Below are 72089 nucleotides of genomic sequence, written 5' to 3'. Positions count from 1 at the left end.
TACAAGGAGATAATTAATTTTTAGTGAAGAAGGGTCACAACTGTCAGACAGCAGAATAGGGGTAACTTTAAAGAATAAACTGTACTTATTGACTAAACCAAAAATTCTTAAAATTTTATGAAAAGAAGATATATGAGTCTAGTTTCAGGAAAAATTTTCGGATCTTAATTTGGAGCTCTATAGCTCCAGATATAAATAATTTAGTGACTATGAAACAGATGGATAGCTTGAATATTCATAAAAGTAAATAATAAAGATTATAGATAATGTTACGTACAAGTGTGCTACATACATCAAGGATGTGGAATGGAGAGGAGGAGGAGGAAAACATATATGAATATTCATTAAGCATGGCTAATTTGCACATTTTAGGCTTAGGATAAATAAAAAAAAAAAAAAAAAAAAAAAAATTGATAAATATTAAATTAGGCTAAATTGAATAAAGTAAAATTATGGCAATTTGTAAAAATGTCAGAAATGACCAAATTGCATGAAATGGATTATTTATTATTTAAATTACAAAATTGAATGAAATTATTAATTTAGTTCAAGATCGGGGAAAACATGTTTTAGGAATTAAATTGAAAAGTGTTGAAATTATGGAAAATTCTGATTTTATAGAATCATGGACTATTATCAATATATATGAGAATAATAGCTGGAAATAAGGATTAAATTGCAAGAATTTTATTTCCTGACCCTAAGGACGAAATCATCATTAATTAAAAGTTTACGGGCAAAATGGTAATTTGCCTAGAGCATTAGTTAAATGCATTAGAAGATGAAATGAATGAAAATGATGATCAAATTTATTTATAAAGATCCGGACGACTCAAATATGAGACTTGATTATGGAAAAGAAAAGATATCGGATTAATGAAATTATAAACACAAACAAGCAATGAGGTAAGTTAGTGTAACTTGAATTGTATTTTAAATACTTGAAATATGTGGTTATGTGATGAAAATATGATTTGAATGTTCAATTCATGATGTTTAATGAAATATTGATAATACTTGATATAAATTAAAAATAAATCCCAGTTGAATGAAAGGAAAATTCGATGGATCTCTGAAAGGAATTGACGGTAAAAAGGATCTAGCCCGGACGGGTGATCTTATTTTGATATAGCCCTCCCGAAGAATACGTGTAAAATGGATTTAGCCCGGACGGGTAATCCGAATTAGGGTCTAAATTTAGCCTGGACTAGTAATTCAGATCCAAGGTCATTAGAGTAATTGTCGTTGCAGAGGATTTAGCCTGGACTGGTAATCCCACTGTAAGGATGAGGTTCGCGGGAGTGTGCTCTCTGATATGAAATGTGTAAAACCATGGTTGAAAGATACCATGGCAGCTTGATATGAAATGTGTAAGACCATGGTTGAAAGATACCATGGCAGCCTGATATGAAATGTGCAAGACCATGGTTGAAAGATACCATGGCAGCCTGATATGAAATGTGTAAGACCATGGTTGAAAGATACCATGGCAGCATGATATAAAATGTGTAAGACCATGGTTGAAAGATACCGTGGCAACGTGTTATGAAATGAACAAGACCATGGTTGAAAGATACCATGGCAACATGACAGAAAATGAGTAAGACCATAGTTGAAAGACACTATGGCATCATGTCAAAGATAAATAAGACCGTGGATGGGAGACGCTCTAACATCTGTTGAACAATTGATATTCAGGTAATATGTATCAGATGACGAATGGTTATATGAAATAATTATGAAGATAGATAAACGAAATAAGTATAAGTACATGGAATATAATTTATGTTAAGTTTGATATAAGCTATTGCCAGAATAAATATACATAAAATATATGGAAATGATGGAGCATGAAATATTGATATAATGAAATGAATGATATATGCTTATGAAGAAACGGTAAGAGCATGATATGTTTCATGACATGTACATATATGATTATCTTTGATATGTTGATACAAGGAAATTATGTAAGTTGAGACTATTATTAAACTCAAGTGTGATATGTCGAGAAAATAGATATATCAATGTTGAATTTATATGAAATATGTGCAAGTATACTAACAATGTTGCTGTTTGATGCTTATACAAGTGTCAAACTGTTGATTGAATGGTAATATATTTATTTATATGATGCATTGAATCGGTAAGTATTTAAATTTTTTTAGTGATCTGTAAATGGTAGTAATGCTCCGAAACCCTGTTCTGGCAGCGGATACGGGTTAGGGGTGTTACATTGTCAGTTGCATCAAAGTTGAGTGATTGTTGGTGTAATTTACCTTATTTTAATTAAAATAAAATATTTAAATTAACTAATGACATTGTAAAAGTTGAGGTATCAAATCATGTCAAAATTAAAATATATAAATTAAGACTCCGTTTGTTTCACTGAAAATAATTTCCAAAAAATAATTTCTAAAAAAGCAAATATTTTTTGGTGTTTGGATGAATCTGTGTAAAATATTTTTTGTTGTTTGGTAGATTTCTTAAAAATATTTCATAAAAGTTATTTTCAATTAAACAAACATACATTTGAGATTTTCTTATTTTTTCATTGTTTAATTGAATTTATTTTTATCTATAATTTTATATTTTACATTATTTTTGCATATATTAAAAATATTATATTAAACTCAGATTCATTACAATATCATTTTTTAATTACATGACTATTAAGTGAGTATTTTTTATTTAAAAATATGACATCAACAAAATTGATAAAAAAAATTAACGATGTCAACAATTGGACTTGATTTTCAAATTAAAAAAGTAAAGGGACTAAATTCTTGAATATAAAAGCACAAAGGCTAAGTTACAAATTTGTAAAGTGTACATAAACTTATGACATATTTTAACATTTATATTATAAAACATTTATTATTAATATATTTATAATTGTAATAAATATTTATTATTAAAATATTATTATCGAATATTTTCAATAATATATGAATAATATTATTTAAAATTATTATTTTTAAAATTTATTATTAAAATAAAATTGAAATTTTAAATAATTTATTAAAATAACAAAATATATTTATTATATTAATAATTTATTATATGACTAAATATAAATAATTAAATATGTATGTTTAATAATATTGAAAAATATAATATTTTAAATATTTTTAAAAATAAAAATAAAATTTATTATCAATATAATAATATTAAACTTGATTTAAGTTAATTTCTGTATAAAATTAAAATTATCTATAGATGAATTTTTTCCAGAAAATGGCTTATGCTTTTTAAAATGGCAAGTCATTTTACTAAAAAATGGCTTATTTTACCTTAACCTATAAGCCATTTTCTGTTGACCAAACTATTTTCTATAAAACAAACACAGAAAAATGCAGAAAATATTTTTCGTAAAACCTTTTACATGTAAACGAACGGACCCTAAATCTTAAATTTGAGCATAATATAATGATCAAATTGAAATTTAACCATTCTTATAATCTAAAAAGTAGAGAGATTGGATTTGAATTTTATCCATAAACATTTTCATGTAAAAAGAAAGGAGAATTTCTATAGTAATTCTTTATAGAACAATCTATTAATATAAAAGATGGTGAGAGAATAGAAAGAAACTTTTGATGTATTTTTTTGGTGTGTCAAACAAATGGAATTTGGCTCCTATTTATAGGTGGTCTCATATATTTTCATAGGAACATAACTATTCAAATGAAAAGTCACATCTTTAGTAATAAATTAACAATTCAATAGATATCCACTTGAATATTCATGACCTTTTATTATTAATTGACATAATTTTTTGTAACAAGAGATACGGCTCATCACCATGAATAGTAAGCACTCTTGGTTAACCAAGTGACATAATTTTTTGGATCACTTGTAATTTTTCAATTATAACTATTGAAACATTATAAATATTTTGAAAATGTTCCAACAACTTTCAAATAGTTCATTAACCATTTTGTAGCCTTTTGAAGTTGAGTGATTAAAGCATAAGCTTTTAGATAGTTTAGTAACCATTTTGTAGTTTTTTAAAGTTGAGTGATTAAAGTGTAAAATTACTAATAGTTCAATGACCTTAGGTGTAGTTTACCCAAAAATTAAATAGGTTTTAGTGTTGGTTAAAGGCTAAGAACATAAAATTTCAAACATTTACTTGATAAACCTTTAAAAATTTAAAGTTAACTGAAAAATAATATTTTTAATGATTTAATTTTTTACATATCTTTGATAATTTAATATAAAAACAATTCGATAAAATTTTTAGTATAAAAAATTGTGAAATTTGATAAGTAATAAGAGTTAGTTATCGCTTAATAAATAATCTTTTCAATCAATTTTATTTATTTTAATATTATATTATCTTATAAAAATTTTACATTTAAAATTTAATTTTATTTAAAACAATAAGAAATATATAAAAATTAAGGAGGAAATATAGAATAATTTTTTTCTTAATTTGAAAATTGAATTTATAAAAAATTCTAATTATATTTCTCATTTAAAATATTTAAATAATATACCAAACAAAAATTATAACAACTTAAATTTTTAATTTTTAATTTTTTCAATACTTATTTTCCGAACAGTTAAAATTTCAAATTATCAAATGATGCGGACTAAATTAGAGAAAAAAGTCAAATTCTAATAATACGAAATAGTCAAGACACCGATTCTAATATAAGTTAAATTCCTTTATTAATTGATGCCCAGTTATTTAATGCTGACTAAATTATATCTGCATGAATAATTTTATCCCTTCTAAAAGGTTTGCTTTATGTTTCTTGAGGGATTCAACATATCTATCACCACTAAAATCTAGTGACTGATTTTCTAGTGGAGAGCAAACTTGCAATGTAAATTAGAGGGACGTCAGAATTTCTGTTTTAGAGCAAGTCCTAATGTTCTTTTGGATAGGTCAAATGGGATCGTAGATAAAATTCAAATTCTGGTACTTATTAAAATGTAAATGAATACTCAACCAATTAAAAAAATTCATTCTGGCTAAACAAGTTCTAACGTTTAAATCAGTAAAAAATTTCTGATAAATGATAAAACAACTTAAAACTTTGGCTTAGCTTATGTCTCTTATATTTTGTGTCCTAATAAGAGAAATACGGGGCTGCGCACATACATTTTGTTTGATCCAATCAATTACATTTACATACTCCAATATTTTCCATATTTTATGCCACAATTGTAAAACATCTTCATAGAAACAAGGGACAGTTACAATAAAGGAATAGCAAATAGGTGTTATGCACACAGTCCATTTTAAATTCAAGTGTTAAGACACAAGATTGCTTTTTTTCATGATTTTTTCTTTTGCCATAATCAAATTTTTGACATTTCAACTTTATAAAAAAATATTATAATTCTCCATTTACATTTTCACCTCTTTTAACATTTAAACTTATATTTATTTTTTCAAATTACCTCAAAATGAATAAAAAAATTAATATTTGTCAACTTTATTAATATGACATACATGTGGATAGTTAATGAATGACATGTAAGCATTTAATTAATTTTTTAAAAATAATAAAAATTTTTAAAAAATATTTTTTATATTTTTTAATTTTTATATTTTTTAAAATTTTTAAAAATTTTAAAAATAATTAAATGATGACATGTCATTCATTAAAAAAATGTCAACTTTTCTATTTATTTTTTTACGTGATTTAACAAAAAAAAATTTAAGAACTAAAAAATAAAAAATTAAATGAAAAATTAAAATAATTTTTTTAATTGAAAGGTCACATGCGGGTTTTTTACCCAAATAATATAAAAATAAAATAAAATACCAAAACAGGTTGTTTCAAAAATTAAGTACCAAAATGGTACATTTGACTTGGTGGAGGGTGGTGCATATGCAGGCACCACCCTGAATTTCTGACCCAAAATAGTAAAAAAAATAAAAAATAATGATTTAAAAGATTTAGGAACCTGTTATGCAATTTTTTCATTTTTAAATGACTGCTGAAAAGGAAGGACAAGGGTGTCGCCTGGCAGTGTGGCTGCACTAAAATTTAAATTTGGATAATTGCCTTTTAAGCGCTCCTTTTTATTATTATTATTTTTTATTCTCCTTCAACTCACTATATTGTGTTTAAACAAACCATTAACCTATTTTTGTAGTTAAATAAGCTTTTTACTTCATCCGGAGATATTATAGCTAAACAGCCATGTTTACAAGCTGCATGCACTTCATCCGGAGATATTACAGCAGCTTCATGTGCTGCATGCACTTTAACCAAAAATATCACTGCAGTATGGTAGGCCAATTTTCAACAATAAGATGTGAATTAGTTTATATTTTTTTAAATAGCTTTACTCTGGGTAAAATATATTTACTTTAATATTAAAATATAAACCTTTTATGAGTAAAAACCATAAGTAAATGGCTTATTTAATAAAAAATATAAACTAATCCACATCTTATTGTTGAAAATTGGCCTACCATGCTGCTGTGATATTTTTGGTTAAAGTGCATGCAACACATGAAGTTGCTGTAATATCTCCGGATGAAGTAAAGGGCTTATTTAACTACAAAAATAGGTTAATGGTTTGTTTAAACACAATATAATGAGTTGAAGGGGAATAAAAAGAAAATAATAAATAAGGAGGGCTTAAAAGGCAATTATCCAAATTTAAAATTTGGTGCCGCCACAGTGCAGGCGGCACGCTTGCCATTCCTTTTCAGTAGCTATTTAAAAATAAAAAAAATTACATAACAGGTCCCTAAATCTTTTAAATCATTATTTTTTTTTTTACTATTTTGGGTCAGAAATTTAAGGTGGTGCCGCCTATGCACCACCCTCTACCAAGTCAAATGTACCATTTTGGTACTTAATTTTTGAAACAACTTATTTTGATATTTTATTTTATTTTTTATATTATTTAGATAAAAAACCCGCCACATGCCATTTTTTTCGTTGGAAGATTAGCAAAGATGTAAAATCCAATATGTCCTATTTGGTTGGCAAATAAATAGATCCATTTTTTGACAATATATTCCTATTTTTTTAAAACGGATAATAACAAATTTTACCTTTATACTTTAATAAAAAATTTAATATGATATTTCCGCTTTAAATTTGTCTATTGTGATGCCTAAATGTTTATTCCATCTATCATTAAGGCACCCTTCTCTTAGGTGTTAATTTTTTTATAAATTATTTGCTTGACCTTTCCTACCAAATCATTCATAGTCCATTTTTAATTATTTAATGACATTTTAAATATTTTTTTCTATGTTATTAACACATAATTTTGGTAATTTTTTTACTCTGAATCATGAATTCTGAATTCTGAATCTTGAACCTTGAATCTCAATCCCTAAACTCTAAACCATAAACCTCAAACTTGATCCATAAACCCAAAAACCTGGAATTTGAATCTTGAACCCTAAACTTTGAACTTAGAGTTCAAATTCAAGGTTCAGGATTTGATTTTGGGGTTCGCAACTATTTTGTTATTATTCCATTTTACTTTGTACTTGTTTTTCTTTATCAATTAAACTCCCCTATTTATTTATTTTTCAGCTCTGCACGTACAGATCGTGGGCACAACAGTTGCCTAGAATTAGGAGTTTGTTACTTAAATAGGAAAATTTGGAATCTCAGTCCCTGTAAGATCGACCCTACTTCTCTATACTACTGTTTAATTCAATTAGAGCGTAGAAAATTATATTTGGTGGTTTCGACGCCCATAAAATTTTGACGCCATTGTCAGGGAGATAATGAATATTGTGTTGAACGATTTTATCACGGGTTCATATCTCACAATTTTCGATAGGAATGATATCGGCCTAAGGCTAAATGAGGTTTAGTTGAATATTAAATTAATCATACTCAATTAGGGTTTAAAAGTGGATTTGAACGTAATGATGACAGGTAAAAAGGACAAAAATAAGGAAATGAAAAAAAAATGGCAGTAAACTTTGGATAGCTACATATGCGTGAAAGAGAAAAGAAATGTTTTTAATTATGTTTCGGTGTGTTTTTTCCAATGCACCATTACATGTTATTTATACACTTTTTATATGCCAAATTTAGCATGATTCCTCCTAATATTATACCTAACAACCAACTAAAATCATATTTTTTTATTCATAAATTTTGACAAATTCATAATTTGATTTTTAATCAACTACTAATTCTGAAATTTTTTAATTTGGCCCATTTTATTGCTTTCCCTTCCGGTTTAGCTCAATTTGCTTGTTTATTTAAATTTCGATACTCCAATTGTGTCCTGACAAAATTAAAATAAAAACTCACAAATTTAGTAGCATTCTATTCAAAATTTGATCATAAATAAATATATTAAACACACAAAATTAGCTTGCTTTCAATAAACTTTCAGCTGAAGTGATAGTTATGTTTTTTGCTTAATATAATCTCATTTAGTTGATTTCTTTGATGGTGCTTTTATGGATACATGACATTTCATTGCTTCTCAAGGCATTACATCACTATTTTCTAAATGAAAATCTTTTAGGTGCTGTCTTTTCCCTTTACACATGATGAGGCACTTAATCTGCAATGATTGGTATCGTGAATTAGTAATGTTTATTTCCATAAATTTACGGGCTTCTTCGCACTCTGCTAGATGCAAGTAGTGGATAGATATAGTTAACAGCCTAACGGCCATGCCAATCTTCTATCAGCTGAGCAGAGCAGTGGAGGCATGCTACTTTCCTGATTGCCAACAGCAACTTCATTAGCAAAAACGATGTCATACCTTTGTCTTGGGCTATTTGATCCTAAAGCAAAACGATGGTGGATCTTTCTGGCTGATACCAACGGCTTTAAACACGGGAAAAAAAGCTGATAGTGCGTGATCTCTCAGGCCCTCTGCAAGGATACGGGCATAGAATAACTGGATAAAGGGGAAAGCAAAAATGCAATGGTGACTGGACGAGTGTAGGGCATAGTAACATGTGGCACTAGGAAAAGATAGTATGAACTGAAACAGATGAGGAAAGAAATGTCTGCACCCTTGAATCACATGGTTTTAGGGACCATTGGCCATGGCTTAAAGCAAGTGGTATATATCCACCCATTGTTTTTCCCAATTTAAAAGCTTTCAATTTTATGTTCACCATTAAAGTAAAAGAAATATTGTTTTCTATGAGGAAAAAAATTAAAGAGGGATAATATAGGATTTGGCATCTGTCTCTCTCGGTAATGGTATTTTTTTACCCACTTCGATATTTTTTTTTGGTAATAATTAAAGAGGAAATTACATCAAATTAAATTGAGCGAAAACACCACTAGCTTTATTTTGTTGAAGGAAATCCGAAACTTCGATAGGTGCGACATCAATAACTTATAGGTTTGACCTTCATGTTAAACTTAACTTAGCTAAGCAATCGACAACTAGATTACATTCTCTAGTAACATATCTCATCTGCCATTGACCTTCAACTCTTATAATCTGCTGGATCCTCCTAAGCACAGTGATTCCTAAGTCGGCCATCGCATTATCTTGCAAAACTCTAACCACTTCTAGATTATCTATCTGAATTATGGCCCTTCTTATTCCTTTGCTGGGTAAAACAAGAAAGCCATTTAAAATGCCATATAATTTAATCTCAAAAGCTGTACATCTTCTCAAATAGTGATTAAATCTCAAGATCCAATTCCCATATTAATCTCACAACATACCACCAATCTAAGCATCCCCATTACCTCTTACCATTACTCCATCAATGGATAAATGCATCCACGTTCGTGAAATCTTGACAATCTCATTAGCTATTATTAATTATACATTGGAATATAAATAAATTCATATTCTTCCAAATTCGTTAAACAAGAAAACCATAAAAAAGTAACCTCTCTACTAGATAACCTCACATGACAACCAAGATCAAATTTAATTCACCAAACCACTAATTTTTAATTTAATTAACTTAATAGGTTGTTTAATCGGTTTTGAATCATCACTTCTTTTAACTAGATATTTTATGCATTGTGTTTTTAAATATAAACTTGACAGTTACGCTTTTAGACTCCAAGTCACGGTCAAATTTCCCGTTATTTGAAGATATGCAGTTTTCCATATACATGATAATCCTTTTTTTGAATTATACAAAAAAAATTGATGGATTAATATTCTTGTTATGTAAAGTTTGATATTTTTATATAATCCTCCTATCAATTTTTGTTTGTTTGTTTGTTTGCAATGTACGCGTTAATTTTAAAAAAGTGAGGAGCGGTCATGGGCCCTTTCGACTCTGCTTCTTCGACGTAGCCAATGGTGCAGATTTGTTACACCTTCTATCATGTAATCGATATCGCTTGGCGAAAAGAAATAGCGACAGATCATTCCTCACTCACTCTGTCTCTTTCTCATTTTAGATTCCTTCTTCACCTTCCTTGTCTGCATTACTTCTCAGTTTCACCTTTCTTTCTTTGCCTTTTCCTTCCCCTTAAAACCCAAAAGGAGAGCATTTTCACGTACTGATCCTTTTGACCAATGCTCTTCTTCTCTACCACACACTCAAAATCCAAACTAAATGAAACGAGACAAAATCTAGAGACCTCACAAACCTTTATCTCTTATTCATCGACCACTCCGAACTCTGAAGCAATAAAGTTTGTCTTGAAAAGAGCTCAAGCAAACCATGGAGAAGAGTTTAGCTTCGAGGAAAACCAAGGAAGAAGGGTTGCTTTCCTGCTGGGGTCGGCTCAAGCAGAAGCTCCCATGCACGAAAAGAAAAATAAAAGCTTTGGGCAATAGCATAACGGCAGCTTTCATGCCAAGGAAACCAAGACCAGTTGGTGGGTTTAGGTACGACCCTTTAAGTTATGCTCATAACTTCGACGACTGCAATGGAGATGATTATCTTCAGGGTTCTTTATATCGTGGGTTCTCCTCCAGATATGCCGCTCCTTTATCAAGATCAGTTGCTCACAAGTGAAGTGACTTTTTGGGTCGTTAAAATGTATATAGATAATATATAGACATCATATGTATACTATTACATTTTTCTTTTCCTTTTATTTCCACTTATGCTTCAGTTTTATTCTATATTGTGATTTGTAAGTTCATTATATGCAGAGAAGAAAATGATATAAAATGACTATATTTAAAACATTTAAACAAATACTATTTTTTTCTTTTTCATCTAGAGAATGTGCTAATTATGAAAATGTAGAGTTCTTGAAGCCTAAATTATTTGATGTTGAAGTGAAATGAATCTAAAAAACTGGACAACCATCTACAACTATGCCTTTTGCGGTTGGACAAGAAGCTATAGATCGCAGTGCTCGCCATCACTTCCCCACCGAGATATGCTAATTCCGTGCATTGTCAATGTGAAGTATAAGAGCACTCCCATGAAAGCCAACCCAGCATCAAGTGCTGCAGAGAGAACATAATTGTATCTCTGCCACCAACCTTTTCGGTACTTGAAAACATAGTAATTGAAGATGAATCCAATTATAAGCCAGCAATTGAAGTTCAATGATGTGGCTGGTGGCATCGCAGCTGTTGCTCCCAAGAGCACTGGAAGATTGGTCAGTGGGATCCATTTCTGGTTAGGGAAAGCTTTGTGGAATAGCCATACCACTACAGGCCCCAAGGCACCTCCAAGAAAGAACCAGTTGAGAGCAGAGTAGTTCCCGAGGGGACTGAAGATCCTTTTCGGTCCAACCAGACCCCAGATAACCGATGCATCGAAGAAGACTCGGTCACAGGGACATGTCCATGGACTGTTGGGAGGAAGTAGGTGATCCTGGCATACGTTCTCAACTGTGGTCAGCAGCCACCATGCCACTGCAAGGTTCACTGTTCCAGCTATCACAGTCCCAATGCTCTTTTAATACAACACAAATTATGAAGAAAATAGAATTAGCAAATATACCCTATACAAAAGGTCCTGTTCTATTCTTAGATATATTTATCTTTTAAATTGTCAAAATCATGTCTATCAGCAATTATTACCTGCTACACTCAATTAATTGTCAACGTTTTGTCTTTTGCAAATGTCTTTATTTCCTTTAAACATTCGATTTCTTTATGGGACATACCTGGACTACAAACATCGATCTTGGTGGAATCTTCATGTAATGGCCGAGCTTGAAATCGTTAAGAAAGGAAACTGCCTGTGCCATGCTTATATATCCGTAGGTTTTGAAGCAAACATTGGCTATTGGTTTTCCTGGTAAAATGTAACCCATGATGTACTCAGTGATGATATTCAGTCCTGGTGACTAGCAACAGAAGGGCCGCACTCAGCAAATGCAGATCATCAAGATACAAAAGTTATTCAGGTAAATCATGCAATAACTCAGAACTATACGATTTTCTAGTACTTCAATTAACATGCTATGGGCTATGTTACTCATACTCAGAATATTGAAGGTCGGATATAGGTATGTATTTTTTGACATTGATATCCTCAAAATTTTTAAAGCCTCTTCTTATATATTTGAAGGACCATAAGGAATGTGTCGGATATGAGTACTTCAATGAAGAAGAGTTACGTACAAAAGTGAGAGCTTACCTGATTTGTAGTGGCAGTTATGATGCTAACAGGAAGAGTGAAAGCTAAAGCAATGGCAGCTGCAAAGATAAGACCCCACCAAGGCATTTGGATGTCACGTTTCATAAAAACACATAACGCAAGAGAAAGCAGCAATGTCAACCCGAGCAACAGGTAAAACCACCAGTTCGGTATGCTCTTATACTTCTTCATTAACCTTGTATGAATATCTTCTTTTCCCTTGAAAGAAGCTTTCAGTTGTGCATGTATCTCCCTGTTCCAAACATTCAACACAAAGTTTTGCGTTAAAAGACGGCCAATCCAAAAAGTCGGGTGTGAAGCTATAAGATTAAAAGCTTTCGGTCGCTTACTTTCCATTAAACACAGCTACGTGTGAAAGAGTAGATATAATGGCAGCAAATCCAATGCCATAAGTGAGAGAAAAGAAGACGCTCAAGTTTACAAGTCCCTGCTGCTCATATGCCGGCATATCGATTTCGAAATTCTGGTTTACAATGCCTGATACGTTGTATGGTTCCCCCTTGTGATTAAACAAATGTGACGAGAAAATAGGGAAGTTGCGAGCTTGGTAAAGGTCAAGTCCCCAGCAGGCAGTTGGAAGTACGACATACAAGAATAACGCGAAGCCTACAAAGATATTAACAATTGCGAAGAAAGGGGTCACCAGAGCGCTGCCGAGGAAGGAAGCAATGACCGACCAGTCGACTGCAAACGATCCGATGCCGATCCCTTGCATTCCCGATCCGATCTGCTGGGCTGTTACGGACTTGGGAAATGCCCAGCACACCCAAGAAATGGCTGACAATGTGGGGAATAAGTAGCCTGGAAACACGTACCAGGAGAAGCTGCAAATAAGTGCAATCTAGAAGAATTTCCCTCGGGACATGCGGCTATTTTCTTTCTCGTGCATGGCCCTGAAGAATTTATGAGCTTTTTCATTGACTTCAAGCATTGACAAGGAAAAACAAGCTATTGCAAAGCCATGATATTCTATACAATCAAAAGTTCTTTTGAAAATTTTTGACTGACTTAGATTTTTTTAATAAAATAATAATCACTATTAATGCAAATAATGATATAAACACATATAGTTGGCAAGCGTGTTTAGTTGAAAAAAAAAGAAAGAGAAAAGAGTGTGCAGTAAAATGAAAAAAAATATAAAATTTAAATTAACTTACTAGGAGAAAAACATGAAAAGAAAGAAAATAATAGAGATCCATGTTCATCTTAATGATGAAGAGAAAATAAGAGAAAAGTTACATTAATTCAAAATGATGTATTTTTAAAATGCTGATTTTTTCTCGCATTTTTAACTCGAAAAAAAATCTTTTTCTTCCGAGCATTTTGATGAATTTTTTTCTTTTCTTCCAATTTTTCATCACTTTAATTTTCTGCTAAATGGTAGACCTAACACTTATAATTAATTGAAATTGAAATAATGAACCATGAAATTCAAACTCTATTTTGGGTTAAAAGAGAGAGAGAGAAACTCTAAAAGATAAGATGATTACACAGAGCAAACTCTATCAAGTGCATGTGTTACTCCTAGTAGCCATAAAGTTCAATTTAATTTTACACAGGGTAAAGTCTAAAAATTCAGTACGCCACTACGATGAAGAGGCATACCACAAAGCACCAAAACGACACCGTTACCTGAAAAGAGAAACCTGAACCAGGCTACTTGGCCACCACATTTCCGCAGGTTCCACCACGAACCTCCTCATAATCCCCGCCCATCCATACCCCAAAACCTGCCCATATGTTTTCAATTTTAGACTTGGAAAAAAGTAAAACAAAAGAGGAGTTCCAAGAACAACGTATTATCTTCGAAAGAACAGGGATTTAAACCTGTGTGGTGATGACTAAAATCCAACTAGCTAAGAAACCGATCTTCCTATGATAAAAAGCCCGGATAATATCCACGATTCTGATAGCATAAGCCGTGCCGCCACCAAACGCAGCCCCAGCATTAGCAAAAATAGAGATCAACACATGTTCTTTGACGTTAAACGGACCAGGGTTCAGCGTAAACTCCTTGTTTACCACGGGGATCTTAAACTTGGTGGTTGGTAGCACTCTCGCCATAAATTTTCCCACAGGGAGCGACGCCACCTGTATGGATATCATGGTAACCTGGAGTGGCTCTGACCGGTAACTGAAAAATGTATTAAGGAAAGAAAGGAGAACACAAGAGAAGAGTCCGATGAACCACATTCGGAATGTCCAAACGGGGAGTGTCGTGTCGTCGTCATTGGAAACTGTAAGACGTACTTCTTCGATGGGGGAAACATCGTCGTTATCGGCCGCCGAAACGACGAGGACGTCGCCGACGCTGGCCGAATGTATTTCGAGAGACGACATCGAGAGTGTGGGGAGACTTTTTTATTTTTGTTCTTTAAAAATATTTTTCTTCTATTTTTTTGGGGGTTTGTTAGTGAGAGAAAGATAAAAAGCGGGTGATATTCTTAACGGCGGGGGGGAATTTTTCGGATTGGTAATGGGATCTCTGAAGCCATTTTTCACATGTGAATGGTTTCGCAGACTCTATGGGATTCTTTTACTTGAATCCATTATCCATCCCTTGAATACTGCATTAAGCAGCGACCAACAAGCTTTATAATGGCTTTGAAAATCTTTAACAAATGCATGTGGACGGTTTCTTGATCCAAAGGATAATATTTACCTGTGACAATTAATTACAAACGGTTTTTTTTAATTAAATTCATTCAAATTTTAGTTTAAAGCAATCATTTTCTATATAAAATTTTTTAATTAATCTGATCTAGTATATCATATATAGTAAAATACACAAACATTTGTAAGAAATGCTGATTTTTATATCATTTATCAATTTTTATTTTTATTTCAATTGTTCACGCTGATTTAATGTATAAAATATGTGAATCCTATATCAAGATACGTATATCTGTATTGGTGCAACTAAATTTAAAAAAAATTTTAATTAGGAAAAATATAATCACGGAATAATAAAAAATAATGTTATTCTCTTTTGGATATTTTCAGAAACATTGCTTTTTTTGCAAAAACAAAAAAGGTATTTTTGTTATTTTGGATAATAAAATCTCCATTTTAATTATTAACTTCCTAAAATACACAAATAAATGCCCAACAGGTCAGCTATGTAGGAAAAGCAGTTAATGTTGTGTAAAAAAATTTAAGTATTAAAGTGGAAAGATGAGGTATGCTTTAGGGATAAATTTATTTATTAAGCTCTCTTTTTAAAAAAAAAATTCAAATTCACTAAAGAAACTCCACTTTAGGTATTTAACTAGTTTATATTGTTGTGTAATATTAAATTGTTATTTTTTAAAAAAATAAATAGATTTTCACCAAAAAAAATAGATAAAAAAATTACCGCATATATTATATGCCTAAAAAAATGTTTCGACATTTTATAATTTATCCGTGAGATACATAGATTCACCTTGTCTATTTTTCTGTTGTTATTTCTAAAATAATATTGAGATTAAAAAACTTCATTGTATATTGTAATTTAAAAAATGGATAAAACGGTGATTATACTTTGATATAATAAATTTTTGGAAATGTAAAAAATTAGCGAAATATACAGACTTTTTTATTTAAAAAGAAGATGAAACAATATATGGAGTAGTTTACTTACCGAAAATTTAAAAATTCTTTTTACCATTTGATATTAATATCTAATTTTTCAAGTAAACTTTTACAAAATGGTATATTTTTTTAAAATTTCGTTAACTTGGTTTATTAATAAGATATTGTAAAACAGATTGCAAAAAGTAAAAACAATTATAAAAATACGGGAAAATAAGAAAAATAAAAACCCTAAAAAAAATTAGTAGAGAAATCAAAGCTTGTTCTCTTTTCCCACCAAATCGATTACAGTAAATAAAAAAGATAATTTTAATGTTATAATTATTGGGAGAAGATTTCATTGATGTAGACTCACAAGCATCAAACTTGAGAATATAAAAGTTAGTATGGATTTTATTAAAAAAACATTTAATAACAAATTGGATAAGTTTAAAATTACGACATAGATTGTAGCTTAAAATATAAGAATACATAAATAATTTTATATTAATAATTTATGAAAAATGAATTAATCATTATAAATTTAAGTAAAATATTGTGACGCGTGGCCTTCAATTAGTCTGAACCAAGTAAACCAAACCATCAAGCTAGATCGAGAGCCTATCAATTATAAAAATACTGATCAAGGTATAAAGGAAAGATGCATAAAATGTGAAAGGTAATTAAGTTAAACGTTTGGAAACATAAATCTCCATATGCAGGTACAATAACAATTAAAGTTAACAAAATAGAGTATCCTTCTCATCATCTTTAAGATCTAGCCTGGAAAACTAAAACCAAAATTATTTTTATATCATTGAAGTATGTAAAAATCCAATAAATTTATGATTAGATGTCGTAATTTGCCTACAAATGTAGGGCCATTTTGAAGGTGTATGGCATTGATGAATCCTCAAATAGAGATAATGTACTTCTTTGAAGTGGAAGATGAGCTTGCTACACAATATTTATGTTCAGTTATTTAATTTTAATATATATATATACACATATATTCAATAACTGAGTTATAAATAATATTATTAAATCAACCAAAAAATTCTTTATATACTAAATTGGGTAAAAAAAGTTTATATATTAAAGTGGAAAATTAAATTGGTTAAATTAAAGTCTTATTATATTACATTTTTATAAACTCATGGTACAAGATGATTTCATATTATTATTTATTCCAAGACTTATGTTACAGTTCTATAAACTTGCAAGGCACAAGATAAATTTGTTCTAGATTGATAAGAAAACTTCGGTGTATAATTGTTAATATTGGTATGTTATAATAATATGACTTATTAGTTTATGAATATTTGCTGATTTTTATCCGTATATGTATAATCTATAAACATAAATGAATAATTATGAGAAACGTTTAATATATTTTTATTAATAAACATAATTAACTCGTGTATCGTACAAATAAAAAATTAATTAGAATTATGTTTGTGAATATGAGTTCAAATTTTTTTATTTGGACAATCTTATTATTGAGTTAAGACTTTATTGATATATAAATTTAAATATAAATTTTTTTGCTAATTAAATCCTATTTTTATATGGAATCTAGGTTTTCGTTAAAATCCTAAGCTTAAATTCTAATTTCAAGTCTCCCTTTATATAAAATATGGGTAAATTTTTTTGAATTTATTTTAATTTTAATTTTATTATGTATAAATCTTATTTATTCTTATTTAAAACTAAAGATATTTTGATTATACAATTTTAAATTTATTTTGATTTAAATTTGTAAAGATCATTCTAAATTAAATATAAAAATATTCCTTGATTTTATTTGTAACCTGAAAAAGAATTCTAGCTGTCGAACATTATTTTTGGATTGCAAATGGAGATAGATTTCTATTTGATAACAAATATAATTTTAATTTGTACATTCATTGGGATTGGAGTTGGCAAGATATACCAATCACATGCCAAGAATAGCTACTAAAATTACTCTGTATTTTTTGCTTTTAATTATTTATGACAAAATTATCAATAAAAAACGCACTTATCATACCCTAGGAAATGTTATAAAAATCACATGATGCCGCTCATGCCCGAAAGTCCTTTGTTTAAATACCTTTTTTAGCTATTCTCATCATTCTTTTAGAGAAATTTAAATTTTATTTTTCAAAGCATTTTAGATTTTTAGTAGAATTTTTTTGTAATCTCATTTTCTTTTTAGCATTTACTTGTAAACACGTTGTTAGTTTGTAATCAAATTTAGTGGTCTCCTTAAATAAAACGCATAATGTAGCTTTCTAACTTTATAAAAAAATAGAATTTCATTTATTATTTTTGTTTATTTTGACACTTAAATTTATATTTTTTGTCAAATTCCCTAAAAATGTATGGAAAAGTTAGTGCTTGTTAATTTTATTGGCGTGACATATATGTAAATTGTCATATGTATACCATGTTAGAAATTAATTTTTTAAAATTAAAAAATATATTTTATAAATTTATAGTAAATTTAATAAATTTTAATTTTTAAAAATTTAAAAATTAATTAATTGTTGATGTGTCACGCCATCAATGTTAAGAAACATTTGCTCTTCCATCTATTTTGGAGTATTTTGACAACTATAAATTCAAGGGCTAAAAGAGATGAAAAATTAAGTGAAAGGCTAAAATGATTTTTTTTGTAAAATTGGAGGGCCAAATAAGTTATTATGCATAGTTTTTTTTGTCACCAATCATAAAAAGTTACAAAATGATCACTTAACTATTCAAGTTTTTTTTTTTGTCACCAATTGCTAAAATGGTTGATGAAAGATGATAGCGATGACTTTTAAAATTAGCATAATAGTTGCCGAAACCATTTTTTGAAAACGGGAATCGACTTGGTTTGAAAGCGAAAATTAAAACGGAGTCGCCACCGATCTTTATTAGGTGTGATCGGATCACCTTTGTTTTAATAAATCAATTTTAGTTTACTAAAACAGTGCCTTTGGTCTACGAAACTTGAGAGAATGGGTTCGGGAGTCGGTTACGTGCGAGGAAGGATTAGCACTCTCGACACGCCCAAAAATTGGTGCCGAATTGATTAGTTAATGTCTTAATGTCAAAAGTTGAAAATCGGGAATGGATTTTATGTTACACCCCCTAACCCCAAACCATTACCGGAACGAGGTTATGAGGCATTACCGGACATATCAGACAACTTACGAATAATTTACAATTAATATAACTTTCATAGTATAATATAATAATTAAGTCCCTATCTTGAACTCTCGAAGTTCAAACACGTATTAAAAGTAGAACGGAACTTGTTCGAGTATTCCAAATTTTTTTATAAAAATTTCGGCAACATTTCTGCTTATTTTTTTACCTAAACCTCCTGCAAATTCAAACCAAAACAACCAACACCAATATTTCACATTCATATACTAATATTTATATTATTAACAAAATTTTAATTTAATAACTATTATAGCATCATTCAAAATTGATTAAAAACTTCATTCATTTAACAACTTGATGTTTATGTATCAAAATATCATGTACTTTCCTTACCATTTCATTTAACCATCTAAATTTTATAATTCATCCTTCACTACCCAAAGTAATATACATATTCAAGTGACTAAATAACACCTATGTACATGCCACCTTTACCCAAAAGAAAAATATACATCACCAAGTTTGTGTTGGAGTCGGGATTGTTCTGGATGCTGAGCCGTGACACTTGACTTCTACTAACCTGCGCACAGAAACAACCGTACGCTGAGTATAGATATACTCAGTGGTATTACTATAATCCAAGACTATTTAACATTAATAAATTACAAACATCAATTATTTACCCTATTAACAAATAATCTCATTTTCAAAATTTCATTTCAATTATTTACCCTATTAACAAAGCTCGGACTATGACAGATACGCAGATTTCCACCCAAACACACCAGAATATCCAACCCAAACACACCGGAATATTGTAAATCCTCCATAACACACCGGTATAATATATCCTCCCAACACACCAATAAGGCATTAAATGCCTATTCGGATAAACCGAAGTATATAATAACAGAAACATCTTCTCAGCCGAACTACAATCTCTTCATCACATCACAAATCCAATGGCATGCCATTTGTATCGAATCTAGTCCGACGAGTTAATAGGGTATTATTTTACTTTTTCTAATTTCAATTTCACATACTTACCTCAAGTCTTATTTACCATACATAACAGTTAAAATTTCAGCAATCAATAATAATTAAAATTCGAATTATAGTAATACACACCGTAATTCTCCCGTTTTAGTCCTCGATGACTTTCTCCTTTCCTTTCGATGCTGATGCTTCAGGTTCTTTGTTGGCTACGAAAATAATAATTTATAATCATCAATACAACATGATTCAATTTAATTCATGAGCCTAAACATGCAAATTTAACCATTTTTAATGCATATATATATAATTTCACCATTAAGCTGTCTACTTGAGTCATTGTTACTAAATTATTTATATCTTAAGCTACGAAACTCCAAATTAATATCTGTAAATTTTCCTTAAAACTAGACTCATATATCTTCTAACCATAAAATTTCCAGAATTTTTGGTCTAGCCATTTAGTACAGTTTATTCGTTAAATACTCCCCTGTTATTTCATTTGACAGTTCTGACCTCTCTCTACTAAAAATAAATTATCTCATTGTACAGAACTCGAATAAGATTCTTGTTTATTTATTTTGAAACTAGATTCATTAAGGAGTTAACATATATAAATTACACTCCATAATAATTTTTGTACAATTTTTAATGATTTTCCAAAGTTAAAACAGGGCATCTCGAAATCACCCCGAACCAGTATTACAAAATTTCAAATATCTCTTGATTTATCGATTAATTGCTCACACTGTTTCTACTATAAGAAACTAGACTCAATAAGCTTTAATTCCATATTTTGTTCATCCTCTAGTTCAATTTATAAAATTTTTAGTGAATTTTCAAAGTCAGACCATTGCTACTTCCCAAAACTGTTTTGATGTAAAATGTTAATAACTAAATTTATAATACCAATTCACACCTTATTCCTATTCAAATTTCATTTAAACTCAAATTTAACTATTAAATTTTCAACATATTTTCTTAATTCCGAATTTTCCTCAATTTAGTCCCTAAAACACAAAACTTATAGCTTACTTAGCAATTCAATCCTTATATCTATTCTAACTTGAATTTCATTCAATTAAACCCCTATTTCATCATTTTATTCAACATGAACTTTGTTTAAAAACCTAAGAACTTCCAAACTACCAACTTAATTTCATCAAAAACTTGTTTTAAGACTTCTAAAATATCAAAATTATGAGAAAATGACTTGATTGAGTTTACCAATTAACTCCAAGCTTCATAAACCCTATTTCCCCTTTTCTTTCTTCTTTCTCCCCTGTTTCTTCTCTGTTTTCGTTTTCATTTCCTTTTCTTTTTAACTTATTTGTTTCTTTTATATATAATATAATATAATATAATATAATATAATATAATATACTTAATTATTAAATAAATATATATTTTTTTTAATCAATAAAATCTTTGATATTTTCCACGTTAAACCGCCTCAGCTATAGGAAATGGTTTAATTTTCTCTTAAGTCCTTCTAATTTTTCTTTAATCTATAATTAAACTTTTACCCTTATTCAATTTAATCCTTTTTACTAATTACTCTAAATTAAGCTAAATTTACTTAATTAAAACCTAATTAAACACACTACTAGACTCATAAATATTTTTAATAATTATTTTCGAACTTATTTCACTAAGACGGAGGCCCGATAACACACTTTTCTGGTGCCCATGGATTTTGGGTCGTTACATTTTAAAATACAATCCATTTTATTGACGTCGATTTTAAAAATGCTTGAGTTAGCTTGAATCGATTGTTTAGAGATTTCCTTGTCTCGAGATATCAGAGTATCACATCCCGTAAGTTAGGACACAATACCATGAATTCCCGAGCACAAAGTTGTCCCCTAATTTGAATGAGAATTTCATGTGTTTTAAAACTTGAAAAGGATATTTTGCTATTTAGAAACAACGAGAAAATCGAAACCCCGTAAGTTAGGGCAAAATTCCTCGATATTTCAAAATGCATGACATTGCCTTATTTGGAAAATTTTGCTTTTGAATAGTAGCGAATGCAATATTCAAGCAACATGTGTTATTTATTTAGGTTAAAATAAGGTGATTTATTGGATAAATACATTGAGGTTTAATTCGCGAGGCAAAGATATGAAATAAAATATGGTACGACATAGAATAATGATCCGCGCACAAAATATTCCACAAGCGCATGGCAATAATATGAACGTAAGTAAGCAAATTTACATACATGCAATAGCAATAATCATGCAACATTCAAATAATAGCGTCGATAACTAAAAAGCCATTGGGTTAAATGGAAAAAGATATAAGGCAAACTTAAATGCATAAAATGTAAACAAATTTACGAATAATAACAAACGAATTTAAAATGAATAGCGTGAAAAAGAAATTTACTATAAACAATGTACAAAATAAATTAAAAAAAATAGAGTATGTGTAAAAGAGATTTTTAAAATAGTTAATATACGAGACATCAAAGAAATAACTAGTATGTATATATATGAAAAATGGATATAATAATTTAAATTTTGATAATATATATATAAATTTTAAAGTAAATAAATAAACAATTTCAAATGAATAATACATAAAGCGAGTTTAAAATAAATAATGTAGAAGAATTTTAAAATCTATATTATACAAAGCAAATAAAAAAATTCATATGAATAATTTTAAAATAGATAATATATATACAAATAAAAGTGTAAAATATGGAATAAGTAGAATGGGTCTAAAATAAGGTATATAAAATAATTTTAAAATAAATAATATACAATTTAATTTAAAAGTAATAAATAAGAAGTTTAAAATATATAATACGTAAAAGAATTAAAAATAGACAATATAAATATATTTTATAATGTTAATAGTTCAAAGGTAATATAAAGAGAGTTATTCGAAATACATAATATACAATAACTTAAAATATAAAATAATTTGAAATAAATATATAACAATTTTTAAAGAATTATAAATATATAAAAAAGCTTGAAATAAACTATACGTATACATATATATAATAGGTAAGGAATAAAGAAATAAATAATACATATAAAATAGATTAAAGTGACATATATACATAAAGTTAGTTAAAATAAATAATAAGAATTTGAATAAATAGTACATTAAAATAAGTTAGAATAGATGTAAATAAACAACATATAAAATGTTTGACATAACATATAAATGAAACATTAAAAAGGGTAATAAATGAATTAAATAGATTTAGGATATTTCCAAAAACAAATTACAATTCGGGGTATAAAAGTATAAATATTGGATAGTTAATTAGGGATCAAAACGAAAACCAAACAAGATCTGAGGGCCAAATTTAAAAAAAAACAAAAGAAGATAGAAAATGGGGGTTAATTGAACAAGGTTGCGAAAGAGGAGGACTAAACGCATAAATTTCCCTTTTAGGGAAAGTGCACAGACCCCACCCTCCCAAACGACGTCATTTGGAATGATTTAAAACAAAAAAAAATTCCTTCCTTTTCAATCTGTAGGTTCATCATTTAGTTTACAAAACTCCTTCCAAAAAAAACAAAAATCACCCTTCCCTTCTCTTTCAGCCCCATGTCCGGCCATGGGCTCCGGTTACCGGCCGTCATGCTGACCGTCGACCACCGGCGACGGCGCCACCGTACGCGGTGGTCGGAGAGTTCAAAACTTCCTCCGTTGAACCCCCTTTTCACGTAGACAAGATTTAGGGCTTGAAAAACCAAAAACTAAACCCCGAACTTCTTAAAACCAAAAAGATTCTTCAACCTTTGGCTTCCTCCGTGGAAGTTTTAACCGGATCTCTAGAGATCCGCCGGCTTTCGGACTAGAGAAGCGTATGCCCAGGGTACCAACGCCAAATACGGGTAAAAATCTTTCCTTTTTATATATTTGTATATAGATTCGAAATAAATACATAAAATAAATGATAAAGATAGGAAATGAAAAAAAATGAAACCTTTTGAAAACGTTTTTTTGATTAATCTCTGTGTTCATAACCATTTCTTTTTGATTTTTCTCTCTTTCAAAAGTCCTCCTTTACATTCGATTCTTCCCCCCTCCGTTACAATCAGTTTCATTTCAGCTTTATAGCCGATTCCCATATTAACATATTATTATTTTATTCTCTGCTACTGCTTGTGCTTCTTGCTGCCATTTTCCTCTTTTCCAAATGTTTGTAGGTCATGGGAGTGTCAGAGGCGTGGAAGGCCGGTCATTGGCGCCCCGAGCAATGGTGGCGCGCGTGAGAAGGTTGGTGGCTGAAGGAAATTGGGCCTGCTGTTTTTTCTTTTCTTCTTTTTTTTTGTAAAATGGACTTTGTTTTGGGACTTTTATATTTTGGAATTAATTTGGGTTTTTATTTCTTGTTGGCCAGGCTAAAATTGGCTATAACAGCTGCCCCTCTTTGCTCATTGTCGTGTAACGAGAATAGAGCAAAGATCTTAGAAGAGCCAATTTTGCTTAGTCTTACTGAATCTTAACTTCTTTGGAGCTTCTTTTCTTCGAGTAGCCTCATTTCATCCCACTGCATCCTCAGGGATATAGGAACCAGTGCTACGATTCGCTCAAATGCAATTTCAGAGAGAAGAGATTTGTAGCTTCAATCTACTCTGCTGGTACTTCAAAGGGATAAAATTTGGTAATTTTAACCTGCTCCACTACATCTTCAGGGAGATGAGGTTTGTGACTTCCAACTGTTCTGCTGCAACTTCAGGGAAACAAGATGTACACTCTTCAGCCTACTCCACTACTGCTTAGGGAGATAGGGTCTACAATTTCTAGCCTGTTACCTTATTGCTTAAGGGGTTAAGGCTCGTCGTCTTCGATCTATTTCCCTACTGCTTAGGGTGATAAGATCTATAAATTTTCAGCCTATTACCCTACTGTTTAGGGGTTTAAGGCCCTTCGTCTTTGATCTGCTCCACTACAATTTCAGGGAGGCAAAATTTGCAATTTGGTCTGTTACCCTACCTCTTAGGGTTTAAGACCCTTCGTCTTCGATCTGTTTCCCTACTGCTTAGGGGGTTAAGATCTGGAAATTCAGCCTATTACCCTACTGTTTAGGGGAACAGGATGGTGGCTTAAATCTGCTCTACAGCAACTTCAGAAAGACAAAATTTACCATTTTCAATCTGTTCCACTGTAACTTCAGGGAGACATAATCTGTAAAATTACCGATGTTGCTACACCATCCTCCAGGGACATGATCTGTAGAATCAGTTTTATGTATCTATGCTTACGTCAAATAATTAGGATGCTATGATCAAAATGAATCAAGTGCTCCTAACTAAATGTGTATGAATGATACTTGTATGAATGCAAAAATGTCATTTTTTAATGCTTATTTTGATATTACTCGTTGTTCATCGAGGTTTTATCGTAAATGTACTACTCTATCTTTTCTTCAACTGATATCTTCGGCAGAAAATTTGAAGAAATAATCAAAATTTGGGCCATTCTTTCCCCAATATTTCCAACCTTTGAACGTAGGGTGATTCAAACTAATTAGCCCCGTTTCGGATCCTCGTATCATTTAGAAGTATTTTAGAGTAATATGCAGAACTCTTTTTGAATATTATTAGTCCATTAATCATCAACTTAATGAAAGACGCTTGAAAAAGATTATCGCAATAGGCAAGATGGAATTTTATTGTGAGCGAAGCTCAAGATGAGCAAGGTAATTAAGATAGCACATTTGCTAAGGTACAAAATGTGAACCTACGAATTAATTACGGTGGTGCATTCTGCTAAACAGAATGAATAAGACAAGAATAGGTGCCCCAGATATTGCAGTATGAGCTTCGTTGCACAAACTTCTCGAGGGCTTTTGAAGTCGGTATGTGTTTGGAGGACCAAGAGTGCTTTGTTGATGCCCCAATATGTAGCATCCCTCCCTCCTGTTAATTCAGAGAAGGCAAAATTGCAGCATGCCCCATGTTCGATCAAAATTTGAATTGCCCATTCCTGGGTTTTCAATTCAAACCCCTTTGGTCTCAAAGCGCCCTTTCACGGGTTTTCACCTTGGCCTCTCCATTTTTTTTTTAGGTAAAATACCTCTTGACCGAATCCGAATTAATAGGATTAGGCAGGCTCTTACCATCCATCTCGGTCAAAATCAGAGCCCCTCCAGAGAAAGCCTTCCTTACCACATAAGGTCATTCCCAATTCGGCATCCATTTCCCTCTGAAGTCCTTTTGTATGGGGAGGATCTTTTTCAATACAAGGTCTCCTTCATGGAATTCTCTAGGGCGAACCTTCTTATTATAAGCCTGCATCATTCTCTTTTGATACATTTGACCATGACGGATAGCCTTTAGCCTCTTTTCTTCAATCAAGTTCAACTAGTCGTATCGAGACTGGATCCATTCTGCTTCATCTAATTTTAGTTCTGAAAGTACGCGTAGAGAGGGAATCTCGATCTCAATAGGCAGAACCACTTCCATTCCATAAACTAAAGAAAAAGGTGTCGCCTCGGTAGAGGTTCTGACTGACGTTCGGTAGGCGTATAGGGCAAATGGTAATTTCTCGTGCCAATCTTTATAGGTCTCAGTCATTTTTCCTATGATCTTCTTGATGTTCTTATTGGCTGCTTCGACTGCACCATTCATCTTTGGGCGATACGGTGATGAGTTATGATGTTTGATCTTGAAATAGCTACAGACTTCCGCTATCGTGCTGTAGTTCAAGTTCAATGCATTATCGGATATGATTCTTTCAGGCATCCCATATCGACATATAATCTCTTTCTTTAAAAACTTACTAATTGCCGACTTTGTGATGTTGGCGTAAGAAGTAGCCTCTACCCACTTGGTGAAGTAATCTATGACCACAAAGATGAATCGGTGTCCATTAGATGCCTTTGGTGAGATCGGCCCAATGACATCCATGCCCCACATGGAGAAAGGCCATGGAGAAGTCATGACATGAAGGGGTGAAGGAGGTACATGCATTTTATCTCCATAAATTTGACATTTATGGCATTTCTTGGCATAGTTGATGCAATCTCCTTCCATGGTGGACCAATAATATCCGAATCTCATAATCTGTCTGGCCATGGTGAAACCATTAGCGTGTGTTCCGCAGACACCCTCATGAACCTCTTCCAGGATTTGCTTAGCCTCGACAGCGTCTACACATCTTAAGAGTACCTGATCCTTCATTCTCTTGTATAGGATCTCTCCATCCAAGACATAGTCACTAGCCAGCCTTCTTAGTGTCCTTTTATCATTCTCAGTCGCTTGGTTTGGGTATTCACGACTCTTCATATATCGTAAAATACCCTGGTACCAAGGATGATCATCTTTCTCTTCTTCCTCTTCAATGTTGCAGCAATAAGTCGGAGCCTTATAAATACTCATTTGGATAGGCTTCATATCCTCTTGTTTATTCACTTTGATCATAGAAGCTAAGGTTGCCAAAGCATCAGCCATTTGGTTTTCGTCTCGTGGAAGGTAGCAGAAAGTGATATTGTCAAACTCCTCGATTAACTCAAGAACCAGCCTTCGATAATTGATCAGCTTAGGGTCTCTTGTCTCCCATTCCCCTTTAAGCTGATAGATCACTAATGCAGAATCCCCATATACCTCTAGCACTTTAATCTTACGTTCTATTGCTGCACGAATTCCCATGATACATGCTTCGTATTCGGCTATATTGTTTGTGCAATCAAAATCCAGTTTGCTGGTGAAAGGATAATGATCTCCGTTTGGGGATACCAAGACTGCCCCGATTCCGTTACCCACAGCATTTGAAGCTCCGTCAAAATTCAATTTCCATAGGTGACCTTCTTGAGAGTCTTATTCCGTGGTCACAACGTACATTAGCTCTTCATTCGGAAAGTCAAAGCTCAATGGTTCATAATCTTCTAAAGCTCTACTGGCCAGAAAATCAGCTATTGCACTCCCTTTTACAGCCTTTTGGTTCACGTAGACTATGTCAAACTCAGAAAGCAGAATTTGCCAATGAGCCATTCTTCCATTCAAAGCATTTGACTCCATCACATACTTCAAAGGATCTAGTTTCGAGATAAACCAAGTTGTGTGGTACAACATGTATTGTCTCAGTCTTCGGGTTGTCCAAATTAAAGCACAACACAACTTCTCGATCGACGAATATCTTGTCTCACATTCGGTGAATTTCTTGCTGAGATAGTATATCGCTTTCTCTTTTCTTCCTGACTCATCATGTTGGCCCAACACGTATCCCATGGAGTTTTCAAACACTGTCAAGTACAGTATCAGTGGTTTATCCGGGCAAGGTGGCATCAGTGCTGGGGCACTGGACAAATAATGTTTGATTTTATCGAAAGTTTTCTCGCACTCCTCATCCCAAACACCTGGATTATCTTCCTAGGAAACCTTGAACTTCTTTTTGAGTGCGTGGCGGGGGTAATTCTTGTATAGCCTTAACTTTATCTGGGTCAATCTCGATTCCCCTCTCACTGACTACAAACCTCAACAATTTTCCTGACCTAGCCCCGAAGGTGCACTTTGCGGGATTGAGCTTTAGTTGGAACTTTCTTAATCTCAAGAATAGTTTCCTTAGGACTTGCACATGCTCCTTCTCGGTTTTGGATTTTACAATCATGTCGTCAACGTAAACTTCGATCTCCTTGTGCATCATGTCATGGAACAAAGTTACCATGGCTCTCTGATATGTTGCTCTTGCGTTCTTTCACTTTATAACAAAACGTTCCCCACATGGTTACAGATGTTGTCTTTTCCATGTCTTCAAGATGCATTTTTATCTGGTTATATCCTGAGAAGCCGTCCATGAAGGAGAAAAGTGAGTAACCTGCCGTGTTGTCCACTAGTGTATCAATGTGAGGTAATGGAAAATTATCTTTGGGGCTGGCTTTATTCAGGTCCCGATAGTCTACGCACATCCGTACCTTCCCATATTTCTTAGGAACTGGGACTATGTTGGCTACTCATTCTGAGTACTTGACCACTTGTAAGAAACCGGCGTCGAATTGCTTTTTGACCTCTTCCTTTATCTTAAACAAAACATCAGGTCTCATCCTTCGGAGTTTCTGTTGTACTGGCCTGCATTCTTCCTTTATGGGGAGTCGATGTACCACGATATCAGTATTCAATCCGGGCATGTCTTGATATGACCATGCGAAGACATCCTTGAATTTTCGGAGTAACTCGATGAGGTTTTGCTTTGTTTCTGCAGCGATACTAGCTCCAATTTTCACCTCTTTTCCTTCTCCTAAGCTAACAATTTCCACTGACTCTTTATGAGGTAGGATTTGTTTTTCCTCTTGATCTACCATCATTAACAAATCAGGAGATAGGCTACAATTTCGGTCATCCTCAAAATTCTCAGTGTCCTCCATACACAAATCTTGCTCGAAAGGAATCTCTGGGTCATTGGCAACGTTGCTCACATCATTGATATCTAGAGACCTGTTATGGATGAAGAAAGAAATCTAAAGAACAAAAGAAACTAAGAATATTTGATTTGTGGTATGATTATGAATGAAGTAGAAAAAATAAAAGAATATTTGCTCAATATGATACGCAAGAATGCATTTTTATTGAAATGACGATATTTGGACATATGCATATTTCATAAAAGGGTTCTTATTGCCCCTAGGCATAGAGCAATAAGTTTGTTTTGAACATTACTCTGAATTAATTCTAAAAGTTACAGGGATCTCCTCCACGGTCCAATTGTTCAAAACACTTCCAGGAATGTAATGGCAAATTCCAGATAAATCCCATTCTTCAGGTTTTTCTTCAGATATGGCATTAATGCTCCAACTTCCCAACATCTCTTCTGCCACTTTCTGCATTGTCATCTCTTGTTTTGGATGGATAGTTCCTCCGGACACGAACGTTCGGGATAAATGAGGGAAGGTCATTGGTTCCCATTTGACCTCCTCAAAGCACAGACGTGCTCTTCTCATCTCTTGCCTTTTTTCCAGCTCCTTCTTCTTTTGCTTCGGGTCTGGCTTGAATCCTAAGCCAAAACGATCTCGTTTTTCTTTTAGCATTGGTATCTCGCTACTTCCTTGGAGGCACCTTCCAAGTCATTTTCCCGGCAGGGCTCCTTTACCGACCGTCAATCGCAGGCCCATCCTCGTAGCTTTGGATATTTTGGGCATTGGGATCTTGTTTCCTTCGACAATGAATGTAGCATTGACGAATTCTAGCGATCGAAAGGAACATTCTATCGCTCCATCGTCCGCACCTACGTACGGTGCGTCATTGGTGACAGATGCAATAATATCTTCCTCCGCGTTTATCGTTACCAACCTGCCCTCAGTTACCAACTTTAACTTTTGGTGTAGGGATGACGACACTGCCCCCGCCGAGTGAATCCACGGTCTCCCCAACAAGCAATTGTACGATGGCTTGATGTCCATTACCAAGAAGTCCACATCGTATGTATTTGGGCCAATCAAGAGAGGTATCTCGATCCTTCCCATCACTTTTCTTTCCGTATCGTCGAATGCTTTCACGACGTTTTGACATGTCTTCATGTGAGAGTTATCCACTGGCAACTTATTTAACGTGGACAAGGGCATGACATTCAATGCCGATCCATTATCAATCAATACCCCCAGCAATGTGTATCTTTTGCAGTGAGTGGTAATGTGTAGCGCCTTTGTAGATCCCATGCCTCCCGGTGGTATTTCATCATCATTAAAGAAAATAAAATTATCCGCGCTGATGTTATTGACCAGACGATCGAGTTTGTTGACAGAGATGTCATCCGCAACATATGTTTCATTTAAAAACTTCATCAATGCACTTCGGTGAGTTTCTGAACTCAAGAGCAAGGCTAGTATGGATATGTGAGCTGGTTGTTTGTGCAATTGCTCCACAACGCTGTACTCGCTGTGTTTTAAGAATTTTAAGAATTTTAAGAATTCTTTAGCCTCTTTTTCAGTTACAGGCTCATTGACGGGTGATTCAGGTCTGGTCGTCATTTCCTTTTCTTGTTCAATGACCACATATTTTCCTTTAGCTGATTCTGCCTTTATGTTCGGAGTATAACGCCTTCCGCTGCGTGTATAGAAACCCTCGTCTTGACCTTTATCCGAAGTGCCAACCGGATTCTCCCCTCCCGGGATCGTTACGTTGCAGTCGTAATTCCAAGGAACCCTTTTGCTATCCTTATAAGGGAAAGTAACGGGCTTTTGAATTATGACCTTTGACGCAATTGGTACTCCGACTTCATTGACTCTTGGTCGGGATATAATTACGACTGGATGGTTGACCCCTCGTACATTGTTGGTCGGCCCTTGCTCTGACGTGCACACATCTTCTCCCTTCGGGCCCTCGGTGTACTCAAAGAATTCGATCTCTTTATTTTCTATCAATCTCTGTACCAGAACCCTGAATTCATTGCACTTTTGGATTTTATGCCCTTCCTCGTCGTGGAATTCACAATAGTACTTCCCTCCTTCAAGCTTCTCCTCTAAACCTTGTATAAGTAAACCTTCTTCCACCATTTTCTTCCAAACCCATCTCAATGGAGTCTTTACCTCCGATACGTCCATCTTAGTTCTCTTCCTCTACTTTCGCTTATCGCGTTTACCCCATTGTCTGAATGACTGGGTAATGGGTTTCCCACCACATTAGGTTTTGTGGGATCATCGAACTTCACAATGCCCATCTTTATGAACCTTTCGACTAATTTTTTGAAGGCCGCGCAGTTCTCAATTGTGTGCTCCGTAATTCCTGCATGGTATTCTCATGGCGCGTTTGCATCATACCACTTTGGGAATAGAGGTTGCATGGGTTTTAAGTAAAAGGGAGACACTACATGCGCATCGAACAGGTTCTGGTAAAGCTCCCTATACGTCATTGGGATTGGCATGAACTGGACTCTTTCCGTGTTAGGCCTTGGGTTGGAATCTTGACTCGCGGAACCCTGATGGCTAGTAGTCACTGCCCTCAGCTGGTTTACTGTGATCGGCTTGGAATAACCCTTCTGATATGCGCTCACATTGTTCACCTCGTTTTCTTTCCTTCTTAGAGCCGTTCTCTTGGCATTTTCCCCTGCTTCAATCTTCCCACATCTTACTGCTTTTCTATCATCTCCCCGGACACTACTATGTCCGAGAAGCTTTTAGTAGCACTTCCTAACATGTGGTTAATGAATGGGGCCTTTAGAGTGTTGATAAATAGCATGGTCGTTTCCTTCTCCAAGAGGGGTGGCTGGACTTGCATCGCTATTTCCCTCCACCATTGTGCATACTGTTTGAAGGTTTCACTCGGCTTCTTTTCCATGTTTTGTAAGGTAATTCTGTCAGGTGCTATGTCCGTCACGTGACCGTATTGTTTCATGAAAGCTTGAGCCAAGTCCTTCCACGAACCAATTTGGGCACGGCTGAGCTGGTTATACCACTTGGCCGCAGATCCGATCAGACTGTCCTGGAAACAGTGGATCAACAACTGATCATTGTTAACATACCCTGTCATCCTTCGACAGAACATTGTAATATGAGTTTCAGGGCAGCTCGTCTCGTTATACTTTTCGAACTCCGGGGTTTTAAATTTTGGTGGGAGCACCAGATCTGAGACCAAGCTTAAGTCCTTAGCATCGATCCCGCCACAGTAATCAACAGCTTCCATTGCTTTGAATTTTTCCTCAAGCCATTTGCACCGATTATCGAGTTGTTTTGCCATATCTACTTTTCCTTTCTCTATTTCTGCCATGTCATCAAGGTCCGGGACAAATGGATTAGCTGGATTATCCCCAGATTAGAGCCTGATCCTATAGGAATGTTTATTGGTGTCGAGGTATTGGCCTGGTATTGCTGGGGCTTAATAGTGACGGATACCGTTCGTGGATGCACCTCCGATTGTGGTTGGGTGTTTATCGGAGCAAAGCCTGGAGGATAGGTAGGGTCTTCATTATTGTTCCCCATGGTGCTCTTCCCTTTCTCGCGTTCTCTAGCCAGCAACTGCGCCAACTGGCCTATCAGATTATTTTGGGATTCTTCCATTTTTTCCTTCATATCTTGTTGTATCTTAGCCAGTTGCTCTTGCACCTGTGCTTGTAATTGCTCTTGCATTTCCCTTTGCATTTGTTCTATTCTCTCTAATCTATGATTCATTACTTTGGTTTTACGGCGGGTATAGTAGCTGTGTTCGGTTGGTTGATTCTCGTTGGTTTCCAGATTAACTGAAATAATTTTGTTTAATCAGGTTCTTTTCAAGAAATTTAATACACATGATGAAATGTAATGCAAATGAATGAATGCAAAAAAAAGAGGCGTTGATTCCAATTCAATTTCATTAGAAGAACTTCACTAGAAGAAAATTTTCTTTACATAGAACGGATGATTACATATACGACTTTGCCCTAATGCCCAAAGCCTTAATTTTTCTAAGGAGCCAAGCTAGTTTTCGGCCTCGATCTGATTCTGACTCGTACTTTAAGCTTAATACATCAGCTTGGACTGCCAAGGTTTGCAAGTGATCGGCTACCTCTCGAACCTGAGCCACAGCTTCGCCCATGACATAATCTTTATCTCTAATCTGGTTCTGAGAGTGGTGAAGCTGTTCCCTGCAATGGTCGTTGTTTGCCTCAAGCAGTTCCACTCGAATTTTACTATCTCGTAGTGCAGTCTCGAGTTCTTCTACTTTCCCTTTCAACTTTTCGATCCTGCTCAGACTAGCTTTCAGCTCAATTACCGAATTACAGCTACGATGTTGATGAAGTGATTTTTCCAATTCAACCACCCGAGCACGTAACTTCTCCTTTTCGTTTTGGGTTTCTAACAAACTCTTTTTCAGAGTGTCCTCTCGTATTCGGGCATCTTGAAACCTTTTCTCCCAATGGTCGGCTCTAGTCTTTTCCACTTTGATCTCTTGACGCCATTGCTCTGACGTTTTACCTAAACCGGCAGTTCTTATTGACATACGCAGCTTCTTGTAATCAGTTTTCAAACTATCCAAACCTTCCTCGGCCTTGTTCTTTCCTTTCCTTAACTTCTCAGCCTCTAGCTTGTGGACATCGACGTCTAATCCCAATTTCATTTTCTTTTCTTCTAGCTGCTCTATCTTCTTCCCCAACTCTGAGTTCTTTTTCTCAAAGTCTTGTTTAATGATCTCTAACTCGGATGGGATAACTCGTAAATGCTCATCTATCGGTTGAGTATTTCCTTGATTCGGCCTAGGGATGTTGTCGTTGACTCTCCTACCCCACCAGCATTTATACCCGGGGGTGGTCATCGGGCCTGTGGTAAATCCTTTCATTCTTCGAGCTTGGTTCCATGCATCTGACACCTCGCGAACCCTCTTCTTATAATTATTGTCTTTATAGGAGAACTCACATTGTGCCAAACCCTGTGTCACTGGTATAAATTGCCTTGATCGATATTGCCTTAACACTATCAGTGGAGCGTATCCAACGGCTCCCCATATTCCGGCCAGAGGGACCCAGTCAAAATCACCGTATCTATATAAGATCTCGTCAGGAATCAACCACGGAGCTCTCCATTCAACGTATTCAGCCCGCAAATTCTGGAGAATAGTTATCCATTTCTCTTCTGAGATGTCGTCCCGCCTCGGTATGGCCACGAATTCCCTTAATGGGGAATAATCCTTAGAGAAAACCCGATAAGAGACCTTCTCCACCCTCCAGAAATGGCTATGGAACCAAGCCAAAAGAAGCTGAGCATAACCAATAAATCTTCCCTCGCCCGCTCTCCAGCATGCATTCAAGGATCTGAAAGTTTCTGCTAGTATTGCTGGGACAGGTGTAGTACATTTATCAAGCCGATCGAATAGATCTTAGACCGCTTCATCTATGTGTCCTAGCGCCTTGGGAAAGATGATCAAACCGTAGATGCTTAAGGCAAAAATATCAACCCTTTTCTTCGAATCCGGGTGCGTAAGAATCAAGTCCCTCAAATTCCTCCAAGGAATACACTTACTATCCCCTTTTTGCTTGATGCGGGCTGCAACCCATTGCTCGCTCATCCCCGTTACATTCATCAACTTCTTCAAAAAGGGAGGGATGTTGACAGGTCTTGAATAGGCCCTATCAGCCTGAATCTTCGGGCAATTAAGTAGCGCCATGTATTCCTCCACAGTAGGTACTAAATCAACTTCTCTGAAGGTGAAGCAACTGTAAGCAGGGTTCCAAAACTATGCGAGAGCCCGGAACAAGTACTTGTCCACCTTTACATCGAGCAAATAGGGTAAATCGCCGTAGTTACAGTAAAAGAGTTGCTTGACTTCGCCATTCTAACTATTCCATATATCCTTTAACTCTTGCAGGTCATTTTGAGTCACACTGATGCGAGTGAAATCCCACAACTCCGATTCATATCCCTCGGTCAAACTATCTCCATTCTCTTGTTGCGTTCTCTCAGACCACACTCGGACGGCCGCATTATCCTCCACTCTATCAAGAAATCATTTTTCCATGCTAAACTCTTCTATTTAGTAACCGAACGTAAATCAACACCCTTTTATGATGAGATGCCATGCGAAAACAATCAAAACACAACAAGTTAGTATTATATACAAAGAATAGAATTCAAAACAAATAAGGAGTAAATAAACGCCTAATAGGGTAACCACTAGGGTTCGGTGTGGTTCTACCTAGGGTAGGCTCCTAGGGCTCATTACATGTAGTTCGGTTCTAAGGTAAAGGTACCTGAACCAGCAGATTCCTCGACCCTCGCCCATTATAGGCTCATACGGACCGAGTTCGATTCAGGGGAATACATTTCCCTACGGCTATACGGAGATGAAAACCTCACGAAGACGCAGGTACGGATGTATTCAACCCCCATAGCTGAACATTTCTTTCCCCCTTTCTCTTCTTCTATTTTCTGCAGCAAGGAGAAGAGAAAATTTTTCACTCCCACACTCAATCTTCTTTTCACCTACTATATCTTTTATCTCTTCTATTTACTATTCTTTTCTTTGACTTTATTTCTTTTATATTATAATAGGTTTATATAATACTAATAAAATAAATTGAAACCATCCACCATATTATATATATAATATGGTTTATTTTCCTAGTAAATCCCTCTAACTAGTTCTTCATTAAAATTTTTAATAGCAATTCCTACTTTTATCTCTTTTAATAGAATTCATCTAATTAACATGTAATTTACTTTTAGAGTAACTTTCAAAAATATAATAATAATATTTTTGAGTCTACTACGTTAAGGCGGGGTCCCGGAAGTATAATTCCCGACATCCCTTACTTATGGGGCGTTACATGAAAGATGTCCAAAATATTGTTTTCAAATTATTAAGGGGCCCAAGGCTGAAAAATATCCAAAATAGTGTTATCAGTTTAGATGTATTAAGGCAATCTATGCATAGGCAGTGAGATCAGATTCAAACATGGATATACCAATCAGGTAAGAATTAAAAAAAGACTATTAAAGGCATTAAATTAAAATTATATAAAATAAAAGTTTTAAAGTATTTCATATTTATGAAGTTATAAAGTTTTTCATATTTATGAAATTATTAAAAAGTAAGGATAAATTTCACTAATACTCACCCAACTATTAATAAATTTATTTTTGGTCACTCAACTATGAAAAGTTACAAAATGATCTCTCAACTATTAGTAAATTTATTTTTTGGTCACTTAACTATGAAAAGTTATCAAATGGACACCCAACTATTCAATTTCTTCTTTTTTGGTTACCAGTTGGCTAACATAAAAATGAAAATATCCAAAAATCCAAGATAGTTTTTTTGGCAAAAAAAAATCCAAAATAGTTGGCAGGGGCGAAGCCAAAGGGCTGGCACGGGCCCCGGCCACCCTAAAATGTAAATTTACTCTTTTAGCCCTTAAAATTTTTTAAAAATTTTAAATTAGTAAAGATAATATTACACTTTGACCCCTTAAAATTATAACTAAACTACTTAAAGCAAGCATATTATGAAGAAGGCCACGGAAATAACAAACAATATGCAATGCAGATAATTTAAAACCGATTTTCAATTTTCGAAAAAAGACAAAAATTAACCAATTTAAGGCTTGACTCTCGAAGTCCCCAGTGGAGTCGCCAAGCTGTCGAAACCATTTTTTGAAAACGGGAATCGACTTGGTTTGAAAGCGAAAATTAAAACGGGAGTCGCCACCGATCTTTATTAGGTGTGATCGGATCACCTTTGTTTTAATAAATCAATTTTAGTTTACTAAAACAGTGCCTTTGGTCTACGAAACTTGAGAGAATGGGTTCGGGAGTCGGTTACGTGCGAGGAAGGATTAGCACCCTCGACACGCCCAAAAATTGGTACCGAATTGATTAGTTAATGTCTTAATGTCGAAAGTTAAAAATCGGGAATGGATTTTAAAATACAATCCTTTTTTGACGTCGATTTTAAAAATGCTTGAGTTAACTTGAATCGATTATTTAGAGATTTCCTTGTCTCGAGATATCAGAGTATCACATCCCGTAAGTTAGGACACAATACCATGAATTCCCGAGCACAAAGTTGTCCCCTAATTTGAATGAGAATTTCATGTGTTTTAAAACTTGAAAAGGATATTTTGCTATTTAGAAACAATGAGAAAATCGAAACCCCGTAAGTTAGGGCACAATTCCTCGATATTTCAAAATGCATGACATTGCCTTATTTGGAAAATTTTGCTTTTGAATAGTAGCGAATGCAATATTCAAGCAACATGTGTTATTTATTTAGGTTAAAATAAGGTGATTTATTGGATAAATACATTGAGGTTTAATTCGCGAGGCAAAGATATGAAATAAAATATGGTACGACATAGAACAATGATCCGCGCACAAAATATTCCACAAGCGCATGGCAATAATATGAACGTAAGTAAGCAAATTTACATACATGCAATAGCAATAATCATGCAACATTCAAATAATAGCGTCGATAACTAAAAAGCCAATGGGTTAAATGGAAAAAGATATAAGGCAAACTTAAATGCATAAAATGTAAACAAATTTACGAATAATAACAAACGAATTTAAAATGAATAGCGTGAAAAAGAAATTTACTATAAACAATGTACAAAATAAATTAAAAAAATAGAGTATGTGTAAAAGAGATTTTTAAAATAGTTAATATACGAGACATCAAAGAAATAACTAGTATGTATATATATGAAAAATGGATATAATAATTTAAAATTTGATAATATATATATAAATTTTAAAGTAAATAAATAAACAATTTCAAATGAATAATACATAAAGCGAGTTTAAAATAAATAATGTAGAAGAATTTTAAAATCTATATTATACAAAGCAAATAAAAAAATTTATATGAATAATTTTAAAATAGATAATATATATACAAATAAAAGTGTAAAATATGGAATAAGTAGAATGGGTCTAAAATAAGGTATATAAAATAATTTTAAAATAAATAATATACAATTTAATTTAAAAGTAATAAATAAGAAGTTTAAAATATATAATACGTAAAAGAATTAAAAATAGACAATATAAATATATTTTATAATGTTAATAGTTCAAAGGTAATATAAAGAGAGTTATTCGAAATACATAATATACAATAACTTAAAATATAAAATAATTTGAAATAAATATATAACAATTTTTAAAGAATTATAAATATATAAAAAAGCTTGAAATAAATTATATGTATACATATATATAATAGGTAAAGAATAAAGAAATAAATAATACATATAAAATAGATTAAAGTGACATATATACATAAAGTTAGTTAAAATAAATAATAAGAATTTGAATAAATAGTACATTAAAATAAGTTAGAATAGATGTAAATAAACAACATATAAAATGTTTGACATAACATATAAATGAAACATTAAAAAGGGTAATAAATGAATTAAATAGATTTAGGATATTTCCAAAAACAAATTACAATTCGGGGTATAAAAGTATAAATATTGGATAGTTAATTAGGGATCAAAACGAAAACCAAACAAGATCTGAGGGCCAAATTTAAAAAAAAACAAAAGAAGATAGAAAATGGGAGTTAATTGAACGAGGTTGCGAAAGAGGAGGACTAAACACATAAATTTCCCTTTTAGGGAAAGTGCACAGACCCCACCCTTCCAAACGACGTCATTTGGAATGATTTAAAACAAAAAAAATTTCCTTCCTTTTCAATCTGTAGGTTCATCATTTAGTTTACAAAACTCCTTCTTCCAAAAAAAACAAAAATCACCCTTCCCTTCTCTTTCAGCCCATGTTCGGCCATGGGCTCCGGTTACCGGCCGTCATGCTGACCGTCGACCACCGGCAACGGCGCCACCGTACGCGGTGGTCGGAGAGTTCAAAACTTCTCCCGTTGAACCCCCTTTTCACGTAGACAAGATTTAGGACTTGAAAAACCAAAAACTAAACCCCAAACTTCTTAAAACCACAAAGATTCTTCAACCTTTGGCTTCCTCCGTCGAAGTTTTAACCAGATCTCTAGAGATCCGCCGGCTTTCGGACTGGAGAAGCGTATGCCCAGGGTACCAACGCCAAATACGGGTAAAAATCTTTCCTTTTTATATATTTGTATATAGATTCGAAATAAATACATAAAATAAATGATAAAGATAGGAAATGAAAAAAAATGAAACCTTTTGAAAACGTTTCTTTGATTAATCTCTGTGTTCATAACCCTTTCTTTTTTATTTTTCTCTCTTTCAAAAGTCCCCCATTACATTCGATTCTTCCCCCCGTTACAATCAGTTTCATTTCGGCTTTATAGCCGATTCCCATATTAACATATTATTATTTTATTCTCTGCTACTGCTTGTGCTTCTTGCTGCCATTTTCCTCTTTTCCAAATGTTTGCAGGTCATGGGAGTGTCAGAGGCGTGGAAGGCCGGTGATTGGCGCCCCGAGCAGTGGTGGCGCGCGTGAGAAGGTTGGTGGCTGAAGGAAATTGGGCCTGCTGTTTTTTCTTTTCTTCTTTTTTTTTGTAAAATGGACTTTGTTTTGGGACTTTTATATTTTGGAATTAATTTGGGTTTTTATTTCTTGTTGGCCAGGCCTATAACAATAGTAATTTTAACTCTTAACATTTATACATTTTATCAGTTTAGTCTTGATTTAAAAAAATTAACTATCAACGCTTACACATTAAGTAATTTATTTTTTTTTAATTTTGATTTTCTTTGTATGCCTTTCATTTAAAAAGTTAAAAAAAATTCTATTAACTAAATTTATTGAAAATATATATAAAATGGAAACATCCGAAATCCAAGGTAATAATTTTCATATTCTTTTAAAATTAACCCTCAAAGTCACAATTAGAAGTAAAATTGAAAAAAAAAACAAATTACACAATGTGTAGATGTTAAAGGTTAATTTTTTTAGAATCATGACTAAATTGACACAATGTATAAATATTGAGAGTTAAAAAAGGAAATATTAAATTTATTTTTTGTTTGAATAATTAAGATTAATAAAGGAAATAAAAGGAAAGTGATTTTAAGATTTTCTTTCGGTAAATTATGGAAAAGAATGGAAATAATTTATTGTGAATGAAATTTTTAATTTTATTCTTTGCATAAATAACAATAATTAAATTAAATTACAAATAAATTTATTTCAAATTCAAATAAAAGAGGTTAATAATCTAAAAAGAATGTAAAATATTAGCTACCATAAAATTAAAAAAAATGATTATTTTGCCCTAAATGTTTTGTCATGGTTAACTAATATTCAAATTTACAAGAATAATAATGAATAGTCAAATGTTTTGGATCTCTATTAAAGTTAATAGGAAAGGGATAAGTTTGATGTTAAATGGTCGGTAGGTAGAAAATGAAAGTTTTGAAAAAAATTAAAATAAAGGTTAAATATAAAATTTCACATAATATAAAAAATTACCATATTTCTTTCTTTTCACTTTACCTCAAATTTTGAGATATTAAAAAATATAGAAAAGTTAGGAAAAGTGAAGACTCTCAATTTCTTTTTTTCATTCTTTCTCTTAATTAAAAGCAAATTATCGAGAAAAATGGTTTTTTTTTTTCCAGATCTCAACATAGTGTTTAACGTTTTACTTGCATGTATAAGGAATAAAAAATGTAAAGCCTTCTTAATCAGTGACCAACTCACGCAATAACTGAATCCAATTTTCTTTTGATTAATGCAATCATCTTAAAATTATGTAGTATCAGAAAGTTTAAACTTAGAATCTCCTGATCTGCAACCATGTTCATTTCATTAAACTGGAGGGGTTTTTTGATTCTTTGACTTGTTGAGACCTTCAGAAAATTAAGTAAAAAAGGTAGCAGATTCCAACAGGGCACAAATGTTAAAACATGAATCTTAAAATATTGGGCACCCTTCAACCGATATCCCCTTTGCAGTGGGGCAACTTGCTAGATCACAGTGCTCTGGAAAGATATCCGGACTGGCACCCCACCAGTTCAAACTCTTATTCTCAATCCCCAACGCAAAGTAAAGCAGCACCGTCATGAATGCCACCCCTGCATCCAGTGCTGCTGATAGAATGTAGTTATACCTCTGCCACCATTGCTTTCGATACCTGAAGACGAAGAAGTTGAAGATAGTTCCAATAAGAATCCAGGAAGTGTAGTTCAATGGGGTTGCTGGTGGCATGCTCCCAGTTGCGCCTAAAAGCACCGGCAGATTGATTAGGGGAATCCAAGCCTGACTGGGGAATGCCTTGTGCAACAGCCATACTACAACTGGTCCTAAAAGCCCTCCTAGGAAGAACCAGTTAAGTGATGAGTACAGGCCTTGCGAACCGAAAATTCGTTTCGGTCCAACCAAACCCCAGATGACCGATGCATCGAAGAAGACTCTATCGCTGGGGCATGTCCAAGGACTATTTGCTGGGAGAAGATCTCGATGGCATATGTTTTCGACGGTAGTTAGAAGCCACCAAGCCACTCCAAGGTTTACCGTGCCCGCTAACACGGTTCCAATGAACTGAAATGCAAATTCGGCCAACAAGGGAGCGATGTAAGAGAATTATGGAAGTTAATGCAGAGAAATTGATCTATAATAAACTATAAATCTATAATACCTGAACCAGAAACATTGATCTTGGTGGGATTTTCATGTAATGACCGAGCTTGAAATCACTAAGAAAAGCCACTGCCTGAGACATGCTAATGTATCCATAGGTCTTAAAACAGACATTGGTTATTGGTTGTCCAGGCAATATTGCTCCCATTATGTACTCTGTAATGATGTTCAGCCCTGGTGTCTGCCGGTAAAGAACATAAAAAATATTCAATTAAGTCAAATTTTTGAAAAATAAAATTATCATTGTTGATAAGCAAAATTGCAATCTTAAATTACTTGATTCGTCGTGGCTGTTATAATGCTGATAGGCAAAGTGAAAAAGAAGGCAAGTGCAGCAGCAAATAACAGTCCCCACCAAGGCATTTGGACATCCTTTTTAAGGAATATGCAGAGTGCAAGACTGACAAGAATCGAGCCGGCAAGAAGCAAATAAAACCACCATGAAGGTATATCCGGGTACTTTCTCATCAACCTAGTGTGAACATCGGCCTTTGCCTTCGAAGAAGCTTGATATCGACTATAAATTTCCCTACAATCGACATGGTTTTCATCACTTAAGATGAACATCGAATGGGACAATGACGTTTCACCTTGTGAAATAACCAAAGAATTTTTACCTTCCATAGAACAAGGCCACATGTGTTACCGTGGAAGCAATTGTGGCGAACCCAAATCCATAGGTGACAGAGAAGAAAGTGCTCATATGGATCCTGCCTAACTTCTCGTACTCCGCCTCATTGAGCTCGAACTTGCTGTTAACTATCGACGTAATGTTATACTCCTGACCTTGTGCGGTGAACAAGTCCGATGAAAATATGGGAAAAGTTTTCGCGTTGAATAGGTTTAGCCCCCAGTAAGATACTGGCATCACAAGGTATATAATCAAGGCATATCCTATGAAGACGTTTACAATGGCGAAGAAGGGAGAAACGAGTGGGCTAAACAGGAAAGAGGCAACGGTTGTCCAGTCAAGCGTGAAGGACCCTATGCCGAGACCGCTCATGCCCGAACCGATTTGGTGGGCGGTTACTGAATGGGGGAAGGCCAGGCACACCAAAGAGATGCTTTGCAAGGTTTGGAAGAGGTAACCGGGGAAAACATACCAGCAGAAGCTACACACTAATGCTATCACGAAGAATTTCAGTCGTGATATGCGGCGCTTGCCATCGTTGTTTTCTTCTTTTTCATGCAAGGCCCTGGAATATATAACAGCAGTACAACGTTAAAACAATGCAAAAGTGTTCAATATATACGCCAGTTATCGCCTTTCTAATGTTGAATACTGAATGCCTTAGAGATAAAAAGAAGATCGAAGGCTGAAGCAAACTGAAACAGAAATATTTTCTGCTACTTTCATGTGAGATATTTCCAAGGGATAATAAATACAGAAGTTTTTTCATCATTAAGCTATAAGCTAGTTGATACATTTTTGAACAATAAAAAATTAATAATATATATATGTGCATTGGAAGACCAAAATAATTACCTAAAGAGAGAAATTTGAGCAAGGGTAGTGGGCCACCACATGTGCGCCGGCTCCACCACATACTTCCTCACTAGCCCGGCCCAACCATATCCCATAACCTGCAGTTAAGGCACCACGAAATTAGCCAAAGAACCACTTCAATCACAGTGGTAATATTATCTTATCTCTTGTTTTTTTTTTTTCTAAATTCTAAATTCTCATTCTATAGACCATTCTTTGAAAACTGTTCTCATATATACATGATTATACTATATATCTCCTTTTACGTCTTACTGTTGAACCCTGAAGCCAAAAAAACGTCGAGTAAACCAACCTGTGTTGTAATTATGAGAAGCCAACTACCGAAGAAAGAGATGCTCCTTCCATAAAAAGCCTTGATTATGGTAACAATTAAAACAGCATAAACAGTACCACTTCCAAAAGCACTCCCAGCATTAGCAAATATCGTAATCAAAACATGCTCCTTCATGTTGAACGGTCCGGGGTTAAGCGAGAATTTTCTCGAGCCAAACCCAGTTATGCGGAACTTAGCCGTAGGAAGAGCCGAAGCCATGAACCGTCCGATGGGGAGAGTCGCCACCTGGACGGTGATTTGGGTGATGACTAGCGGCTCGGTTCGGTAACCAAAAAACTGGTTCAGGAATGAAAGGAGGATGCAAGAGAAAAGACCCAAGAACCACATACGGAAGGTCCATACTGGGAGTGAAGGGTCATCGGTGTTGGGCACTATCAGACGAACCTCCTCTATCGGAGACAGCTCGCTTTCGTCGATTTCACCCTCCTCTTTCACCACTTTGTCAGCTAGTTTTGGTGATGCTTCAGTTTTCACGGTTCCCATAGTGATAAATAATCAAAACGAAAGAGAAACCAAAAAAAAAAAATGATGAACAAGTCTTAACTAGCTGCAATGCCTGCTTCTTGTTTAAAACAACAATGTCCCTTTTATTGTTATTATCTTAATTATAATTACCCATTTTTCAAAAACCAAAATTCTTACAAAATTTCAAATGAAGTTTTATATAAGACAAGAAGAAAATTACATAGGTTTAAAGTTGACTTCTTCGATATTGAATGGCCGGGCAAGTGCTTAGTCTTACTTTTGTTTGTACGATAATTTCTATAAGATGTAACAAAGGTTGTTGAGGTTGTTTAAATCGATGAGATTGGTTGGCAAAGTTACAAACTAGTGGGTTAATACAAAGTAAAGGTTCAACATCAGTTATGGGAGGCTATCAGTTTACAGACGTGGTAGTTTTTCGTTGTTAATACAAGAAGCCAGGGTGCAATTACTGGACCAAACTGCTAAAGATTCTAAAATTCTATAGATTCCAACAGGATAAATTAGTGGAATATGCAGATTTCAAATGTGAATAGATTTTTTTTTTCTAAATTTAAGGAAATAAATTGATTTTGGCAGTGATGCTCTACACAGAATTTTTAAAAAAATAATAATAAATATAAAAGTTGAATCTCCAACAATTAGAAATTTGAAAAATGAAAAAAAAATTAAAAACACTTAGCGGCTCCCAAACTCTAACCCTAAATAAATCTCTCCGCTTATCATTTTTTTTTATTCAATTTCATCCATCTTTCTTCATTTTGAAACTCTTTCTCCCTTAATTTTTTATCCTAATCTCTCAAAATTTTCTCAAATTCTTCTTCTCTCATTTTTTTATCCTAATTTATTAATTTTATTCGATTTTCATCATCTCAAAGATTTCAAATAAAATGAGGTATTTTATTTTTTTAAAAGGTTTAAAGATATTTTTATTTTAAATAAATTGTTAATTTAATAATATTGTATTTTTTAGTTTATTTTATTGTCTAAATTAATTAATCTTATTTAATTTGATAAATGTCATAGATTTTAAAAATTTCGATGCTTTTTATTCGTTTGGATCACAAACACATTTCCAACCAATTACAAATTATAAGAAAATATTACTATTATATTTTTTATTTTTTATATTTATATAATCAATATAAAGATCGAATTATTGAAACATATATACACAATTTAAATGCGAGAACACCACTTATTATTGAACAATACTTGAAAGAGTATTTAAATTTAAAATAACATTAAAATATGATTATCAAATAATAATTAAATTTAAAATATTTAATTTTCATTATTTAATTTTTTATTAAATATAATAAAATATTTAATATTTAATAATAGATATTAAAGATAAAGATATTTTACTTTCATCAAAAATAATTTTTATTATAAAATATTTAAATATATATATATATGAGTAGACTTGTCCATAAATTATCCAAATAACTGAACTGGGTTTCCTTTCGATTCATACAATAATCTTAAAATGTTGTATACTGATTAGAATCTTCTTTTCCGCAACCAAATTCTTTCATTATGCTTGAGTTTTTTTTTTATTCATTTCTTTGCCATGCTGAGACCTTGAGAAAATTAATTAAAAAAGTAGCAGACTCTAACAAAGCACGAAGCTTAAAATATTGGGCACCCTTCAACCAATATACCCTTAGCGGTAGGGCAAGTTGCTAGATCACAGTGCTCCGGGACAACATCAGGACTAGCACCCCACCAGTGCAAACTCTTACTCTCAACACCCAGTGCAACGTAAATCAGCACTGTCATGAATGCTGTCCCTGCATCCAATGCAGCTGATAGAATGTAATTATACCTCTGCCACCATCGCTTTCGATACCTGAAGACAAAGAAGTTGAAGATAGTTCCAACGATAATCCAGGAAGTATAGTTCAATGGGGTTGCTGGCGGCATGTTGCCTGTTGCGCCTAAAAGCACTGGCAGATTGATAAGGGGAATCCAAGCCTGACTGGGGAATGCCTTGTGCAACAGCCATACTACAACTGGTCCTAATAGTCCTCCTAGGAAGAACCAGTTAAGTGTTGAGTACTCCCCCAGTGAGCCGAAAATTCGTTTTGGTCCAACCAAACCCCAGATGACCGATGCATCGAAGAAGACTTTATCGCCGGGGCATGTCCAAGGACTATTTGCTGGGAGAAGATTTTTATGGCATATGTTCTCGACGGAAGATAGAAGCCACCAGCCCACTCCAAGGTTTATCGTTCCGGCTAACATGGTTCCGATGAACTGAGAAGCAAGTGCAACCAACAATCGACCAATGTAAGAGAATTATCCAAATAAAATTCTGTTGAAAAAACAATTTTTAAGTATACAGATGATAAACTATAATACCTGAACCAGAAACATTGATCTTGGAGGAATTTTCATGTAATGACCGAGCTTGAAATCACTAAGAAAAGCCACAGCCTGAGCCATGCTAATGTACCCATAGGTCTTAAAACAAACATTGGTTATTGGTTGTCCAGGCAATATTGCTCCCATTATATACTCTGTAATGATATTCAACCCTGGTGTCTGCCGGTAAAGAACATAAACATTCATCAATTAGGTGAGTTTTTTTCTTTTTGAAAAAAAAATATAATCCTTGTTGATAAGCAAAATTCCAATCTTAATTTACTTGATTAGTCGTAGCTGTTATAATGCTGATAGGCAAAGTGAAAAAGAAGGCAAGTGCAGCAGCAAATAAGAGTCCCCACCAAGGCATTTGAACATCCTTTTTAAAGAAGATGCAGAGTACAAGGCCCAGAAGAATTGAGACGGCAAGAAGCAAATAAAACCACCACGAAGGTATGTCTTTGTAGTTTCTCATCAGCCTTGTGTGAACATCAGGCTTTTCCCTTGAAGAAGCTTGATATCGACTATAAATTTCCCTGCAATCAACATGTTTTTTTACTTAAAAGATGTACATCAAATAGAAGAATGAAGTTTCACCTTGCGAAATAACCAAATAATTTTTACCTTCCATAGAACAAGGCCACATGTGTTATGGTGGCAGCAATAGTAGCGAATCCAAATCCATAGGTGATAGCGAAGAAAGTGCTCATATGGACCCTCCCTAACTTCTCATACTCTGGGAAATCGATCTCGAACTTCTTGTTAACAATCAACGAAACGTTATACTCCTGACCTTGTGCGGTGAACAAGTCCGATGAATAAATGGGAAATGTTTTCGCGTTGAATAGGTTTAGCCCCCAGTAAGATACCGGCATCACGAGGTATATAATCAAGGCATATCCTATGAAGACGTTTACAATGGCGAAGAAGGGCGAAACAAGCGGGCTAAACAAGAAAGAGGCAACGGTTGTCCAGTCAAGTGTGAAGGCCCCAATACCGAGACCATTCATGCCTGAGCCGATTTGGTGGGCGGTTACCGAATGGGGGAAGACCAAGCAAGCCAAAGAGATGCTTTGCAAGGTTTGGAAGAGGTAACCTGGGAAAACATACCAGCAGAAGCTACTCACTAATGCTATCACGAAGAATTTCACTCGTGCTATGGGGCGCTTGCCATCCTTATTTTCTTCCTTCTCATGTAAAGTCCTGCAATGTCATATTCATCACAACTATACAGTACAATAACTTTTTGAATTTGTAGCTAAACAATGAAAAGTGTACAATATAATATATATATATATATATGCCAATTATCGCCTTTCCAAAGTAGAATACTGAATGCTGAAACAAACTGAAAATAGAAGTATTACTGCTATTTCCATGTGAGATGTTTCCGAGGTATAACAAATATATATCTGACCAATTAAAGCATCAACATACATGCAACATATATATAGGAAGAAGACCAAAGTAACTTACGTGAAGAGAGAAATTTGAACAAGGGTAGAGGGCCACCACATGTGCGCCGGCTCCACCACATACTTCCTCAGTATCCCCGCCCAACCATATCCCATAACCTGCACTTATAACAACCAAATAAATTAAAGTTTAAATTAGTGGTCAACAAAACTCGATCTAATTCTAAAAAATAAAATAAAAATTAAATTTCAAATTAATTGAATCGAGTTATTCAAGACTCGAATAGTTAATTAGAGTTTCATCGAATAATTTAAATAACACCCTCTCAATAAAAATTACAATAAAATTTAAATAATTTTTCAAAATTTCATAATATTTATAAAAAAATCTAAAATTTATATTTTTAAAAAATATATAAAAATTTCAAAAAAAATCTAAAAAAAATATAAAGAAAGTTAAAAAAATTTAAAAAATTTAGAATAATAATTTTGGGATCTAAATAAATTAATTAAGATTCAAGTTTATCATACTAAATATTTTTTTTATTATTTTGCTTTGAAAAAAAATTCAAATGTATATGATTTTAAATTTTTGTATTTTAATATGAAATTAATTATATTGTAACAAAATTTTAATATGATATACTTAAATTTTTAATTTAACTCAAATAATTTCACTTGACTCAATTTAAATTTTTTTAAATTAAATTAAAATAATAAAATAAGACTCATAAAATAAAAAAATTTCCACTTACATACCATGAAACGCTAAGCGTTAATGAAAACTTAAAATGTGAGAAATCAAAAAAAGAAAGCACGTCGAGAACTGTAACTAGACTTAGAAAAAAATGTATATATATATAGATCTTTGTGTTTCTTTTCCCTACATATTACTTACCATAAAAAAAATGGAAATTAATATTCAAACTTGAAAAATTCTCGATTCTCAATCTATAGTCTCAGTTAATCCTTTTCTTTGAAAACAGTCGAACATATATGATATATATACCATAATCAAGGTCTTCTTTTAACCTCAAAGTCAAGAAGAAGTGCAGTAAACCAACCTGTGTAGTCATGATAAGAAGCCAACTAGAGAAGAAAGAGATGCTCCTTCCATAAAAAGCCTTGATTATGGTAACAATACTAACAGCATAAACAGTACCATTTCCAAAACCACTTCCAGCATTAGCAAATATCGTTATTAGAACATGCTCCTTCATGTTAAACGGTCCGGGGTTAAGCGAGAATTCCTTCGAACCGAACCCAGGTATACGAAACTTAGTGGCGGGAAGAGCCGAAGCCATGAAGCGTCCGATGGGAAGAGTGGCCACCTGGACGGTGATTTGGGTGATGACGAGCGGCTCGGTTCGGTAGCCGAAAAACTGGTTCAGGAAGGAAAGGAGGGCGCAAGAGAAAAGACCCAAGAACCACATACGGAAAGTCCATACAGGGAGCGAAGGGTCATCGGTGTTGGGCACTGTCAGACGAACTTGTTCAATCGGAGACACCTCGATTTCGTCCATTTCACCCTCCTCTTTCACCACTTCCTCAGCTAGTTTTGGTACTGTTGCTTCAATTTCCATAGTTCCCATTTTTTGAGAAACAATCGAAAAACTAAAGAGAATAAAAACTATTGAATGAGTTTAGCTTAGCTGCAATTCCTGCTTCTTGTTTAGTACATCTATGTCACTTTCTTTTATTTACTTTTATAAGACATATTTTAGTCCTAAGAAAAATTAAAGGAAATATTTTGCTTTTACTGGGTGTGTTTATATGTTTGTGACTCTCCTTTAAATAGTACCACTATATGTCCACTATACCTATTGTTGTCTTATTATTATTGATATTATTAATTTTAAGTCTCCGTAGCTTAAATTTTTTAAATGTTTGAATTAAATCATTATTGTATGGGATGTTTTATTAATTAAGTTCTTGGGGTTAAATTTTAGCTAGACCAATAATATATTTAAAAATTATACATAGTATCTGTTGTTCCAATAGGGTCGGAAGCGTGTAAATTATTGTACTAAAAAATCACACAAAGTTCAATTCCTAGGGAAGAGAGGTGGATCACATGGATCTCTTAAATACCAAGTCTTTCCTTAGACAGAATATCCCTTCTATAGTAATTTAATAGCACAATTAAATACTACTATTATACCCTCAAATATTGAAAGAAAAATAGGACAAGAAAGAACACAAGAATTTTAACGAGGTTCGGTAAATTATACCTACGTCCTCGGGCACTAACACCAGATGATAACTTTACTATCTTCAAAGTATTACAAACAAATAGAATTCCTTAAGAATTCTCAAATGGGAGAAAAAGAAAACTAAGAGAGAAAGATTGGTTGGGATGAATTGAAATGAGAAATGAGAAGGCCTATTTATAGTTGAGGTTCAAGGACCAAACAATAAATAGCCCATTATCTCAAGGACTAAAAAAAAATTATCCCTTGCCACTTTTCCAAAGTTGGTGGTTGTCATTATTGATTGTCTCCCATTAATGTTAATGGCAACCATTATTAATTGTCTTCCATTAATGTTAACAATCTCCACCTTGAAAATTTGATTAGGATAATCACATCTTCACACACTTCCTTCAACTCCCCAAATTCGATAAAGCTATCTTTTGTAGTGCCTACAAATGCGCTCTCGAGCGCCATACACTTGAAGGTGCTCAAATTCTCAGGATGTTAATCAAGTTCAAACAATGATTAAACTTGATTGTTGTTACCACCTTGGTCATCATATCTGCGGGATTATCTGCTGTCGGAATCTTCTGAAGTAGAATTTTTCCTTTTTCAAAGACTTCCCGCACAAAGTGATATCTTACGTCGATATGCTTGGTTCTTGAATGATAGACTTGATTTTTTCGCTAAATGAATAGCGCTCTGACTGTCACAATATAAACTTATGTGACTTTGAACAACTCCTAAGTCTTTCAACAATCCATTAAGCCAAATAGCCTCCTTAACAGCTTCTGTAACTGCCATATATTCTGCCTCTGTAGTAGACACAGCTACTGTAGACTGTAAGGTAGACTTCCAACTCACTGGGGCTTTCGCAAGAGTAAACAGATACCCCGTAGTTGAACGACGTTTATCTAAATCACCAGCAAAGTCGGAATCAACATATCCAACTACAAACTGACCAAGTGCTTCATCCTGTTCAAAAATTAAACCAACATCTACGGTTTTTCGAAGATACCGTAGAATCCATTTCACAGCTTGCCAATGTCCTTTTCCAAGATCATGCATATACCTGCTCACAACTCCAACAGCTTGTGAAATGTCAGGCCTCGTACACACCATTGCATACATCAAACTCCCAATTGCATTAGCATATGGGACTTTCGCCATATATTCTCTTTCATCCTCAGTCTTCGGAGATAATTGAGCACTAAGTTTCAAATGAGAAGCAAGTGGGGTACTTACATGTTTTGTGTTTTCATTTACACCAAAACATTGTAATACCTTTTTCAGATATTGCTTCTGATTTAAACAGAGCTTGCCTCTCGGTCTATCTCTACTTATCTCCATGCCGAGAATCTTCTTGGCCTCACCTAGATCTTTCATCTCGAACTCTTGATTCAACTGAGCCTTCAGCTTATCTATCTCATTTTGGCTCTTCGAAGCGATTAACATATCATCAACATACAAGAGTAGATAAATGAAAGATCCGTCATGCAGTTTCTGCAAATATACACAATTGTCATATTTGCTTCTTGTGTACTTCTGCCTTCTCATAAAGCTATCAAATCGCTTGTACCACTGCCTCGGGGATTGCTTCAACCCATATAGCGATTTGTTAAGCTTACAAACCCAATTTCTACCACCAGCATCTGTGTATCCTTCGGGTTGAGTCATATAGATCTCCTCTTCTAACTCACCATGCAAGAAAGCCGTCTTAACATCAAGTTGAGCTAGCTCCAAATTCAACTGTGCTACCAAGGCCAACAAAATTCTAATGGAGGAATGCTTCACAACAGGGGAAAATACATCATTGTAGTCAATTCCCTCCTTCTGAGCGTAGCCTTTAGCTACCAATCTTGCCTTGTAGCGAATATCCTTCTTGCTAGGAGATCCATCTTTCTTTGTGAATACCCACTTGCATCCGATTGCCCTTTTACCTTTCGGTAATTGCGCCAACTCCCAAGTATTGTTCTTCCGGAGAGACTGCATTTCTTCATCCATGGCGCTTTTCCATTTATCACTTTCTAAGCTTTGCATTACTTCTTGATAAGTGATAGGAATATCATCAACAACGGGAAGGGCGTAGGCCAACATATCAGTAAATCGAGCAGGTTTACGAATTTCTCTCTGTGGCCTTGCAACTGCAACTGGTTCTGGTGTACTTAGTGGTTCTTGGGTCAGAACCTCTTCAACCTCTAATTCCTCCATTGTGGCTGGAGAATTAGACTTATTAACTGGGCAAATCCCCATCTGCTCAAACTCCACCTGTTTTGGAGTACACTCCACCTGCTGTGGAGTATTGCTCGTCTGAATATCTTTATCTGCTACCTTTTTCAATGTGGCAGATTCATCAAAGGTAACATCTCTGCTACAGATCATTTTCTTTGTGCTTAAGCACCAAAGACGAAATCCCTTCATTCCAGAAGTGATTCCCATAAAGAGAGCTTTCTTTGCCCTCGGATCTAACTTTGACTCATTCACATGGTAATATGCAGTGGTTCCAAACACATGTAAGGAATCATAATCTGTAGCCGGTTTTCCAGACCATACCTTCATAGGAGTTTTTCTTTCTAATGCAGATGATGGCAAACGATTAACAAGATGGCCAGCGTATGTCACAGCCTCAGCCCAAAATTGCTGGCCCAACCCAGCATTGGACAACATACATCGAACTTTCTCCAGCAATGTTCGATTCATACGCTCTGCCAATCCATTCTGCTGTGGTGTATCCCTAACTGTGAAGTGTCGAACAATACCATACTCTTGGCACACATCGAAGAACGGATCACTTTTATATTCCCCTCCATTGTCCGTCCTAAGCCGCTTGATTTTCTTACCAGTCTGGTTTTCGATCATAGTTTTCCATTTAAGAAAAACTCTAAGCACTTCATCCTTAGTTCTCATGGTATACACCCAAACTCTTCTGGAAAAGTCATCAACAAAAGTAACAAAGTAGTGTTTTCCTCCCAATGAAGGTGTCTTGGAAGGCCCCCACACATCTGAGTGAACATATTCCAAAATACCTTTTGTATTATGGATAGCAGTACCGAATTTCACTCTCTTTTGCTTTCCCAGAACACAATGCTCTCAAAATTTTAATTTGCAAGCCTTTGCACCTTTCAACAATCCTTGCTTTGCCAGAATTTGCAAGGATTTTTCGCTGGCATGTCCCAACTTCATATGCCACAACTGTATTGAGTCCAATTCTTTGTTGCCGGAAGCTGCAGCGACTGCTCCAATAACTGTACTACCTTGGTAGTAATACAAGTTATTTTTCCTGATGCCCTTCAATATCACAAGTGCGCCAGATGTCACTTTCAAAACCCCATCTCTCATAGTAACAACTGAACCATTGGATTCCAGGGCTCCCAATGAGATGAGATTTTTCTTCAAACTGGGCACGTAACGAACATCAGTCAGAACTCTGGTTGATCCATCTTTATTCTTTAATTGGATTGAACCTATCCCAACAGTTTTACAGGCATTGTCATTGCCCATATAAACAACTCCTCCATTTAGTTCTACTAAATCAGAGAACCACTCCCGGTTAGGGGACATATGATAGGTACAACCCGAATCCAATATCCACTTATCTGAATGGAACGACGATGATGATGCAACCAGTGATAGTTCAGAGTCACTGGTATCATGCTTTGCAACACAAGCATCTACAGTAGCTTTTCCCTTATTCTTCAGCTTTGGACAATTTTTCTTCCAGTGGCATTTCTCATGACAAAAAGCACATTCATCTTTCCTGAGTCTGGACTTTGACTTTGATCTCCCCTTTTGAGTTTTCTTCCTAACCGGGAGTGGTTCTCTGATTTAGTAGAACTAAATGGAGGAGTTGTTTATATGGGCAATGACAATGCCTGTAAAACTGTTGGGATAGGTACAACCCGAATCCAATATCCATTCATCTGAATGGAACGACGATGATGATGCAACCAGTGATAGTTCAGAGTCACTGGTATCATGCTTTGCAACACAAGCATCTACAACAGCTTTTCCCTTATTCTTCAGCTTTGGACAATTTTTCTTCCAATGGCCTTTCTCATGACAAAAAGCACATTCATCTTTCCCGAGTCTGGACTTTGACTTTGATCTCCCCTTTTGAGTTTTCTTCCGAGTGTATGAACGACCTCGGACTACTAAAGCTTCTGTATCTCTGATTGAGTTTTTCTGTTTGTCCTTCTTTCTCTGTTCATAACTGTATAAGGCCGCACAGACTTTGCTCAGAGATATATCACTCCTGCCATGAAGTAGAGTAGTTTCTAGGAACTCAAACTCCTCAGAAAGTGACCCCAACAGCATCAAAACCAAATCTTCATCTTTGAATGTCTCATCCATATTCAGCAAATCAGTGACTAACTGATTAAATTTGGTGATGTGATCATTCATTGTGGTACTTGGGACGTATGTGAAGCGAAACAGTCTTTTCTTCAAGTGGAGCTTATTTTGACTGTTTTTCTTCAAAAAATTTTCTTCAAGTGCCACCCACAACTTATTTGCAGAAGTCTCCTTTGAAAAAGCATACCTCTGCTCTCGAGAAAGGCATGATCGAATTGTGCCACATGCCAACCGATTGATCGCCTTCCAATCTTTCTCCTGTACATCATCTGGTTTCTCTTCATTAATGGCAATGTCTAGACCCTGCTGAAAAAGGGCATCTAGAACCTCACTTTGCCACATACCAAAATGGCCCGTGCCATCAAAGATCTCCACGGCCAATCTTGCATTTGCAATTGTCGGTCTTGTCCACATGGACGATGTAACACCCCTTAACCCCGAACCGTCGCCGGAACAGAATTACTAGGCATTACCAGACGTATCGAACGATTTACAACAATTCTTAAATAAATAACCAATATATTAAAATAATTCATAAAATTTATTAGTTTGTTTACCAAATGACTTCATTTTTTTTATAAAAATTTCGGCAGCATTTCTGCTTATTTTTACATAAAACCCCCTGCAAATTAAAACCATATAGTTCCCAAATATCACCAATTCAACCAATTCATTTCACATTCACATTTTCTATTCTAAATACTTCTAATCAAACTCAATCTACACAATATCAATTTAAAATTTAACAATGTACTAATTAGATAAAATAGATAGACTTCTTTCATTAAAATCCATAAACTTTTAATACTAACATTTTTAACCATTATATATTAAAACATAATAACCTTTATACACAATCTATGTACATGCCACCTTTACCAAAGGAAAAATACATCACCAAGTTTTGCCGAAGCCGGGATTAATCTGGATGCTGAACCGGGACCTTTGACTTCTATCAACCTGCGCACGGAAACAACCGTACGCTGAGTAATTCATACTCAGTGGTATTACCATAATTCAAATTATAACAATAATGTACATGTAATGCATAAATCGTATATACAATTTAAATTCAATATTTCAACAATAGCAAATCATCAACCAATATCGTATATCCACAATTTGAGTTTGAATAAATCACGAACCTTAGGTTCATTTCTCAATCTCATTTCACATTTCAATTCACAATTCAACTTTTTCATATCATTTCAATAGCTCGTTTGACCAACTCGTTCGGTTTATCATTTCATCATTTACCCTATTAACAAAACTCGGACTTTGGCGGATACACGGATCCAACCAAACACACCAGAATGGCACCCAGTGCCTCATCGGATAGTTCGAAGCAATAGTTGACACCCAGTGTCTCATCGGCAAAGCCGAAGAAAGTTGGTACCCAGTACCTCATCGAATCTATCCGAAGAAATATAGTGACACCCAGTGTCTCATCGACTCGAGGTCGAAGTATCCCTGAACTCTTCCAATCCTATGGCATGCCAACTATATCCGACTCAGCCCGACTAGTTAATAGGGTATTTAAATCACATATATTCTCAATTCGATCACAATTTCTCACACTTTCAATTCAATCATTTTTCCACCTTCAATCAATAATTATTTCACAAATTCACACATTTTCACAACTCAATACATTTCCATACAATTTAATACCATTCACAATTCGATTCAAATTCATTTCCCGCTTTCAATCAACAAACAATTCAAATATTAATTCATATAAACTATTCAATTTAATTCCCACTCATAATAATAATAATAATAATACTAATAATAAATTAATACTAATATTATACTTACCTCACATTTCATTTACTAGACACATAAATTAAAATTTAGCATTTAATAATAAATAACTTGAATTATAGTAATACAAACCGTTATTCTCCCGTTTTAGTCCTCGATAACTTTCTCCTTTCCTTTTGACGCCGATGCCTCGGGTTCTTTGTTAGCTACGAAAATAATAATTTGTAATATTAATTACAACACTAATTATAATAAATAATTGAATTTCTATTCAATTTCTTCCTAATTCTCAATTTAATCCTAACTAAATTCACTTACTTTCCTAATTCAATTCACACTCTATTTCTATTCAAATTTCATCCAAACTAAAATTTAACTATCAAAATTTCAGCATATTTTGCTAATTTCGAATTTCCCTCAATTTAGTCCCTAAAACATAAAACTTATAGTTTCTTTTACAATTTAATCCCTTTTTCAATTCTAACTTAAAATTCCTTCAAGTTAATCCCTAATTCATCTCTTTTGTTCAACATAAACTATACTTGAAAACCTATGAACTTACAAAATATCAACTTAATTCCATCAAAACTTTGTTTTAAAGCTTTTAAAACATTAGAATTAAGAGAAAAGGGCTAATTTGACTTACCAATCAAAGCTTTAAACCTTAAACCTTCAATTTTCCTTTTTCTTTCTTTTTTCTTCTTTCTCCCCTGTTTCTTCTCTGTTTCGTCTTTGGCTATTCTGTTTCTTTCTTCTTTTGTTTCTTTTATTCTTTTATTTTAACTTACTTTACTTTATTTCCTTTATTTTATTTCTTTTGTTTTCTTTTATTTAATTACTTTAATATAATAATTAAAACAAATATCTATTTAGTAATTAAATATAAGTATTACAAATGTATGTATTTTATTAATACACTTGTATTAAATATCACCATACATTTGTCTTTATTTAATTTATTTCTTAATATAATATTTATAATATAATTAATTTAATAATATCCTTTATAATTAATTTATATATTTATATAAATAAATAATATAAAAATCTAAGATTTTTACAATGTTATGCCGCCTCAACTTCCAAATGTGGCTTAATTGCCCATTTGGTCCCTCTTATTTTCTTTTGATCTATAATTAGACATTTACCCTTTATTCAATTTAATCCTTTTTCCTAATTATTCTTAATTAGATTAAATTCATCTATCTAAAACTTAATTAAACACACAACTAGTCTCGTAAATATTTCTAATAATTATTTTCGGACTCAATTTACTAAGACGGAGGCCCGATATTATACTTTTTCGATGCCCGTGAATTTTGGGTCATTACAGACGATGTTGAAGCTCCTACACCGACCGTTTTCTCCATAATCTTTCTATATACCTAAGGAAATCTTTTCTGATGTGGAAGATCAGTTTAAACTGCAACCACAGAGCATACTACGATTAACCTTCGGCTCTGATACCACTTGTTGTTCCAATAGGGTCGGAAGCGTATAAATTATTGTACTAAAAAATCACACAAAGTTCAATTCCCAGGGAAGAGAGGTGGATCACATGGATCTCTTAAATACCAAGTCTTTCCTTAGACAGAATATCCCTTCTATAGTAATTTAATAGCACAATTAAATACTACTATTATACCATCAAATATTGAAAGAAAAATAGGACAAGAAAGAACACAAGAGTTTTAACGAGGTTCGGTAAATTATACCTACGTCCTCGGGCACTAACACCAGATGATAACTTTACTATCTTCAAAGTATTACAAACAAATAGAATTCCTTAAGAATTCTCAAATGGGAGAAAAAGAAAACTAAGAGAGAAAGATTGGTTGGGATGAATTGAAATGAGAAATGAGAAGGCCTATTTATAGTTGAGGTTCAAGGACCAAACAATAAATAGCCCATTATCTCAAGGACCAAAAAAAAATTATCCCTTGCCACTTTTCCAAAGTTGGTAGTTATCATTATTGATTGTCTCCCATTAATGTTAATGGCAACCATTATTAATTGTCTTCCATTAATGTTAACAGTATCTTTAAATTTTAAGGACATTTCCTTTTAGCTCTGTTTGGTAATATGGATGTGAAATTTTAGATTTGAATTCTGCTTATTATGTAAAAATAAGACAGCTAGATATATACTTGAAAAATATAAAAACATGAATTTGACAAATGCTAAAAAAAAACACAAATCAAATTCATTATTAAATAGGTATTTAACAAATTAATAAATTTGAAAAATTATCATGAATATTACATTTCTAACAGTTTTACTACTCAATTTACATTATTTTTAAAATCTAAATCTAAATTCTAAAATCTGATAAGTTATATAAATGTATTTAAAATTTGCACCATATATTTTAAATATACTCAATATCAAAGCTAACATTTTATATCTAAACAGTACATTTTAAAATTTAAATCTAAAGTAATTGAGAGAGTCAAATTATTGGATAATGATGGGGCGGGGCAAATTCTTATTCTTACTTTTGTTTGAACGATGATTCCTATATGATTGTAATAAATGGTGGTTGTTTAATTGGTTGGCAAAGCTACAAATTAGTGGGCTAATAATCAATTTGTAAATAAAAAAAAAAGTAAATCACGGAAGGGAGGCCGTTTCGTCCAAAAAGTGTCTGATTAATTAATTAATTATGGGAGACAATCACTTCACTGTTCATGGAAGTAGCTTGACGTTATAAGACAACCAGCCAGGGTGCAGACAGCGGCTAAAGATTCTAAAATTCCATAGATTCCAATAACTTTAGTCAATGGTTAATTAATTATTAAAAATTAATTAGTTATCTCATCGTTCTTCTCAACGAAAATCTAATTTTTTTTAATTAATTACTATTTCAACTTTGCACTATCGCTCAAAAAAATATAATTGACGTATAACCTAGTTTTAATTATAAAATTGGGTTATACTTCATCTATTTTTCATTATATTTTTTTTATGAGTGTTATATAAAAATAATAAATTAATATGACATTACATATGTAATAATATGATTTAATGATAATTATTTAAATTAGTTAAGTTAGAAATTTAATGATTATCTTTTAGATTATAATTAAAATTTTAAAATTTAAATAAATTTACATTAAAAATAATTAAATTAAAATATAAAGAATTAATCTATAATTCTCGTAAATAAAATTTGACTTTTGTAAAGTGGGACAAACAAGATTTTTAACTTTTAATTTAGAACAAAATAAATTTCAATTTGAATGTGATAGAAATAATTAACAATAATAAAATAATATAAACTTCAATCTCTTTCGTTACTTCAAGTTTAAAAGCTTAATTTTCTCTCAATAGGTTCGTACGTCTTTTTCAATAAAAAAGATATTGAAAAGATTGGATGTATACGAAGTTACTAAAAAATGCCCTTCATTAATTAGTGTGGCTAACTTTTCAATCCTATCTTCTTTTCTCTCTTTTTTGTTTTTCTTTTTTGTTTTTTTAATGAATATGATGACCTTTCAATCCCAAATAATGATAAAAGAAGTTACCATTTTTTTTAATTATTATTTGTTATGAAATATTTATGTGGATGTCATTATCAACCCCATAAGTTATAAAACTCTTCCTATACTCCATAAGTTATGAGACTTTTCCTATACCCTATTAATATGGGAAATAAAAGGTCATGACCCTTTACATGCCCTATAATAATTCACTTAGATGCAAAAGGTCTTGGTGAGACTATTAAGGAGGGAAATGAAGAAAGTACACAAGATAAGGCCAAGGCCATGATTTTCCTTCTCCATCACCTCCATGAAGGTCTAAAGACCGAATATTTGACTGTTAAGGACCCTCAAATTCTTTGGGCCAATCTAAAGGAAAGGTATGACCACCAGAAAACTGTGATTTTGCCTAAAGCTCGTTATGAGTGGCTGAATTTAAGATTGCAAGACTTTAAGTCTGTTAGTGATTATAACTCGGCCATGTTCAGAATCACTTCACAATTGAATTTATGTGGAGAGAAGATTACTGATGCAGAAATGTTAGAAAAACATACTCAACTTTCCATGCAAATAATGTTGTCCTGCAGACACAATATCGTGAAAAAGGCTTCCAGAAATATTCTGAATTAATTTCTTATCTCCTAGTGGCGGAGCAAAACAACGAGCTGCTAATGAAAAACCATGAATTACACCCAACTGGCTCTGCTCCATTCCCTGAAGCGAATGTGAGTTTACACAATGGGCAAGAATTAAAAGAAACACACTATGCAAATAGTAGTGTGCGTGGCTGTGGTCTTGGCCGAGGGCGTGGCCGCGTACATAGATATGGATATGGTCGAGGTGATCGTTTTAAAAATTCACATTCCTACCAGAAGTGGGATCGGAAAAATGGTAACAGGGAAGAGAAAGAAAAAGGTGAAAATGTGACTAATGTATGCTATTATTATGAAGAAAAAGGACATTGGTCTCGTGTGTGTCGCACACAAAAGCATCTAGTTGATTTTTATCAGCAGTCTATAAAACAGAAGGGAAAGAAAGTAGAAACCAATCTTGTGTATAAAGATGGCGAAGGTGATTTTGATGGTGGCAATGCAACCCACTTAGAAGTGGCTGATTTTCTTTCTACCCCTGAAGGAAATTATTAAGGCCATAAATTTCGTTAAATAATAAAATAAACCTCTACTACTCTATGTTTCATTTAGCAACTTTAATAATGATGTTATGACCTTTACTAGTGCTATGTTTTATGTGATAATTTTGTTTTATAGACCTTTTAGTAATTTGAACTTTGAATACCTGTTTTCACCATTATGTGTAACATTTTGTGGTTATTTTGTTTCTTTGAAGAACATTATCTCGCAAAGGCAATCAGCTATGAATGGTGAAAATATATGTCTAGCAGACAGTGCAACTACTCACACCATATTGAAAGACAAGAGATATTTTTCTCATTTAATAATGAAAGAAGAAAGTGTGAGCACTATATCTGGTAGTACAACTATTATAGAAAGCTCCAGAAGAGCAATTATTTTATTACCAAGGGGAACAAAAATTGAAATTATTAATGCATTATACTCTCCTAAGTCTCAAAGAAATTTATTGAGTTTTAAAGATATTCGCCAAAATGGATATCATATTGAGACTTTAAACGAAGGAAATTGTGAATTCCTTCAAATTACGAGTATTGCTCAAGGCAATAAACACATTGTTAAGAAATTGCCTGCATTCTTTACTGGTTTGTACTACACAAAGATCAGTTCTATAGAAACACATGCTATAGTAAACCAGAAGTTTACTAATGACTTTGTTCTTTGGCATGACCGGTTAGGCCATCCCAGTTCAATAATGATGCGAAAAATAATTAAAAATTCATGTATACATTCATTGAAGAGCCAGCAGATTCTTCAAAACATTACATGTGCTGCATGTTCACTGGGGAAATTAATAATCTAACCATCACCAGCTAAGATAAATAACGAACCACTTACTTTTCTTGAGCGAATTCAAGGGGATATATGTGGGCATATATATCCCCCATGTGGACCATTTAGATACTTTATGGTTTTAATTGATGCATCGAGTAGATGGTCTCATGTATCTTTGTTATCAACTCGCAACCTAGCGTTTGCGAGATTGCTTGCTCAATTGATTCGATTACGAGCCCATTTCCCAGATTTTCCTATTAAGACCATTCGTCTTGATAATGCTGGTGAGTTTACTTCTCAGTCTTTTAATAACTATTGCATGTCCATTGGAATAAGTGTTGAACATCCTGTAGCTCATGTTCACACACAAAATGGTCTAGCAGAATCTTTAATAAAACGACTTCAATTGATAGCAGAGTCATTACTTATGAAGTCAAAACTCCCAATCACTGCTTGGGGGTATGCAATTTTACATGCAGCTGCATTAATTCGCATCAGGCCAACAAGTTATCAAAAAGTCTCCCCCTTACAAATAGTTCATGGTCAGGAACCAAATATTTCCCCTCTAAGAACATTTGGATGTGTTGTATATGTTACAATTGCTCCACCACATAGAACTAAGATGGGACCTCAAAGAAGGTTGGGTATATATGTTGGATTTGAATCCCTATCCATAATTAAATATCTAGAACCATCTACAGGGAATCTATTTACGGCTCGTTTTGCAGATTGTCATTTTAAAGAGTCAATTTTTCCAACACTAGGGGGAGAAATCAAACAGCTGGATAAGAAAATTAGTTGGAAAGAGTTGTCATTAGCTCATCTTGATCTTCGAACTAAGCAATGTGATTTAGAAGTTCAAAAGATTATTCATTTACAAAGTTTAGCTAATAAATTGCCAGACGCATTTTCTGACCCAAAGAAAGTGACTAAGTCACATATACCAGCTGTGAATGCTCCAATAAAACTTGATGTCCCAGAAGGAAAAAATCTAGTTGCTACTGAGTCTAATACACGCCTGAAGCATGGTAGACCAATTGGTTCCAAAGATAAGAATCCTCGAAAAAAGAAAGGAGCAAAGATTAATGATAGCGAAATCAAAGAAAAAATGATTATACCGGGATCTCCTGAAGAGACTATAGACATAATTGGAAGAATAGTTTCAGAAGAAAATCAAGTACCTGACAATGAAGAGATCTCTATTGATTATGTCATGTCTGGTATAAAATGGAACCAAAATCAAATCGACGTCGATGATATTTTTGCATGCAATGTAGCACTAGATGTTATAAATAATAAAGAGGATTATGAATCAAAATCAATTGAGGAATGTAAACAAAGAGATGATTGGCCAAAATGGAAAAAAGCAATTGAAAATGAATTGAAATCACTAGCGAAAAGAGAAGTGTTTGGACCTGTAGTCCGTATACCTACAAGTGTGAAACCAGTGGGATATAAATGAGTTTTTGTGCGTAAAAGAAATGAAAAGAGTGAAATTGTAAGGTATAAAGCACGTTTAGTTGTACAAGGATTCTCACAAAGACCTGGAATTGATTATGAGGAGACATATTCTCCTGTGATGGATACAACTACATTTAGATTTTTGATAAGTCTGGCTATAAGAGAAGGGCTTGATTTAAGTCTAATGGATGTAGTAACAGCTTATTTGTATGGCCCACTGGATACTAACATATATATGAAACTCCCTGAAGGATTTAAACTACCTGAAGCAGTGAGTTCAGGTTCTAGAGAACATTATTTGATCAAATTGCACAAATCCCTTTATGGATTGAAACAATCCAGACGCATGTGGTATAATCGCCTAAGCGAGTATTTGTTGAAAGAAGGATACAAGAATGATCCAATTTGCCCATGCATTTTCATTAAGAAGTTTGGATCTGGATATGTAATTATTGCAGTATATGTTGATGATTTGAATATCATTGGAACTCCTGAAGAGATCTAAAAGACTGTTGAGTACTTGAAGAAAGAATTTGAAATGAAAGACCTTGGAAGAACGAAATTTTGTTTGGGGTTACAAATTGAGCACCTAAAAGAAGGAATCCTTGTGCATCAATCAACGTATATTGAAAGGTGCTAAAGAGATTTTATATGGATAAGGCACATCCAAAAACTACCCCGATGGTTGTAAGATCACTTGATCCAAGTAAAGACCCTTTCCGTCCTCGGGAAGATAGTGAAGATTTTATTGGTCCTGAAGTGTCATACCTTAGTGCAATTGGGGCATTAATGTATCTTGTTAGCCATACCCGACCTGATATATCTTTTTTTGTAAATTTGCTAGCAAGATTTAGCTCATGCCCAACTCGGAGACATTGGACTGGATTAAAACAGATATTTCGTTATCTCCAATGCACAAAGAATATGGGTCTATTTTTCCCTAATAAATCAAAGACAGAGTTGATTGGTTTTGCAGATGCAGGATTTGTAATAAACCTAAATTTTCAGTGGTGTCGGAACAGTGATTCGAGATCACTAAATCTGAAAAATGAGTAGAAAATATTAATAATTTAGTGAATATAAGTTAAGTGTGAAGTTAGGAAAATTTTTGAAATAGCGAATAGTGTACTAGAAATAAAAATTTTAAAAATTAGAATCGGATATGAGATATCGAGAGTTTGAAAATTTTAAAACGAGCCATAAATATTTTTATAAATATTTATGGAGTGTTAATAAGTTAGTATTAAAGTTTCGTTAAGAAATTTTAAAGTTTCGATAGTTAATTAAATAAAAAGGATTAAATTGTAACAAATGTAAAATTATGGGAAATGATTAAATAGCTTAAATGATAAGAGAAAGAGGGTTTAAAAGGAAAATAGACCCAAGGTATATTTGGGCTGGACGGTAAGAGGCATGAAATCAGTAGGAAAATTGATGGATTAAGGGCAAAATTAAAATATTACAAAATTTACTTAATAAACCTAGGACTAAAGTGAAATTATCTAGATTTCTCATTATTTTTCTGCATTCTCATCAGAAAAAACACCATAGAAGGGTTTTCTTAAGCTGTTTTTTCATATTTTTACTGCAAGTAAGTTCAATTCTTGATTATTTCTTGAAATTTTTGTGTTTTTAAGACTTTTACAACTAGGTCTACTTGTTGAATTCATTAGTTTTTGATTCTATGAAAGAAATTGGAAGTTTCTATGAATATGTGCTGGAAGTATATGGTGATTTAGCATGGAATTAGAGTTTTAAATTGTTTATATGCTGATTTTATTGAAAGAATTGAATAGAAAGTGAATGTTTGGGACCTAATGGTGAAACAGTTTGAAGTTAGGGTTTTATGTGGAAATTATTAATTTAAATAATTGTGAAATAACTTATAATGTCTAGGTAAAGCATTAATTAGGAAAAATTAGCTTCATTGAGGGATTAATTGAACAAGGACTGAATTGTATGAACTGTGAAATTTGGGGCAAAAATCGAAATAACATTTGCACTAAAACAGTTTTGGACAGCAGCAGTAGTCTAACTTTGAAAAATCACCATAAATTTTAGAAATCGAATTAGAAGATTAAAAAAATATGAAATTAAATCTTATTGAATCTAGTTTCTCATAGAAGAAACGGTGTAAGCAACGAAATTGTAGATCATGAGATATAATAGATTTTGTGAGACAATGTCAGAATGATTTTGGGTTCCCCTATTCTCACTTTGGAAAATCATAAAAAATTTAAGAAAAATAATTAGGGGCTTAAATTTATATTTTTAAAATCCTTAATGAGTCTATTTTCAATAGAAACAAACATGGACATCATCCGAATTCTGTACGAAGATATAATTAATTTTTAGTGAAGAAGGGTCGGAGTTGACAGATAGCAGAACAAGGGTGACTTTAAAAATAAACTCTAATTATTGGATAAACTAAAAATTCTGAAAATTTTATGATAAGAAGATATGTGAGTCTAGTTTCAGGAAAAATTAGCGGATCCTAATTTGGAGTTCTTTAGCTGAAGATAAAAATAATTTAGTGACTATGACACGGATGGACAGCATTGAATATACATAAGTAAATAGTGAAATTCCAGATAATGTTACTTATAAGCGGGTTATAAACATTAAGGATGTGAAATAGAATAAATGTGAAGTCAATACTGATAAGTGAAAAATTTTATATTATAGATCAAGAAATCGAGGATAAACGAGGAAAAGAGAAAATTTCGGAATAGTTCCAGAAATCTCTACAACTACTGCAAATTGTTTCGGGTAAGTTCGTACATTTAAATTATTAAATTTCAATGTTATTTTATGAATGGTGATTAATATTTATGTATGTTAATTGTTGAAAGTAATTAAATCATGTACAAAAGTTACGAAATTGAACTGAGTATTTCGGAGGAACGGAACGCAGGAAACGAGTACGAACGTTCGATGAAAAGACGAATTGACGGTAAATTACCCAAGTAAACCGAGATTCAGCATTTGTTGCGAACTCTCGTGTTTGCTTTTTGTTTAGCTCTTACGAGCTTCCGTTAACTCATATAAGTTTCAGTTAACCCTTTTGGGGTTTCAGTTCAGCTCTGATGAGCTTCAGTTAGCCTTCGGGCTTCCGTTTAGCACTTATGTGCTTCAATTAGCCTTCGGACTTTCGTTTAGCACTTATGTGCTTCAGTTAGATTTCGGGTTTCAGATCACGATGTACTCAAATCCGTAAGTCGTTCCTTAAATTGACAAGTCGATAAGTCATAATTGTAACGTGTGGAAAAAGAAATGTAAATAATGTTATCATTATTTTTGAGCTCAATTAAGTAAATTATTTTTAAAATGAAATTATGATTTATAGGATGAAAATAACTTACTTGAAATGTCCATATGATTTGAATTTTTGAAACTAATATTGGTAAGGTTTATGGTTTAAGCCGACGAACTTACTAAGCTATAGTTAGCTTACCTGTAATGTTTATTGCTCTTTGTAGATTAACGGGAGGGTTAGAAGATCGGATCATCACACTCAAGTCACATTATCTCGATTTTCCGGTAGATTTTGTTATAAATACTTTAAATGGTTTATATGGCATGTATAGGAGCTTATGTGACTATGTTTTGTATCAACTCATGAATATATTAGTTAAGTTAATATAAGTTGATATATGATATGAATGGAAATTAATTAAGATGTTTAAATACTACTTGAAAGTATGAATGGATATAATGTTAGATAAAATAAGGATTAGTGATATTGTTATAAGACGAATGTGATTTGGATGAAGATTGTATTTGTTGAGTTGTTGTTGTGTTGAGTTAGTTGCAAATTTGAAGTTGCAGGGAAGGTTAGACGTTTCTAAAGGGGTTATATTGAATTATTTTTAAAAAAAATATAATTATTATATTACGAAAAATTTTCGGAGTACTTGAATAAGTCCCTATTCATTTATAATACGTGATTTAGGCCTCGAGGGTTCATAAAAGAGACTTAATGATTTAATTTTAATATATTTGTTGTTTATTCATGAATTGTTTGTAAATTAACCAATATGTTCGGTAACGCCTCGTAACCCTATTCCGGCGACGGTTTGGGATTAGGGGGTGTTACAGGATTTATGTCAGATCCTCATAATGGAAAATCACAAACTGGATATGTTTTTACATATGGAGGTACTGCAATCTCTTGGCGCTCAATGAAGCAAACAATTGCAGCAACCTTGTCTAATCATGCAGAAATCTTAGCAATCTATGAAGCAAGTCGTGAATGTGTATGGCTAAGATCTATGATCCAGCATATAAGGAATAATTGTGGTTTATCATCTGGAAAGGAAGCTACAACTGTCTTGTTTGAAGAGAACACAACATGCATTGATCAGCTCGATAGTGGATACATCAAAGGTGACAGAACAAAACACATTGCACCAAAATTCTTCTTCACTCATGACCTCCAGAAGATTAAGGAGATAAAAGTTAAGTAGATCAGTTCAAGTGAGAATTTAGCAGATTTATTCACTAAGGCGCTTCCTACATTAGTGTTTTAGAAGCTTGTTTACTACATTGGAATGCGTCACCTTCGAGATCTCAAGTGATGTAGCCATTAGGGGGAGTTAATATGCGCTGTACTCTTTTTCCCTTAACCTTGGTTTTATCCCACTGGGTTTTCCAGGTAAGATTTTTAATGAGGCAGCATATCAAGCGTATAATTATGTACTCTTTTTCCTTCACTAAGTTTTTTGTCCTACTGGGTTTTTCTTAGTAAGGTTTTAACGAGGCATAATTAGATAATGAACATCCAAGGGGGAGTGTTATGAAATATTTATGTGGATGTCATTATCAACCCCATAAGTTATAAAACTCTTCCTATACCCCATAAGTTATGAAGCTTTTCCTATACCCCATTAATATGGGAGATAAAAGGTCATGACCCTTTACATGCCCTATAATAATTAGAGAGTTACTTTTAACCCCCATATATATGGGGCTCATGTACTCATGAAAAATAATAAAAAAAGAAGATACACTCTTTCTTCTATATTCTCTCTACACTTTTTCTTCTATCACATTTTAGTTTATTCTTTCTTTATTATTTCACAACATTATTATCATTTATCACAATTTTTCATTTTTTATCATTTTTATTAGAGATGAATATTTAGTACATCGGTATTATTTTATTTTTATTTTATAATTTTAAAAATTATAGAATATTTATCAACCCTTTAATTCCACTTATATAACTTAAAAACTCGCAATGTATTAAATATTTCCCTTTTATTATTATCTTGATGAATATCTCTTGTTAGAATAATTTTAAAAAATATTTTTTTATTTCAATTACATTAAATTATAAGACATAATGATCAATTAAGACCTTAATGTTTATATATTTTATCAATTTAATCATTATTCTTTTTTTTAATGTAAATTTGGCCCTCAACTTTTTAAAAAGAATTAAATAATTCTTTTTAACGAAATACTAAACAAAACGTTAAAGATTTAAATATGACAGCCTGCATGGCAATCCATGTGTGCTTCATTTTTTTAAAAATTTTATGAACTTTTTATAATTTTTATTTTGAATATTTTTATACTTTCAAATTATTTGTTAATGTGACATATAAAACAAATAGTTTATGCCAACATTGAGTATACATTGATTATCATGCGAATTGTCATGCAAACATCATTGAAAAATAAATGTTTTAGTTAGGAATTTTCTTAAAAAACGATTGAACTTTTTAAAAAAATTAATAATCAAATTTAACTCAAGCAAAATATTAGGATCAAATTAAAAATATATATAAATATTGAAAGTGAAATTTATCATTATATTTTTTTAATAATCTTTTATATTAATGTGATATTTAATTATAATTCTTATAAATTTATTTATGAGATACATCCAAAAAGAAATATATTATAATCGGATGACATGTCGTCATTGTTGTAACAATAATGAATTTAAACCCATTTAAATATGTATTATATTCTAATTTAAAATTTTGAAGAGGTTTATATTAAGATTATTTAGCTTCAATCCAAACTGATGCCCGTTGCCCCTTTAAGAGGCTATGATTGGGTAGTCTCTCGTTCGACCTAGTTTCGAACCAAGCCTAGAGGTTCGGCTCCCTGCTAGTTCCCGAACCAAATGTCTAACTTAATGAGCTTGGGAAGATTTTACGTGTACTCTATAGAGCGAAAATGAGTTCCAATTACATAAAATGTTAATCAAATCATATTAATTATTATAAATTTTGTATAAACTATAAGCGATTATTTAGTATAATCACAGTGCATTTTTTACTCTGCAAGTAATTTTAAAAAATTATATATGCCTTCTTTTTAAGTATTATTTTTTTATTATTTTATTATATTCTTATAAAACGCTTATTAACTTCTAACTTCATTTGTAGAGTCTAAAAATTTCATTCGGTACTAAATAATTTTTCAAATTATAAACTTATTCAATATTATTTAATTGCACAAATTATTACAAAAATATGTTCCGTTTCATTAAGGTGTAAGCATCAGGCAATTTATTTTAGGTTTTGTTACAATAATTTTAAATTTTATGGGTTCGTTATCAAATCGAGCTTGCTTTTTCAATAATAGTGATGATGATATAAATAAATCGAGCTACATGAAATCGTTTTAATTCATTATTGAAAATGAATAGAGCTGGATTCGTTCCATAGAAATTCGTATATATCTAATATTCATGAGTGTTAATAAAAAAAAATTCATGAGCAATCTAAAAGGCCTTACAAGTATAAATTTGGCATTCGTAATGCTCTATAATTTTGAGGAACCGTAAAATGACGGTCTCCATTTGATAAACTCGGGTACTTTGCGTGTTTACAGCATGGTTGCAACATATAGCATTTTGCTCAAAGACATAAATTATGGATCAAATCAAAGAAAGCTTTACAAACATTAACCACACAGAAAGTCCAGATAAATACTATACATACATATATGTTTTTCCTGTTCCTCTTTGGCGTTGCAGAGGAGTTTGGAAGGGTTAGGTAAGCCGTAACTTCAACCTCGAGGTTGTAACTTGTAATCCTACGTATACATAGTGATTATGGACTCAAAATACGGGCAATGTTCAACGTCTTTTACTCTTGGACTTTCTGATCCTTGATTTGCTTGATTCGTTAGGTGGTTTCCATATGATGTCATCCAGGTTGCTACAAAATGTCTTGTAGAACTGTGAAACGAAGGTGCATTTTTTATTTTCGAATCCGAATGCTAATGAAAACAGAGAGCGAAAGAGAGATTATATTCAAGGGGGAAGGGATGGGCATTGAGGGAAGGCTGACCCGGAAGGGTATCCCGAGAAACCGTGTGAAAAAGAATGTTAAAAGCAGATTACTTGACTAAACAGCACTCGGCATGCAAGTGGAACAAGGTAACTAACCTTTAGGTAGTCCCCGGCATCACCAGCTGCCTTTTGAATATCTACCATAAAAAACGTGGGAGCAACCTCGAAAACCTTCAAATTCCCGGGAGTAATCAAGGGATAGGGGAGAAAAACAAAATTATTTAAAAGCTAATGAAGAATTTAGCAAGAGTTGAGATTAAAAACCTACTTCGAGGATAACTGAAAAATGAGGAGTCTTATTAGCTGAAAGGCCTTCAACTCTCATCTGAAAAAATCAACACATGACCAGAGTTAACAAGATTATTCTCCAGTCCAGTCGATGACATTATTGGCAAACAGAGGGAATGAAACAATTGTGAAGGAACTAGAGAACTTGTTTACTTACTAGCATGCATAATAGCCATATGTAAATTGTAATAAAGAGCAAAATCTAAAATAAGCAATTGTTAATCGCCCGAGTCATCTACCTTATAATTGCGAATGTGTGTCTTATAGCCCATTGATTGAGCAACAACTTCCATGCTGGACAGAACAACCCTTGCTGGCTTCCGTGAAACAAATCTTGTCTGGTGCTTCATGGTGTCCTGACAGGGAGAATAACGCATTCATATAGTTGAGGAATGGAAGGAAAAAACATGTATTGGACTGCCTCAAGGAAATATATCCCAAGTTCAAGATATTTAGAAATCGCCATATATGATTTCCTGATAGTAAACTACTGCTCATAGACAGACAGCACTAAACATCAAAAAGCAAAAACAAAAAACTGAGCAGCTTTTCCAAGCATGCTGTTTGGTTGGTAAAAAAAACCCATAAAAAACAATTAGTTCCTTCAAAAACTGGTCAAAAGCGGTAGAAATGCAATTTTGACTATTTATTAAAGAACTATACCTTCCCGCGGTCAAAAAGTGTTGCAAGATTCAAGCCTTGAGAGAGAATGATCAAGTCAAATGCATTAAGATTCAAAGGACCCATATCCTCATTTCTTGATGGCTCATCACCTCTTTCTTCCTACAGTATAATATTAGGAAATAAGAGTTTGAATCACGGTGAAACATTCAAACAAACTCACTCAATTTAGGCACATGCATACAAGGAAACTTGGTTGAAGTTATTGTCGGGAAAACACAAATTATACTTTTACATCATATTTAACTATATTAAAGCTGTTAAATACCTTATCAATCTCAGGATCATCAAAAACAGCATTTACATCATCCAAGTTAATATCTTCATACTCAAGAAGTCTGGCAGGAACATAGCTCTTCTTAAACCACTCATC

At 33.3% G+C, this 72089-nt stretch overlaps 5 protein-coding genes, 2 long non-coding RNA genes and 1 pseudogene across 7 annotated transcripts in view; 3 read left to right on the top strand and 5 right to left on the bottom strand.

Moving 5' to 3' along the window:
- Positions 1-11055: 11055 nt before the first annotated feature.
- On the bottom strand, positions 11056-15084 carry LOC121229478 (oligopeptide transporter 2-like; annotated as a pseudogene).
- LOC121229479 (uncharacterized) lies at positions 11627-13510 on the top strand. Its single transcript, XR_005927244.1, has 2 exons — positions 11627-12260; positions 12425-13510. It is a non-coding gene; the product is annotated as an uncharacterized lncRNA (long non-coding RNA).
- A 15143-nt stretch (positions 15085-30227) lies between the features above and the next one.
- LOC107960677 (uncharacterized) lies at positions 30228-31703 on the bottom strand. Its single transcript, XM_016896979.2, has one exon. The coding sequence runs from the start codon at positions 31701-31703 to the stop codon at positions 30228-30230; it is 1476 nt and encodes a 491-aa protein (XP_016752468.2).
- A 7564-nt stretch (positions 31704-39267) lies between these two features.
- Positions 39268-40133, top strand: LOC107961262 (uncharacterized). Its single transcript, XR_001701243.2, has 2 exons — positions 39268-39638; positions 39951-40133. It is a non-coding gene; the product is annotated as an uncharacterized lncRNA (long non-coding RNA).
- Positions 40134-41236: 1103 nt separating this feature from the next.
- LOC107957845 (oligopeptide transporter 4) lies at positions 41237-44482 on the bottom strand. The gene is made up of 6 exons (XM_041113946.1): positions 43958-44482; positions 43645-43742; positions 42776-43354; positions 42435-42687; positions 42157-42339; positions 41237-42059 (listed from the first exon to the last, which is right to left on the bottom strand). Exons 1-6 carry the CDS (start codon positions 44480-44482, stop codon positions 41433-41435), a joined length of 2265 nt encoding a protein of 754 aa, XP_040969880.1. The 3' UTR covers positions 41237-41432.
- Positions 44483-45908: 1426 nt separating this feature from the next.
- On the bottom strand, positions 45909-49967 carry LOC121229477 (oligopeptide transporter 4). Its single transcript, XM_041113945.1, has 6 exons — positions 49329-49967; positions 48326-48423; positions 47474-48052; positions 47133-47385; positions 46847-47029; positions 45909-46741 (listed from the first exon to the last, which is right to left on the bottom strand). Exons 1-6 carry the CDS (start codon positions 49854-49856, stop codon positions 46115-46117), a joined length of 2268 nt encoding a protein of 755 aa, XP_040969879.1. The 5' UTR covers positions 49857-49967; the 3' UTR covers positions 45909-46114.
- A 10367-nt stretch (positions 49968-60334) lies between these two features.
- LOC107960679 (uncharacterized) lies at positions 60335-61194 on the top strand. Its single transcript, XM_016896982.1, has 2 exons — positions 60335-60508; positions 60637-61194. The coding sequence occupies exons 1-2, from the start codon at positions 60335-60337 to the stop codon at positions 61192-61194; spliced, it is 732 nt and encodes a 243-aa protein (XP_016752471.1).
- Positions 61195-70191: 8997 nt separating this feature from the next.
- The window catches only part of LOC121229476 (CBL-interacting serine/threonine-protein kinase 8), a 4149-nt gene continuing 2251 nt past the window's right edge, over positions 70192-72089 (bottom strand). Inside the window, exons 9-14 of the mRNA XM_041113944.1 lie at positions 71985-72089; positions 71699-71818; positions 71275-71391; positions 71016-71072; positions 70844-70918; positions 70192-70633 (exon numbers count right to left, since the gene is read on the bottom strand). The exon at positions 71985-72089 is cut by the window's right edge and continues 27 nt beyond it. Coding sequence (XP_040969878.1) covers positions 70532-70633; positions 70844-70918; positions 71016-71072; positions 71275-71391; positions 71699-71818; positions 71985-72089 — 576 coding nt within the window. The 3' untranslated portion in view covers positions 70192-70531. The remainder of the gene's footprint in view (positions 70634-70843; positions 70919-71015; positions 71073-71274; positions 71392-71698; positions 71819-71984) is intronic.

Source organism: Gossypium hirsutum, chromosome A05 (assembly GCF_007990345.1).
Source record: "Gossypium hirsutum isolate 1008001.06 chromosome A05, Gossypium_hirsutum_v2.1, whole genome shotgun sequence".
Lineage (NCBI taxonomy): Eukaryota > Viridiplantae > Streptophyta > Magnoliopsida > Malvales > Malvaceae > Gossypium > Gossypium hirsutum.
The sequence above is the reverse complement of the archived record's forward strand: the minus strand, read 5'-3'. Positions and strand labels throughout refer to the sequence as shown.

Bases quoted from the DNA above. Each gene is read 5' to 3' on its own strand.
- LOC121229477 (XM_041113945.1), bottom strand. From the start codon at position 49,856: ATGGGAACTATGGAAATTGAAGCAACAGTACCAAAACTAGCTGAGGAA. The intron at 48,053-48,325 runs GTAAGTTACTTT...ATGACATTGCAG, and splicing joins GTTCAAATTTCTCTCTTCAC to GACTTTACATGAGAAGGAAG. The intron at 47,386-47,473 runs GTAAAAATTATT...TGTTGATTGCAG, and splicing joins GTGGCCTTGTTCTATGGAAG to GGAAATTTATAGTCGATATC.
- LOC107957845 (XM_041113946.1), bottom strand. From the start codon at position 44,482: ATGGGAACCGTGAAAACTGAAGCATCACCAAAACTAGCTGACAAAGTG. The intron at 43,743-43,957 runs GTTGGTTTACTC...CCTTAACTGCAG, and splicing joins TTCTCATAATTACAACACAG to GTTATGGGATATGGTTGGGC. The intron at 42,340-42,434 runs GTAATTTAAGAT...CTTTACCGGCAG, and splicing joins TAACAGCCACGACGAATCAA to ACACCAGGGCTGAACATCAT.
- LOC107960679 (XM_016896982.1), top strand. From the start codon at position 60,335: ATGATTTTCCTTCTCCATCACCTCCATGAAGGTCTAAAGACCGAATAT. The intron at 60,509-60,636 runs GTTAGTGATTAT...GTTGTCCTGCAG, and splicing joins GATTGCAAGACTTTAAGTCT to ACACAATATCGTGAAAAAGG.
- LOC107960677 (XM_016896979.2), bottom strand. From the start codon at position 31,703: ATGGACGTATCGGAGGTAAAGACTCCATTGAGATGGGTTTGGAAGAAA.